We start from the raw sequence: 72089 nt of genomic DNA, 5'->3' as shown, positions 1-72089 counted from the left end.
GGTGCTCCGTGGGATGTTCAAAGTTTCTGATATTTTTTTATAATCCAAATCTGTACCTAATCTGTACTTCTCCACAACTTTGTCCCTGACCTGTTTGGAGAGCTCCTTGGTCTTCATGGTGCCGCTTGCTTGGTGATGCCCCTTGCTTAGTGGTGTTGCAGACTCTGGGGCCTTTCAGAACAGATGTGTATATATACTGAGATCATGTGACAGATCATGTGACACTTAGATTGCACACAGGTTGACTTTATTTAACTAATTATGTGACTTCTGAAGGTAATTGGTTGCACCAGATTTTATTTAGGGGCTTCATAGCAAAGGGGTGAATACATAAGCACGCACCACTTTTCCGTTTTTTATTCTTTAGAATTTTTTGAAACAAGTTATTTTTTTCATTTCACTTCACCAATTTGGACTATTTGTGTATGTCCGTTACATGAAATACAAATAAAAATCTATTTAAATTACAGGTTGTAATGCAACAAAGTAGGAAAAATGCCAATACTTTTGCAAGGCACTGTATGTATGTTATGTACTTTTGAAGCACTACAAAATGAAATTGATTGAACTTGAATCCATGATTGTGTCAATATTATCAAATTTATTTTCTACATCAAATTGTATAATGTTTTTAACCATACCTCAGTCTTAGTATACTTATTATCATTACCGAAATCATCAACCTCATTTCCGAAACCTATGTATCATTACCGCAACAGGTGTTCATTTAATGTTAATTTAATTAATTGAAAAATGGTAGTTTGCTTTAAAATGCATGTGCAGAATCTATACATTATGTTCTTTCAGGATTGCCACATCATTATGAAAATATGTCAGGTTTCAATGAAATATCAAAAATATTAGGTTGTAGATTGCGGAAGGTGTTGCGGTAATGAGAGAAATCAGTCAAAATCAAATAATGTTAATTTAAAAAATATATATTATTTCAGAGTTTCAAGTAACGGTGCATGACTGTTAATAATCCATTTTAAAAAATGTGAAAATGTATCAGCTTTCCTAATGGTTTTGACGTTTTCAGATCGTTGCAGTAATGAGATTTTTAAGGACTTGTTTTGGAAAATATGTTCAAAAAGGTGTTAAATTGTCAGTAAATGTTTTTAAATGAATGCTCACAAACACTTCAGACCCTGTTATTAATGCCTTCAAAGGAAATTTGTTGATGCAAGTCTTTTCAAAGATTTCATGTTTGAAATCTTTGAAACCAAGATTTCGTCAGAATCACCCATCCGTTCACCCACACCGCTTCTCACAAAAGCACAGCGGTTGGAACCAAAAATCTCCAATTTGGACTCCAGACCAAAGGACACATTTCCACCGGTCTAATGTCCATTGCTCGTGTTTCTTGGCCCAAGAAAGTATCTTATTCTTAATGGTGTCCTTTAGTAGTGGTTTCTTTGCAGCAATTTTACCATGAAGGCTTGATTCACACAGGCTCATCTGAACAGTTGATGTTGAGATGTGTCTGTTACTTGAACTATGTGAAGCATTTATTTGGGCTGCAATTTCTGAGGCTGGTGACTCTAATCTACTTATCCTCTGCAGCAGAGGTAACTCTGGGTCTTCCATTCCTGTGGCGGTCCTCATGAGATCCAGTTTCATCATCTTGATGGTTTTTGCGACTGCACTTGAAGAAACTTGACATTTTCCTTTTTGACTGACCTTCATGTCTTAAAGTAATGATGGATTGTTGTTTGTCTTTGCTTATATGAGCTGTTCTTGCTATAATATGGACTTGGTCTTTTACCAAATAGGGCTATCTTCTGTATACCACCCCTACCATGTCACAACACAACTGATTGGCTCAAACGCATTAAGAAGGAAAGAAATTCCACAAATTAACTTTTAAGAATGCACACCTGTTAATTGAAATGCATTCCAGGCGACCACCTCAAGAAGCTGGTTGAGAGAATGCCAAGAGTGTGCAAAGCTGTCATCAAGGCAAAGGGTGGAGAATCTCAAATATGAAGAATCTCAAATATAAAATATATTTTGATTTGTTTAACGCTTTTTTGGTTACTATGTGATTCCATATGTGTTATTGCATGGTTTTGATTTCTTCACTATAATTCTATAATGTAGAAAAGAGTATAAATTAAGAAAAACCCTTGAATGAGTAGTTGTTCTAATACTTTTGATTGGTAGTGTAAGTTCATCACAAAATATGATCAAGGGCTTAATCATATTCATAACACTTTACATGCTTAACTTCAGTAGGTTTATTAGACAGGAACAATGACATTGTCTGCTTTCTTTTCATCTGGGTGCATAAAGGGTCTCAGAGTAGGAGTACTGATTAATTCATTAAAATGTACCTCACAAAACTGCCCTAGAATAAGGGCCCTGTAGTCCCTTTGCAGAGACATGTAATAATGCATTCTATATGCTGGCTTGTCAGTGTGAAAACAGGTCAGTGGGGAGTCTATTACAGAGAGGCATCATTCCTGTCTGCAGTCTATCAGGCCTGCAGTGTTTGTTAGATTTCACTTTGGTTGCATCTAAAATGGCATCCTATTTCCTATAAAGTGCCATTTTTTTTACCAGGGCCCCTGGCCAAAAGTAGTGCACTATATAGGGAATATGGTGCCATTTGGTACAAATGTAGTGCACTATATAGGGAATCAGGTATAATTTGGAACGCACCCTATGACATTTCAATCATTGGACCCATTCAGTGCTGGACAGGTAAGCCAACTGTCTTGCCAGTCAATGGGTTAATCAAACTAAGTGCTGAGACATAATGAAAGCATGCAGACAGAGAGCACACCATCAGAGCTGCGAGGGGAGAGGGGACACATCTCTCAACTGGCTCCTTCACAAGATGGCTGCCACAAATAAAACACAACAAAGTCACACAACTACTCATGGTCTTTATTACAAAATGAGGTGTTTACATTGTGACCAGAATACCATAATCATCATGGTATTTTGTTGTGAAATAAAGTGTGTGCATAATATCTTTTGAGGAAATAACATATTCAAAATCCCATGTGATCATCCATTCTCATCTTAAAATGTTTAATGACAAAAAAAATGTATCATTAAATCAATCAACAAAAATCATTGATCATCTTAAAATGTTTAAAAAGACACTTAGCAGAAAGTTCAAAGCACGGTTAAGCTGTCACCACAAGATGTGCGGTGAACCATAATATTCAAATATATTTGCTACCATATATTAAATATATACTGTAGCTATCATGTTATTTCGTATTATCATTTGTCTTTTTCAGACACTTCTCCTTTTTCCCCATATACTGTATGCTCTCACTAGATAGGGAAAGCATATGCATCAACAGCTGAATGCTACATTGTGGCCATACATAACATGTGATATACAGTTCAGTGTGTAATCGAATGCATAGACACATATATATATATATATTATCAGCAGTAGAAGTAGTATTTTATCTCAACTGAGCACAGTATAAAATTCCAGATTTTGGCTCATAGTAATGCAATCTGCATTCCTGTATAGTTGTAAATGAAGGTCTCAACGTGTTGGTTGGCAGTGGTTTCAGATAGAGGAAGTTGAGAGGGCTGTTTTTTCCCACAGTGTTTGTGCAGTATGTAGAGTCTTGGACTGGTCTCAGGCCAATCGAATCTTCCCTTACCAACCCACTCAGCTTATCCTTACCCAGCACTGTCCAGTCCAGTCTAGCAACACTAACCTGCCAGCTTACCACTGAACTTCAGACCAGCAAAGATCCCTCCACCTAGAGGGGAGAGGGGAGAGGGTGAGGGAGAGAGGAAGAGAGAGAGCGAAACAGAGAAAGATAGATATTATATCATTATATTAGAAAGTTCGGTTTTAGATTTGGGAAGAAAGTTGTAAGTCAATGTCATTAAGGAAGGCTATCACAAATGTTACATTTCCACACTACTGTACACATTACATGAAACTGAGGGTTCACTTCACATAGAGGTGTTAAATATTTAGTTAGGCTCAGGCTTAGAAGGGAGGCTGTTAGAACCCTGATATGCCTACATCCAGGTCATGTTAATGAAGAACCAAATGGAAGACAACAGACTGAAACAGGATTACTTGGACTTCTCCATTAAGAAACGTTCATTTTGGTTTTCAAATCATATTTTTTTTAAATTGCCCTGACAAACAAATTGCAGTTGCAGGAGTAGCCTGGAGCAGGCATTCTCATTGACATATGCATGTTTGTCTGTTTTGTTTGTAGGTCATCTTGCATTCTGTTTGAATCCTGTTGTGACCACAACTACTAGAGTTAGCCTTAATAAACCAGTCCCTGCCCTCAGTAGAGTCTGTTTACTTCCTTTGTCCTCTGATTTGGTAGTTTGGGCTGCCATAATAGAAGCATTTACATGAATTTGGTTACACAGGAACAGCATGAAACCATGATGATACCAGTGGGGTATCACTTTCATGGTTCAATATTGGGTTTGCCCCTCCTCTGTTCTGTTAATGAATAGATAAGGCCCAGGGTAATTGCGGTGCCGGAGAATGTGTGTGCGTGCATGTGCATGTGTCGGTGTGCGTATTACACTCACCAATAGCCGCCACTCCAGCAATGCTGCCGACAGCAATGCCGGCTATCTCGCCAGTTGACAATATTGTCTCTGTGGCTTCTTCATTTGCCTGGTCGGATGTGGAGACCATGGTGCTGTTGGCCTCTGTGGGGTTAGATGTGGGGTGAGTCCCTGGAGCAGAGGTGTTAGTACCAGTGGTGGAAGGTGCGAGGGTGGACACATTGGTAGGAGTATTCTCTGGGCTTACAGGTGGTGCTGTTAGGGTAGATGTATTGTTTGAAGATGCAGGAGAAATGTCTGCACAGAGAATGGCTGACAATAAAAGAAGAGGAAAGAGTTAACAGTCACCATTGTTCACACAAGCACCTTCAAAAACATGTAAAATTGTAGTTTTTTCAAATGAATTCATTACTCAATGCTCATTTGTTTTGATATGTGTGTAAATACATATTTATTTATATAGATTCGTATAGATTTTCCAACTAATCAGGGTGGTATTCATTAGGCACCAAATGTAAGAAAATTGACTAAATGGTACAATAAGAAATGCTACTTTTGTACTGAACACGTCACACGTCACATGTCTAAGTGTCAAACCATTACCTGTGCCTAGCAGGCAAACAGTCAGAGTGGATAGGTTCACAGGCATGACCCTGGGTATGAAGTCTCCAAGCTAAGGAAGAAGCCTCGGTTTGTCTGAATATTGCACGTAGGCCTAGGGAGAGAGAGACAGAGACATAGAGTGAGAGAGACAGAGACAGAGAGCGAGAGAGACAGGGAGAGAGAGAGACAGAGAGTGAGAGAGAGAGACAGGGGGAGAGAGAGACAGAGACAGAGAGTGAGAGAGAAAGGGAGAGCGAGAGACAGAGTGTGAGAGAGAGAGAGATACAGAGAGAGAGAGAACGAGAGGCAGAATGTGGATAAATAAATGTAATGTAAACTAATTTCCATGATAGTAGATTATCAACGATAGGAGACATTGACAGACATATTCTGGAACAATTCCCCATGGGGGTTTAAAGATAAAAATCCCAAACAAGATGTCACAGTAGAGGGAGAATAAGGAGGTGAATTGTTGAATGGTTTGCCTCACAGTCAATAAGGTGTGGCAATTCAAGAATTGTTTTAAAATCTTCATTAAAAGCCTATATGTAGATACATCATCAATAGAAGGTCACAGTGCTATTGTAGTCTTGACCGTAACCAGACAGAAATAATAAAAATAATAAAAATACTTTTATTTCTGTATATGAGCCATATTTTACAGTGATACTTTACTCCAGTGGTTCCACACGGGTGTGCCTTGAAGATCTCTCAGGTCTGCTGCGAAACTTTTCCTAATCTTGATCATTTTGTTTGAAAACTCCCTTATAAATGTGACCTGTGGAATGCACATGGATTTTTGACTTGGGAGCACTAGTGCCTGGTCAGATAATACATTACATGGTTACATCTGTATCGTTGTTTCAAGTCTAGTGTGCTCAGGCTGTTACATTTGAAGAGTTTAATTCAGAAACGCTATGTATCCATTTTCAGAGATATTGGAAAATTAGCTTTTATTGTTTAAAGAAAATATGAACGAGATTGGTGTGTTTTTTCACTAATTAATCATGGCATTGGGTTGTTCAATGACATACAGTCACAGTTAAAACTTTGGACACACCTACTCATACATGGGTTTTTCTTTATTTTTACTATTTTCTACATTTTATACAGTGTGGGGGTGCGTTGCTGGTGACACTGTCTTTGATTTATTTAGAATTCAAGGCACACTTAACCAGTATGGCTACCACAGCATTCTCCATCCAATCTGGTTTGCGCTTAGTGGGACTATCATTTGATTTTCAACAGGACAATGACCCAACACACCTCCAGGCTGTGTAAGGGCTATTTGACCAAGAAGGAGAGTGATGGAGTGCTGCATCAGATGAGCTGGCCTCCACAATTACCCGACCTCAAACCATTTGAGATGGTTTGGGATGAGTTGGACCGCAGAATGAAGGAAAAGCAGCCAACAAGTGCTCAACATATGTGGGAACTCCTTCACGACTGTTGGAAAAGCTTTCCAGGTGAGGCTGGTTGAGAGAATGGCAAGCGTGTGCAAAGCTGTCAAGGCAAAGGGTGGCTACTTTGAAGAATCTAAAATCTAAAATATATTTTGATTTGTTTAACACTTTTTTGGTTACTACATGATTACATATGTGTTCTTTAATAGTTTTGAATTCTTTACTATTATTCTACAAAGTAGAAAATAGTAAAAATAATGAAAACACCTTCAATGAGTAGGTGTGTCCAAACTTTTGACTGGTACTGTACATGTAATTGTTTGAAATCAGTTGATGGTTTCATTTCAGAGAGACAAATAATCATGTTCTTTTGCAAAATGCTGTATATTCGCCTCTCTCAGAGAAATAAGTAGTATTGCTAGGTTTTATACAGTCAACTGTAACAAATAACTACATTTTTAATAAAGAAATGTACAAATTATACATTTATGACATCAATGTTAAAAAACATTTATTTAGTACAGTAATCTGAGATATGTATGTAAAACACCTACATTTGACATTTATGTCATTTAGTAGATGCTCTTATCTAGAGCAACTATCACGACTTCCGCCGAAGTCGATCCCTCTCCTTGTTCGGGCAGCGTTCGGCATCGCCGGCCTTCTAGCCATCGTCGATCCACCTTTCATTTTCCATTTGTTTTGTCTTGTCTTCCCACACACCTGGTTTCAATCCCATAATTACATGTTGTGTATTTAACCCTCTGTTTCCCCCATGTCCTTGTCCGGAATTGTTTATTGTAAGTGCTTGTGCACATTATGTCTGGTGTGCGACGGGGTTTTGTCCCATTGTATATATTGTTTTTGTTCACGGTGATTTTTATTATTAAAACTGCGCCGTTGTAATACAATCTTTGCTCTCCTGCGCCTGACTTCTCTGCCGCCAGTACGCACTCCTTACAGAATTCCGGACCGAAACTTATGGAGTCAGCAGGAGCAGGTACCCCGGGTATAGGGGTGGAGGAGCGTGTCTGGGAGCATGCAGCAATGCTCCACCATCTTGGCACCGCCATGGACCGCGTTGTCCAGACAATGGACCGCTGGGAGAGACAGGGAGTTCTCCCAGCACCTCCACCAGCACAACCGGGGTCTCCACTACGCACCCCTCCTTCTCCTGGCCCCAGTGGGATTCGTCTCTCCCTTCCCCAGGAATATGATGGTACGGCTGCGAACTGCCAGGGGTTCCTATTGCAGCTGGACTTATACCTGGCAACCGTCCACTCGGCTCCTTCGGGCCGTGAGAGGGTGTCCGCCCTCGGGGCAGGGGACGAGGAGCGCCCAGGAGTTCGCCCTGGAGTTTCGGACCCTGGCTGCCGGCGCGGGATGGAACGACAGGGCCCTGATCGACCATTACTGCTGCAGTCTGCGCGAGGACGTCCGTCGGGAGTTGGCCTGCAGAGACACGACCCTCACGTCTGACCAGCTGGTGGACCTGTCCATCCGGCTGGATAACCTGCTGGCTACCCGCGGACATTCAGACCGGGGTCTGTTGGTTCCATCCCCCCGCACCCCCTCTCCGATACCCATGGAGCTGGGAGGTGCGCAGGGAGACCGGAGGGGGTTTCAGCTCGTGCACCATCTGTGGCCGCACTGCTGATGGGTGCCGAGTTGGTTCCTCTGGGTATCGAGGCAGCAGGCAGGGTGCTCTGGCGCCACCCCAGGTGAGCCGGTACCATTCTCACAGAGAGCCCTCTGTTGCACATATGTTTGTGTATGTCACTTTCCCTGAGTTTTCCCCGCATTCCCAGCATAAGGCGCTCGTTGATTCAGGCGCGGCTGGGAATTTTATAGATAAATCGTTCGCCCATAGTTTAGGGATCCCCATTGTTCCCGTGGCTGTGCCCTTCCCCGTTTACGCCTTAGATAGTCGACAATTAGGGTCAGGGTTGATTAGGGAGGCCACCGCTCCTCTGGGCATGGTGACGCAGGGGGGTCACAAGGAGAGAATTAGTCTCTTCCTTATTGACTCTCCTGCATTTCCGTGGTGCTAGGCCTACCCTGGTTAGTTTGTCATGACCCCACTGTTTCTTGGCCACAGAGGGTTCTCACGGGGTGGTCGCAAGAGTGCTTGGGGAGGTGTTTAGGGGTTTCCGTTGGTGCTACTACGGTGGAAAGTCCAGACCAGGTCTCCACCGTGCGCATTCCCCCTGAATATGCCGATTTGGCTCTCGCCTTCTCCGAAAAGAAGGCGACTCAATTACCACCCCATCGATGGGGCGATTATGCGATAAATCTCCTGGTAGACGCTGCACTTCCCAGGAATCACGTGTATCCCCTCTCACAGGTGGAGACGGAGGCTATGGAAACATATGTCTCCGAATCCCTGCGTCAGGGGTACATTCGGTCCTCCACTTCACCCGCCTCCTCGAGTTTCTTCTTTGTGAAGAAGGAGGGAGGTCTGCGCCCGTGTATTGACTATTGGGGTCTGAAACAGATCACTGTGAGGTATAGTTACCCGCTATCGCTCATAGCCACAGCAATTGAGTCAATGCATGGGGTGCGCTTCTTCACCAAACTAGATCTCAGTAGCGCTTACAACCTGGTGCGTATCCGGGAGGGAGACGAGTGGAAGACGGCTTTCAGTACCACCTCAGGGCACTATGAGTACCTCGTCATGCTGTACGGGTTGATGAATGCGCCATCAGTCTTCCAAGCCTTTGTAGACGAGATTTTCAGGGACCTGCACGGGCAGGGTGTAGTGGTGTATATTGATGACATTCTGATATACTCCGCTACACGCGCCGAGCATGTGTCCCTGGTGCGCAGGGTGCTTGGTCGCCTGCTGGAACATGACCTGTACGTCAAGGCTGAGAAATGCCTGTTCTTCCAACAGTCCGTCTCCTTCCTAAGGTATCGCATTTCCACCTCAGGGGTGGAGATGGAGAGTGACCGCATTTCAGCCGTGCGTAATTGGCCGACTCCCACCACGGTAAAGGAGGTGCAGCGGTTCTTAGGGTTTGCCAACTACTTCCAGAGGTTTATCCGGGGTTTTGGTCAGGGGGTGGCTCCCATTACCTCACTGCTGAAGGGGGGCCCGGTGCGTTTGCAGTGGTCAGCTGAGGCGGACAGGGCTTTTAGTCACCTGAGGGCTCTGTTTACCTCGGCTCCCGTGCTGGCCCATCCGGATCCCTCTTTGGCGTTCATAGTGGAGGTGGACGCGTCTGAGGCTGGGATAGGAGCTGTGCTCTCTCAGCGCACGGGTACGCCTCCAAAGCTCCGCCCCTGTGCCTTTTTGTCGAAGAAGCTCAGCCCGGAGGAGCGAAACTATGACGTGGGGGACCGGGAGCTGTTGGCTGTCGTCAAGGCCTTGAAAGGGTGGAGACATTGGCTTGAGGGGGCTAAACATCCTTTTCTCATCTGGACTGACCACCGCAATCTGGAGTACATCCGGGCAGCGAGGAGACTGAACCCTCGCCAGGCAAGGTGGGCCATGTTTTTCACCCTTTTTTTGTTCTCCCTTTCCTACAGACCAGGCTCCCAGAACGTGAAGGCAGACGCATTTTCCTGGCTGTATGACACAGAGGAGCGGCCCATGGATCCCACTCCCATACTCCCCACCTCCTGCCTGGTGGCGCCGGTAGTGTGGGAGCTGGACACGGACATTGAGCAGGCGTTACATGCAGAGCCCGCTCCCCTCCAGTGTCCCGCTGGGCGTCTGTCCGGTCTCCCTACGGCCCTACAGACTGCGTAGGCATTGTTTACGCACGTCTTCCGGCACTACGGGGTGCCTGAGGATATAGTGTCTGATCGAGGTCCCCAGTTCACGTCTAGGGTCTGGAAGGCGTTCATGGAACGTCTGGGGGTCTCGATCAGCCTTACCTCAGGGTTTCACCCCGAGAGTAATGGGCAGGTGGAGAGAGTAAACCAGGATGTGGGCAGGTTTCTGCAGTCTTATTGCCAGGACCGGCCGAGGAAGTGGACGGCGTTCGTGCCCTGGGCCGAGATGGCACAGAACTCGCTTCGCCACTCCTCCACTAACCTCTCTCCCTTCCAGTGCGTACTGGGGTACCAGCCGGTTCTGGCGCCTTGGCATCAGGGTCAGACCGAGGTTCCTGCGTTGGAACAGGCGGCTCGATACTGCTATGTACCGCACCGGGCTATGCCTGCTCACCGGGGACACCGTGTGCCTCACGGCATAACACGGTGCCTGCCCGGTCCCTCTCTCTCCAAGGTAAGCACGGGGAGTTGGCTCAGGTCTCCTACCTGGCTTAGCCACACTCCCCGTGTGCCCCCCCCAATACATTTTTGGGGCTGCCTCTCTGGCTTCCAGCCGCGCTTACGTGCAGCCTCCTCATACCACCGCCTCTCCGCTTTCGCTGCCTCCAGCTCAGCTTTGGGGCGGCGATATTCACCAACCTGAGTCCAAGGTCCCTTGTCGTCCAGCATCTCCTCCCAGGTCCAGGAGTCCTCCGATCGCTGCTGCTGCTGTCCGTTACCACGCTGCTTGGTCCTTTTTTGGTGGGTTATTCTGTCACGTTCGTTGTTTGGATGAAGAGAGGAGGACCAAGGCGCAGCATGATAAGAATACATTCTTCTATTTATTTAACGAAACGAAGAACACTTAAACAAACTATGCAAAACAACAAACGACCGTGAAGCTATATATTAAACAAGTGCAGACACAGGCAACTTACATATAGACAATCACCCACCAAACCCAACAGAAAACAGGCTACCTAAATATGGTTCTCAATCAGGGACAACGATTGACAGCTGCCTCTGATTGAGAACCATATCAGGCCAAAGACAGGAAACCAACACAGAAATAGAAAACATAGATTACCCACCCAACTCACGCCCTGACCACACTAAAACAAAGGAAATACAAAAGAACTATGGTCAGAACGTGACAGATACGAACATTCCATTCCAGCTAAACAATGGATATATAGTGTTTTGCAAAAAAACACATTTTCACACATCTAAAATCTATGAATAAAAAATCAGAGAAAAGTAATGTTTTACACAAACATGAATCTACACATAACCAATCATTTCGGATGAAAAAAGGCAATTAAAGGGGTACACACACACCAATTAACCATCATGAGTAAGGAACTATGAAAATATTCCAAATAAACCCTATTTAATCTATAAAAAAACGTTTGTCACAGAAAATAGATTATTTTCAGTATGGATCAGATGAGATGGAGGGCATTACCACTAAATACATTAATAAGAAATTGTAAGTGTGCCACAGAATTTTATATCCCATCAAAGTGTGCCATGGTTAAAAAAAAGGTTAGGAACCACTGCTTTACGCAACAAAATACTTAAATACAAAAGATAAATACTATTCATATATACATACTTACCTCTGACAATTCAAATGTTGACCCAAAGGTCACTCATCATATTGTTTGCATAACGAGTGACATTACATTTTGTAGCATAACACAGTACACCAAGTTAGCCACACTAACCTGGAATAACAGCAACTGGTGTGTCTCTCTTTCTCTTCTCCTCTTCTTCTCTTCACCCAGTTTCATCAACTTTTATACCAAACTATCTAAGTCACGTCATCATATCCACATCACCATAGAAGATTTTTATTTTTTACTTAATAAACGGATGTCCATCCTCCTGTTCATATTGGCAATTTATTGCCAGGAGAGCTGTAAAATTATATTGCAGTATCAGTTTGCTGTCAACCTCTTATCTGACTTCAGGGCAATGAGGAAAGACAGGAGATAGACCTAACTGGGAACCATGCACTAAATAGGTACTAAACCGTATCTTATAGGCTGTCAAAGGGAAAGATTATGATTATCAGAATATATATATTCAAGGTGTCCTTCATTAAAGTTTTTGTCATTTAGCACACATTCTTATACATAGCAACTTACAGTCAGTGCATTCAACTAAGTAGAAAATAATAATAAACACATTACAATTATTGCAAGTAATTACAATAAGTACACCCTTCTTCAAAAATAGCCATTATCAGCAGAATCAGTTCCTTAACTGATCCAGATGGTAAAAACCAAGGTGATAGGATAAAATACATATACTATGTAATACAAGGATTTAAGGAATATGGTAGATACTGTCTACTGGGCACAAACATCAATTCAACATCTATTACACATTGGTTTAACGTAGTTTCATTGAAATTACGTGGAAACAATGTTGACTCAACCAGTGTGTGCCCGGTGGGTGATGAATGATAACTAGAGGTTATTTCCTTCCTCTTGAACTCTTGAAATACAGTATGTCTGTCATTATGGCAATGTATTCACGTAGGAGCCTGAATGGTTGGAGCCAAGCAGTCAGACATTTTCCATTGGTGTCAATGGACAATGTGCTTCTTCATCTTCACCCTGTGTCCCAAATGTCACCCTATTCCGTACATAGTGCACTACATAGGGTGCCATTTGGGACGTAACCTCTGAATAGGCCCAGTAAAATGAACATGTGTTAATAAAAGATATACTGCTCTGTGAATAGCATTCTGTTGATTATACAGAGTTCTACTGAATGACTCAAGACTAAGCCTATAGGTTGGTAGCCTGTGAGATGGCTGAAGATGAGTTTGTGTGAGTATGAAGAGGAGATTTGCCCCCGGGCAGTCATGGTAATGAGAGAAAGAGAGAGAATAGACTTTGCAGTTATTTGTGTCATTGTGTTTTGCTCTCTTTTTGTTTTGTTTCCTTTTAAATTATTTCACTAATTTCTGTAAAATAGCATGTAATACGCTCATATACTTATCCACACACCCATGCAAAACTATGTGCACAAATTGGTTGTACGAACACACACACACTACAGACACATGCATGCACACCTACATTCCATAGATGATCTCATTGTACCGATTCAATGTTTTTATAGATATACACTGCATGACTTCACTGCATGACTTCATTGATATACATGTTCTTCTTTTTTATTATTTTTTTACTTATCAAAGCTAAATTATTTTTAGCTTATCTCTACTATTTTTATTCATTTATATAATTTAAATGTTATTACTTTACAAAAATATATATATTTTTAATCCCTTTGGTATTATTTTCACAAGTATGTGGTACATTTTCATAACTTTTAGTACAAAACTCACTGGTCACGCTTGTAACGCAGCCAGTCTTTCATTAAAAACCTGTCATTGTGCATTCATTTGGATTGTAAACATCTGTCACCACACAACCATGGATTCAAAACATAAGTTTTTCGTGAAATGTAATGAGAACATTGGTTTAATCACCAAAACACAACTGTCACGTTCTGACCTTAATTTTCCTTTGTTGTGTCTTTATTTAGTATGGTCAGGGCGTGAGTTGGGGTGGGCTAATATAATTTCGATAAGATCTATCCAACGTGTAATCAAAGGTGTGATCAATAAAGACATCCTCTACAATCATTCATGCAAAAAAAACATAGGTCTACTGTCTGTGATCAAATGTAAGAAACTAAATTAAACAAATTAAATGAATAAAAATAAAACAACGTTTAGTATGCATTCATTTGCATTGAGCATTTGGCCATAAATTCTCATCCACATCACAATGAATGTCCTCATTGTTAAAAATATTTGTTGGTCTGATGTGATTAATAAGGAGCATCCAGACGCTGCACTTGATTAATTTATGAAATTGCTTCTTCCAATTATTGATAAACATGGACTTGTTAAAACTTCTTCTTAATAGGGGCGCTGTTTTCACTTTGGGGAAATATCGTGCCCAAATTAAACGGCCTCGTACTCTGTTCTAGATCATACGATATGCATATTATTACTACTATTGGATAGAAAACACTGAAGTTTCTAAAACTGTTTGAATTATATCTGTGAGTAAAACAGAACTCATTTGGCAGCAAACTTCCAAACAGGAAGTGAAAATTCTGAAAATGGGTCTCTGTGTAAGGCCTTGCCTATTCAATTGCCTTTTATTTATGGATCTGTATGTACTTCATACGCCTTCCACTAGATGTCAACAGGCAGTAGAATGTTGAATGGGGTGTCTAGCTTGATGTGAGACCGAATGAGAGCTTTTGAAGTGACAGGTCCACCATATTGGCAGTATTTTGCTGCGCACCAGAGAGCACCGTATTGTTTTCTGCAATGCGTTAGGTAGACACGACGAAATGCTCCGTCTTGGACGTTATTGGATACATATGAGAAAAACATCATAAAGATGGATTTTCAACTGAGTTTGACCAATTTATTCGACGTTTATTATGACTTTTGGAATTTTTCGTTCCATGCGCCAAGAGTTCATGGACATGTGCGCTCCACCATGCTAGCCAAAGTTGCTAATTCGACAGAAGAAATGGACATTCTAAAACAAAACAACGATTTATTGTGGAACTAGGACTCCTTGCACTAGATTCTGATGGAAGATCATCAAAGGTAAGATAATATTTATAATGTTATTTCGTATTTTTGTGGAATATGTTGGCTCCAACATGGCGGAGAATGGCTGGGCGCTGTCTCAGATTATTGCATGCTGTACTTTGTACTAAAGTTATTTTTTTAAATTTAACACAGCGGTTGCATTAAGAACCAGTGGATCTTTCATTTGCTGTACAACATGTATTTTTTAGCAAAGTTTATGATGAGTTTTTTGGTTAGATTACGTGACTGTCCAAAATTTCTCCGGACAATTTGGTGCATTTTGGCGCCATATTCACAATGTAAAACCAGGATTTGTAGCTATAAATATGCACATTTTCGAACAAAACATAAATGTATTGTATAACATGATGTTATAAGACTGTCATCTGATGAAGTTGTTCAAAGGTTAGTGATTAATTTTATCTCTATTTGTGGGTTTTGTGAAAGCTACCTTTGAGGTGGAAAAATGGCGGTGTGTTTTTGGATATTGTGGTGAGCTAACATAAATATATGTTGTGTTTTCGCTGTAAAACACTTAAAAAATCGGAAATATTGGCTGGATTCACAAGATGTTTATCTTTCATTTGCTGTACAACATGTATTTTTCATAAATGTTTTATGATGAGTATTTATTTATTTCACGTTGCTCTCTGTAATTATTCTGGCTTTTTGGGTGCCATTTATGATCATGGCACCAATGTAAAACCAGGATTTGTAGCTATAAATATGCACATTTTCGAACAAAACATAAATGTATTGTATAACATGATGTTATAAGACTGTCATCTGATGAAGTTGTTCAAAGGTTAGTGATTCATTTTATCTCTATTTGTGGGTTTTGTAAAAGCTATGTTTGCGGTGAAAAAATGGCGTTGTGTGTTTGGCTATTGTGGTGAGCTAACATAAATATATATTGTGTTTTCGCTGTAAAACATTTTAAAAATCGGAAATGATGTCTGGATTCACAAGATGTTTATCTTTCATTTGCTGTATTGGACTTGTGATTTCATGAAATTATATTATATGATATCCCTGTGGCGCTAGGCTAGGCTATGCTAGTCAGCTTTTTTGATGAGGATGATCCCGGATCCGGGAGGGGGGGTCGGTAGAGGTTTTAAGAAACTGACAGAACTGTTAAGGCTCCATGGACTGATGAGGAATTGAAAAACTGTATGGTTGAAAGAGATGGGGCAAAAGGAGTGGCTAATAAGTCTGGCTGCACATCTGACTGGCTGACTTACTGCAAATTGAGAAAGTATGTGACTAAACTCAACAAAAAGAAGAGGAAACAGTATTATGAAGCCAAGGTCAATGATATAAAGAATGAAATGATGGGCAGAAAGACAAATTCAATTCCATCTTTCATTGAATCAGATGGCTTATCCATCACAAAACCATTTGATGTTGGCAATAATTGTAATGATTACTTCATTGGCATAGTGGGAAAACTTAGGCTGGAAATGCCAACAACGAACAGTGTGTCACATCTGCTCCTGCCACGCCCTCTAGTGCTCATCCGGTGTCTCCTTGACCTGCCGCCACTCCCCCAGTGCGCTCTTCCTCTCCCTCTCTCTCTCTCTCTCTCTCTCTCTCTCTCTGTGTGTGTGTATGTGTGATTGTGTGAGCGGAGACAGGTGTGCTGGAGTCAGAGCAGATCCCCACCAGCTGCAACCTGTTCCATAATCAAGACCTCTACAGACACTCAGCACTGCCACTTCCACACTGCCAGATCTCTGCTCAGTCAGTCTACGGTTCTAGCCGTGTGTTACTATTTAGATCCTGTTATCCTGTTGTGCCTGTTTTCCTTGCTTGATGCTGTTTTCCTCTTCGCAACAGTTCTGCCCGCTCTGACTCTTGTCCCTGTCTCCAGTCCGACTTCTCGTCAGTCCTGCTATTCTGTCCTTGATTCCCCACTCTACGCTCCCTTGGATTCTCCTCCGGATCTGCTTACCCTGTCCCCACAACTCTCGCTCCAGCCTGAGCCTCCGCACCTGGTTTCTAGCAACCCGCCCGAGCTTCCCCTGGCCTGCACTCAATCTTCCCCCCGTGTTTCAATAAATACCTTGGTTACCTCATCCCAGTCTCCTCGTCTGAGTCTGCTCTTGGGTTCACCTGTTCCGCTCCGCGTGACAGTGAGCCATCATACTCATGTATAAAAAAACTAATAATGAAAGAAAAGCATTGCAAGTTAGAATTTTGTAAAGTTAGTTTGGGAGAGGTGGAAAAACTTCTCGATCAATAATGACAAACCTCCGGGCATTGACAACTTAGGAGGAAAGCTACTGAGGATGGTAAGTGACTCTATAGCCACTCCTATCTCATGCCTGGAGGGAAGCCAAAGTCATTCCGCTACCCAAAAGTGGTAAAGCGGCCTTTATTTGTTCTAACAGCAGGCATATAAGCTTGCTGCCAGCTCTTAGCAAACTGTTGGAAAAAATGGTGTTTGACCAAATACAATGCTACTTCTCTGTAAACAAATGAACGACAGATTTTTAGCATGCTTATAGAGAAGGGCATTCAACATGCACTGCACTGACACAAATGACTGATTGGTTGAAAGAAATTTATAAGAATATTTTGGGAGCTGAACTGTTAGATTTCAGTGCACGTCTTGCTCTTTATTGTAATCAGAGGGCTAATATTAATACTATTCATGACAGTCTGTCTTGGCTAAGAGTTGAGGAAAGACTGACCATGTCACTTCTTGTTTATATAAGAAACAATGTGTTGGAAATTCCAAATTGTTCGCATAGTCAATTTACACACAGCCCTGACACACACACTTACCCCACCAGACATGCCACCCGGTTCTTTTCACAGTCCCCAGGTCTAGAACAAATTCAATGAAATGTACAGTATTATACAGAGCCATGAGTGCACGGAACTCCCTTCCATCTTATATAGTGCAAGTGAACAGCAAACCTGGTTTCAGAAAACAAATAAACACATAGCGGCACAACGCTTCTCCCATGTGACCTACTTGTTGTGTATATGTACTGACATGTACATTGCATTTGAAAAGTATTCAGACCCCTTGACTTTTCCCACATTTTGTTACATTACAGCCTTATTCTAAAATGGATTCAATCGTTTCCCCCCCCCCCCCCCCCCCCTCATAAATCTACGCACATTTCCTTTTAATGTTTCATTTAACCTTTATTTAAATAGGCAAGTCAGTTAAGAACAAATTCTTATTTACAATGACGACCTATCCCGGCCAAACCTGGACGACGCTGGGCCAATTGTGCGCCGCCCTATGAGACTCCCAATCATGGCCGGTTGTGATACAGCCTGGAATTGAACCAGGGTCTGTAGTGACGCCTCTAGCGCTGAGTTGCAGTGTCTTAGACCGCTGCACCACTCAGGAGCCCAACAATGCCCCATAATGACAAAGCAAAACAAGGTTTTTAGAATTTTTTACAAAAAATAAAGAAAATATAACATTTACATAAGTATTCAGACCCTTTACTCAGTACTTTCTTGAAACACCTTTGGCAGCGATTACAGCCTAGAGTCTTCTTGGGTATGATGCTACAAGCTTGGCACACCTGTATTTGGGGAGTTTCTCCCATTCTTCTCTGCAGATCCTCTCAAGCTCTGTCAGGTTGGACGGGGAGCGTCGCTGCACAGCATTTTCAGGTCTCTCCAGAGATGTTCGATCAGGTTCAAGTCCATGCTCTGGCTGGGCCACTCAAGGACATTCAGAGACTTGTCTGGGATCCACTCCTGCGTTGCCTTGGCTGTGTGCGTTGGGTCGTCGTCCTCTTGGAAGGTGAACCTTTGCCTCAGTATGAGGTCCTGAGCACTCTGGAGCAGGTTTTCATCAAGGATCTCTCTGTACTAGTCTCAAAGTCTCTGCCGCTGAAAAACATCCCCACAGCATGATGCTGTTAGTACGATGCTTGACCGTAGGGATGGTGCCAGGTTTCCTCCAGACTTGATGCTTGGCATTCAAGTTCAATCTGGGTTTCATCAGGCCAGAGAATCTTGTTTCTCATGGTCTGAGAGTCTTTGGGTGCCTTTTAGCAAACACAGAGCAGGCTGTCATGTGCCTTTTACTGAGGAGTGGCTTCTGTCTGGCCACTCTCACATAAAGGCCTGATTGGTGGAGTGCTGCAGAGATGTTTGTGGTGCTGGAAGGTTCTACCATCTCCACAGAGGAACTGTGACCATCGGGTTCTTGGTCACCTCCCTGACCAAGGCCCTTCTCCCCCAATTGCTCAGTTTGGCCAGGCGGCCAGCTCTAAGAAAAGTCTTGGTGGTTCCAAACTTCTTCCATTTAAGAATGATGGAGGCCACTGTGATCTTGGGACCTTCAATGCTGCAGAAATTGTTTGGTACCCCTCCCCAGATCTGTGCCAAAAAACAATCCTGTCTTGGAGATCTACGGACAATTCCTTCGACCTCATGGCTTGGTTTTTGCTCTGACATGCACTGTCAACTATGGGACCTTATATAGTCAGGTGTGTGCCTTTCCAAACCACGCCAAATCAATTAAATTTACCACAGGTGGACTCCAATCAAGTTGCAGAAACATCTCAAGTATGATCAATGGAAACAGGATGCACTTGATCTCAATTTCGAGTCTCATAGCAAAGAGTCTGAATACTTATGTAAATAAGGTATTTCTAAAAACCTGTTTTCACTTTGTCATTATGGGGTATTGTGTGTAGATTGATGAGTAAAATGTGTTATTTAATCAATTTTAGAATAAGCATGTAATGGGGACTGAATACTTTCCGAACTGATAGATGCACACATAAAATACATGTTAATGTTTTTAAATGTATGTAAATTGTAAAGTATCTTGTCTGTAACATCTTTTTCGTTAAATGGTGACCAATTGGGGTTACCACTATGTTAAATCAATTGGCAATAACAAGTAGTCATCATTTATGGTTGTCATGTACCATACAGTGCATTCGGAAAGTATTCAGACCACTTGACTTTTTCCACATTTTATTACGTTACAGCCTTATTCTAAAGTGGATTAATAAATATAACATCACATCAATCTACACACAATACCCCATAATGACAAAGCGAAAACATGTTTTTAGATTTTTAATTCAGACCCTTTGCTATGCTTATTCAGACCCTTTGCTATGAGACTCGAAATTGAGCTCAGGTGCATCCTGTTTCCATTGATCATCCTTGAGATGTTTCTACAACTTCATTGGAGTCCATTTTACCACAGACTAGTGAAAAAAGTACCAAGCAATGATATATATTTTTATTTATATATTTTTTTCCTCTTCCTCTAATCACCATTACTATTATTTATTTATTTATTTACTGTTCTTGTTTATGTAATTATCTCACTTTGATTTAGCAACAGTGGCCTTGTCATTCATGTTAATAAAGTATATCTGAATCTGAGAGAGAGAGGGAGAGGGGGAGATAGAATGAGAGAGAGCAGTAACACCAACAAGATATCTTTCTCCCTTGTGTGTGTGTGTGAGGACTCAGTAGGGGTAAGTGGGCGGTGCTGGCTTTGGGAGCCCATGGGGCAGGGGCAGGATTAGGGGCTGTGACGGGCAGACTGGAGAACAAAGGGGAGCCTGTGTGGACTCAACAGCACTGGGTGACCTGTGGGTCACTAAGCCCTCACACCATGAGCCCTCCACCACTCAGTGAGCGCCACAGCCGGAGCGCCACTAATGCCACACTGCCCTTTCCCCACACCACCATACCCCCCTCAGCATGAAAACCTTCACTCACTACTTACTGTTGTCCCCCATCGTATACATTGATATACAGTGCCTTCGGAAAGTATTCAGACCCCTTGACTTTTTCCACATTTTGTTATGTTACAGCCTTATTCTAAAATGTATTAAATAAATAAAAATCCTCAGCAATCTACACACAATACCCCATAATGATAAAGCGAAAACAGGTTGTTAGACATTTTTGCAAATGTATAAAAAAAAAAAAACTGAAATCATTTATTTTAAGTATTCAAACCCTTTGCTATGAGACTCGAAGTTCAGCTCAGGTGCATCTTGTTTCCATTGATCATCCTTGAGATGTCTATACAACTTGATTGGAGTCCACCTGTGGTAAATTCAATTGATTGGACATGATCTGGAAAGGCACACATCTGTCTATATAAGGTCCCACAGTTGACAGTGCATGTCAGAGCAAAAACCAAGCAATGAGGTCGAAGGAATTGTCCGTAGAGCTCCGAGACAGGAATGTGTTTTGACACAGATCTGGGGAGGGGTACCAAAACATTTCTGCAGCATTGAAGGTCCCCAAGATCACAGTGGCCTCCATCATTCTTAAATGGAAGAAGTTTGGAACCACCAAGACTCTTCCTAGAGCTGGCCATCTGGCCACTCAGCAATCAGGGAGAAGGGCCTTGGTCAGGGAGGTGACCAAGAACCCGATGGTCACTCTGACAGAGCTCTAGAGTTCCTCTGTGGTGATGGGAGAACCTTCCAGAAGGACAACCATCTCTGCAGCACTCCACCAATCAGGCCTTTATGGTAGAGTGGCCAGACGGAAGCCACACCTCAGTAAAAGGCACAAAACAGGTCGCTTGGAGTTTGTAGAAAGGCACCTAAAGACTCTCAAACCATGAGAAACAAGATTCCCTTGTCTGATGAAACCAAGATAGAACTCTTTGAGACTAGTTAGGATTGAGGGAAAGATGAACGAAGCAAAGTACAGAGAGATCTTTGATGAAAACCTGCTCCAGAGCGCTCAAGACCTGACTGGGGCGAAGGTTCACCTTCCAACAGGACAACGACCCTAAGCACACAATGCAAGAGTGGCTTTGGGACATGTCTCTGAATGTCCTCGAATGGCCCAGCCAGAGCCCGGACTTGAACCCGATCTAATATTTCTTGGAGACCTGAAAATAGCTGTGCAGCGACGCTCCCCATCCATCCTGACAGAGCTTGAGAGGATATGCAGAGAAGAATGGAAGACACTCCCCAAATGTAAACAATTTAATACATTTTAGAATAATGCTGTAACGTAACAAAATGTGGAAAAAGTCAAGGGGTCTGAATACTTTCCGAAGGTACTGTACATATACAGGATGTGGAGCAAATACAAAATTGACAGAGCTCTTTTGATACTTATATGTTTTATACAGTGTCTAACGTGATTAGAAATATGCACATTACATCAATACATACACAGAAAATACATAAAAATGTGGTGAATATTTATATTTCTACTTCTCTTTTGTGATACATGTAAATAGAGTGTTTTTTCAAAAATGCATGCTTTTGTAATAATGCATAGTCTAATTCAGTGTTCTAGTGGAGACTAGTAAGAGTTGGCTACTAAAACAGCAAAATTCAGAATAATCAGGGTTCTGTAACGGTATGCAGCACAGGTCCGCTGCTGCCTAGATGGCGCTGTCTTGCGGAATGCACCTTGCAGTCCACTGTGTGTGGGGTCTGCACCGTAAGGCATAAAAGCGCTTGTCGAGTCGTTGATGGTTAGCAGCATAGCACCCCATCTCGAAGAAGCATAGGTCGAACCTTGCCTTTCCACGGTTTAATTAACATATTTATGATATTCATCGTGGACTACCGGGCGCATGTTTTTGCTGGTTGAATAATCTCAAACCTCGCAATTAAAGTGTATCCCGCGGCATGTAGTTAGCGTGCTGGCTAACGTTACCGGCTTTGCGCCAGGGCAGGAGTGAAGACCAATCAATCACCGGGTACCTTCACCGCTAGTTTTTGTGTAACGGTACAGTGTGGTGCTGCTGAGGCAAGGGAAAAAACGCAGCGGTCACCGGTGACTGGATCTTGTGGCGTGAGCACCAATGCAGTCTAGAAAACACGGCGAATCCCAGTCACCGGTGTAAAACACGGTGTGTAAAATACGTTTAGTAGCCCTCGAACCAGATTATAATAATAGATAAGGTCGCTAGCTTGATAGCAGGACAAGTGCAACGCAAGGATGTTGCAAGTGCTGGCTTGCGGCGTCGTAGTTTTTCCCGGTCTCTTCTTCATCTTTCGGAGAGTACTACCTTCCATTTTCAAACAGTGGACCGATGCCGACGTTGTACTGGTCAGCGAGAGGTAATTATTAATTTCCTTTCTTTATGGTATATGTTTAACCCTGGAGAAGCAGTAGCTGGCCCTAAGGCTATGCTAGCTAGCTAGCTGGCTAGCACGGTCGTGCAAGCTGATAAAACAAATTGAGTCTTGAGCTTGGCACAAGGTTTTAACCGAATTAGCCACATTTGCTCTTTCAAACAGCACTAAAATATATTATTAGATTAGACATTATTTGTTTGTAAATTTGATTTGTTATAATGGCCATTACATGTCGTACCCGAAAATCTTATTGTAGGCAGCGTTATCATAACGGTGGCTAACCCAGTGAATTACAACATAATGACACTTTGGGAATATTCCTCCGTTTTGGTCAAAATTACACACTCACATGCGCAAGGGTCAATTCAATGCTCATTTGAACCCTGTCACTCTAGCTGGGAACCCTGTCACTCCAGTTGATAATCCCCGCCAACCTCGAGCGCTGTGGTGGCTACTGAGTTATGCAATGTAAAGTGCTGAACTATACTGAGCGGATCGCATGGCCTTAATAACGCTCTTATCAATTCGGTAGTAATGCTCATCTAACGAAAAAAAAAAATTGGGACACGTGTTGATGCCTCAGGGGCTACATTCTCAGTAGCCCCGTAAACTCCGTTTGAATGCCTCCAGTTTGCTACAATGTCACATAGCCCGTGTGTTGATGTTGTTTTCTTTAGAAGAAATGTGACGTTATCTGTCTGCAATAACGGCTATAGGATAAGTTACTGAAACTAATGCCCATCAGCAACATAATGAATTGTTAATTCATACGCGTGTTTTACGATCTGTTGGCCAGCTACTGTATGTGTTGTATTTATTTTACCTGCATGTTAGAAGTGCCAGTGGGTCAGTGAGCGTCTGGATAAGCTGCAGGATGTGATGCTTGAGTTGTTCTATCTCTGGCGGTATCTTAGCCAGTGACATGTTTTACAGGTTCTATTACAAGATTATACCAGACCCTTTCTGCCCTACTTGGGCTCCCATGTGGTGCAGTGGTCTAAGACACTGCATCTCAGTGCTAAAGGCGTCACTACAGACATCATGGTTCAAATCCAGACTGTATCACAACCGGCCGTGATTGGTAGTCCCATAGGGCGGTGCACAATTGACCCAGCGTTGTCCAAGTTTGGCCGGTGTAGGCTGTCATTGTAAATAAGAATTTGTTCTGACTTGCCTAGTTAAATTAAATATATAAACTTTATATTGGAGAACGGTATTGACCTTGTAACACATTTTACTCTTATTGGCCCCAACTGTTGTGAACAGTATTCGTCAGGTGTTTGTTTCGCTTGGGTAAAGTGGTATGTGTTATCTCCTCTGCAGCTGCACTGTGAGTGGGGCTGTTTTGAAGGGCTCCTATTTTTTACATTTTAAATTTTACCTTTATTTAACTAGGCAAGTCAGTTAAGAACAAATTCTTACTTACAACGACAGCCGTGTTGAGGGGCAGAATGACAGATTTTAACCTTGTCAGCTCAGGGATTCGATCTTGCAACCTTTTGGTTACTAGTCCAATGCTCTAACCACTATGCTACCTGCCACCCTTACAGGTGGGTTCAAGGCCCACCACCATGACAGAACATCAGATAATTCATTCCCATGTACCCACACTGTTCGAATCCATGCTTTATGTAATAATCTAGGCCTCATATTAATTATAATATGGTAATTTTGTCAACACGCTTATCCAATGAAACATACATTTCAATATATATTTACTACCGTTCAAAAGGTGTGGGGTCACTTCGAAATGTCCTTGTTTTTGAAAGAGAAGCAAAAAAAAAAGTCCATTAAAATAACATAAAATTGATCAGAAATACAGTGTAGACATTGTTAATGTTATAAATGACTACTGTAGCTGGAAACGGTAGATTTTTTTATGGAATATCTACATTTATACGCAACCATCACTCCTGTGTTCCAATGGCACGTTGTATTAGCTAATCCAAGTTTATAATTTTAAAAGGATAGTTGATCATTAGAAAACCCTTTTGCAATTATGCTAGCACAGCTGAAAACTGTGGTTCTGATTAAAGAAGCAATAAAACTGACCTTCTTTAGACTAGTTGAGTATCTGGAGCATCAGCTCCATTACAGGCTCAAAATGGCCAGAAACAAAGATCTTTCTCATGAAACTCGTCAGTCTATTCTTGTTCTGAGAAATGAAGGCTATTCCATGTGAGAAATTGCCAAGAAACTGAAGATCTCGTACAACGCTGTGTACTCCCTTCACAGAACAGCGCAAACTGGCTCTAACCAGAATAGAAAGAGGAGTGGGAAGCCCCGGTGCACAACTGAGCAAGAGGACAAGTACATTAGTGTCTAGTTTAAGAAACAGACTACTCACAAGTCCTCAACTGGCAGCTTCATTAAATAGTACCTGCAAAACACCAGTCTCAATGTCAACAGTGAAGAGGCGACTACGGTATGCTGGCGTTCAAGGCAGGTCTTCACGAGAACCAGTTTCATCATAGCACTTGATGGTTTTTGTGACTGCACTTGAAGAAACTTTCTAAGTCCTTAATGTTCGACATTGACTGACCTTCATGTCTCAAAGTAATGATGGACTGTCATTTCTCTTTGCTTATTTGAGTTGTTCTTGCCATAATATGGACTTAGCCTTATTTGGTAAAGGACCATCTTCTGTATACCACCCTACCTTGTCAACACAACTGATTGGTACACCACTGCCACTGTACCGTTGATATCAGGCAAGATGGTTCCATGGACTCACACTACTTACGCCAAATCCTGACTCAACGCAACGGGAACCGGGATTTGTCAGACCAGGCAATGTTTTTTCACTCCTCAATTGTCCAGTGTTGGTGATCGCGTTCCCATTGGAACTGTTCTTCTTGTTTTTAGCTGATAGGATTGTAACCCGGTGTGGTCGTCTGTTGCAATAGCCCATCCGTGACAAGGATCAACAAGTTTTGCGTTCCAAGATGCCGTTCTGCACACCACTGTTGTACTGCCCCGTTATTTGTCTGTTTGTGGTCCGCCTGCTAGCTTGCTTGATTCTTGCCATTCTCCTTCGACCGCTCTCATCAATGAGCTGTTTTCACCCACGGGATTGCCGCTGACTGGATGTTTTTGTTTGTCGGACCTACGGTTGCAAAGGGTCGGAATTTTTCCGTAGATTTTCCAATGGAAGTTAAGCCCGGAAATTTTGCTTAAATTCAATAAAACGTTTGTTTATAACAGTGAACCTTTTTTGTGGGATACACATAAGGCAATTCTAGGTCTTGTGGCATATTTTGGTTAAACTATCCCCAATTCAATGGAATTGCAACCCTTTGCATGCACAGTGCTTTCTTCCATCACATGTGCAGTGCACTCTTCCATCACATGTACAGCTGATTCTCAAGATCTTACACACTGAGATTAGAGGTCGACCGATTATGATTTTTCAACTCCGATACCGATTATTGGAGGACCAAAAAAGCCGATACCGATTAATCAGCCGATTTAAAATATATTTTTTTTATTTGGAATAATGACAATTACAACAATACTGAATGAACACTTCACACTTTATATAATACATCAATAATATCAATTTAGCCTCAAATAAATAATGAAACATGTTCAATTTGGTTTAAATAATGCAAAAACAAAGTGTTGGAGAAGAAGGTAAAAGTGCAATATGTGCCATGTAAGAAAGCTAACGTTTAAGTTCCTTGCTCAGAACATGAGAACATATGAAAGCTGGTGGTTCCTTTTAACATGAGTCTTCAATATTTCCAGGTAAGAAGTTTTAGGTTGTAGTTATTATAGGACTATTTCTCTCTATACGATTTGTATGTCATATACCTTTGACTATTGGATGTTCTTATAGGTACAGTAACAGTATAGCTTCCGTCCTTCTCCTTGCCCCTACCTGGGCTCGAACCAGGAACACATCGACAACAGCCACCCTCGAAGCAGCGTTACCCATGCAGAGCAAGGGGAACAACTACTCCAAGTCTCAGAGCGAGTGACGTGTGAAACGCTATTAGCGCGCACCCCGCTAACTAGCTAGCCATTTCACATCGGTTACACCAGCCTAATCTCAGGAGTTGATAGGCTTGAAGTCATAAACAGCTCAATGCTTGAAGCACAGCGAAGAGCTGCTGGCAAAACGCACGAAGGTTCTGTTTGAATGAATGCTTACGGGCCTGCTGGTGCCCACCATCGCTCAGTCAGACTGCTCTATCAAATCATAGACTTAATTATAACATAAAACACACAGAAATACGAGCCTTAGGTCATTAATATGGTCGAATCCGGAAACTATCATCTCGAAAACAAGACGTTTATTCTTTCAGTGAAATACGGAACCGTTCCGTATTTTATCTAACGGATGGCATCCCTAAGTCTAAGTATTCCTGTTACATTGCACAACCTTCAATGTTATGTCATAATTACGTAAAATTCTGGCAAATTAGGCGGCCCAAACTGTTGCATTTACACTGACTCTGCGTGCAATGAACGCAAGAGAAGTGACAGAATTTCACCTGGTTAATATTGCCCGCTAACCTGGATTTCTTTTATCTAAATATGCAGGTTTAAAAATATATACTTGTGTATTGATTTTAAGAAATGCATTGATGTTTATGGTTAAGTACACATTGGAGCAACAACAGTCCTTTTTCCGAATACGCACCGCATCGATTATATGCAACACGCTAGATAAACTAGTAGTATCATCAACCATGTGTAGTTAACTAGTGATTATGATTGATTGATTGTTTTTTATAAGATAAGTTTAATGCTAGCTAGCAACTTACCTTGGCTTCTTACTGCATTCGCGTAACAGGCAGTCTCCCCGTGGAGTGCAATGTAATCAGGTGGTTAGAGTGTTGGACTAGTTAACTGTAAGGTTACAAGTTTGAATCCCCCGAGCTGACAAGGTAAAAATCTGTCATTCTGCCCCTGAACAAGGCAGTTAACCCACCGTTCCTAGGCTGTCATTGAAAATAAGAATGTGTTCTTAACTGACTTGCCTAGTTAAATAAAGGATAAATAAAGGTGTAATTTTTTGTTTGTTTTATCTGCCAAATTGGTGTCCAAAAATACCGATTTCCGATTGTTATGAAAACTTGAAATCGGCCCTAATTAATCGGCCATTCCGATTAATCGGTCGACCTCTAAATGAGATGCTATTGAGCCCACACTACTACACTGTCTGAGCCAAGGCCTACAGTCATGGCCAAAAGTTGACAATGACACAAATATTAATTTCCACAACGTTTGCTGCTTCAGTGTCTTTAGATATTTGTCAGATGTTACTATGGAATACTGAAGTGTAATTACAAGCATTTCATAAGTGTCAAAAGCTTTTATTGACAATTACATGAAGTTGATGAAAATAGTAAATATTTTCGGTGTTGACCCTTCTTTTTCAAGACCTCTGCAATCCGCCCTGGTATGCTGTCAATTAACTTCTGGGCCACATCCTGACTGATGTCAGCCCATTCTTGCATAATCAATGCTTGGAGTTTGTCAGAATTTGTGGGTTTTTGTTTGTCCACCCGCCTCTTGAGGATTGACCACAAGTTCTCAATGGGATTAAGGTCTGGGGAGTTTCCTGGCCATGGACCCAAAATATCAATGTTTTGTTCCCCGAGCCACTAAGTTATCACTTTTGCCTTCTGGCAAGGTGCTCCATCATGCTGGAAAAGGCATTGTTCACCAAACTGTTCCTGGATGGTTGGGAGAAGTTGCTCTCAGAGGATGTGTTGGTACCATTCTTTATTCATGGCTGTGTTCTTAGGCAAGATTGTGAGTGAGCCCACTCCCTTGGCAGAGAAGCAACCCCACACATGAATGGTCTCAGGATGCTTTACTGTTGGCATGACACAGGACTGATGGTAGCGCTCACCTTGTCTTCTCCGGACAAGCTTTTTTCCGGATGCCCCAAACAATCGGAAAGGGGATTCATTAGAGAAAATTACTTTACCCCAGTCCTCAGCAGTCCAATCCCTGTACCTTCTGCAGAATATCAGTCTGTCCCTGATGTTTTTCCTGGAGAGAAGTGGCTTCTTTGCTGCCCTTCTTGACACCAGGCCATCCTCAAAGTATTCGCCTCACTGTGTGTGCAGATGCACTCACACCTGCCTGCTGCCAATCCTGAGCAAGCTCTGTACTGTTGGTGCCCCGATCCCGCAGCTGAATCAACTTTAGGAGACGGTCCTGGCGCTTGCTGAACTTTCTTGGGCGCCCTGAAGCCTTCTTCACAACAATTGAACCGCTCTCCTTGAAGTTCTTGATGATCTGATAAATGGTTGATTTAGGTGCTGTCTTACTGGCAGCAATATCCTTGCCTGTGAAGCCCTTTTTGTGCAAAGCAATGATGGCGGCACGTGTTACCTTGCAGGTAACCATGCTTGACAGAGGAAGAACAATGATTCCAAGCACCACCCTCCTTTAGAAGCTTCCAGTCTGTTATTCGAACTCAATCAGCATGACAGAGTGATCTCCAGCCTTGTCCTCGTCAACACTCACACCTGTGTTAACGAGAGAATCACTGACATGATGTCAGCTGGTCATTTTGTGGCAGGGCTGAAATGCAGTGGAAATGTTTTTTGGGGATTCAGTTCATTTCCATGGCAAAGAGGGACTTTGCAATTCATCTGATCACTCTTCATAACATTCTGGAGTATATGCAAATTGCCATCATACAAACTGAGGCAGCAGACTTTGTGAAAATTAATATTTGTGTCATTCTCAACTTTTGGCCACGACTGTACATGCTTTCGGGTAAGTTTTGATTACAATACTGGCTGGGGTGAATATATTTTATATGACATACATACTTTTTTTGTTAACTAGTAAATAGTAGCCGACAGCAAAGTGTGTTTAAATACTTTTTAACTTGTTAACAATCTCAGCACTATCTGATGTGTGGAGACATTTCACTGCAGCTAATGTAGAAGGAAAAGCTGTGTACATTTGTAAATACTTGGCCAAATCACATGTGAAGAATGCAACAAAGATGCAGAATCATCTGGCCAAGTGCATACAGTTCTCTCAGCGCTCACAGCAAGCAACCTCTGACAAAAGTCCCTCTACTTCTATTCGAGGTGAAAATTATGAATCAGACACTTTATCGATAGCAACAGCTCATGATCCTCCTGGAATCGGACGATTTTTGGACTCAATGGAGGATCATAGTCAGAGAAATGCTGATGAATGTCTTGCTCGAGCTGTGTATGCAACTGGTTCACCTCTGATGCTCACAGGCAATGTGTATTGGAAGAGATTTCTGAATGTTCTTCACCCAGCATACACTCCTCCAACCAGACATGCTTTATCTACTCATTTGCTGGATGCAGAGTTCAACAGAGTTCAAATGAAGGTCAAGCAAATCATAGAGAAAGCAGACTATTGCAATCATCTCTGATGGGTGGTTGAATGTTCGTGGGCAATGAATAATTAATTACATCATCTCCACCCCATAACCAGTATTCTACAAGAGCACAGACACAAGGGACAACAGACACACCGGTCTCTACATTGTAGATGAGCTGAAGGCAGTCATCAATGACCTTGGAACACAGAAGGTATTTGCACTGGTGACAGACAATGCTGCGAACATGAAGGCTGCTTGGTCTAAAGTTGAGGAGTCCTACCCTCACATCACATCCATTGGCTGTGCTGCTCATGCATTGAATCTGCTCCTCAAGGACATCATGGTCCTGAAAACAATGGATACACTCTACAAAAGAGCCAAGGAAATGGTTAGGTATGTATAGGGTCATCAAGTTATAGCAGCAATCTACCTCACCAAGCAAAGTGAGAAAAATAAGAGCACTATATTGAAGCTGCCCAGCAGAACCCGTTGGGGTGGTGTTGTCATCATGTTTGACAGTCTCCTGGAGGGGAAGGAGTCTCTCCAAGAAATGGCCATATCACAGTCTGCCGATATGGACAGCCTCATCAAGAGGATCCTACTGGATGATTTACTTTGGGAGAGAGTGGTAAGCAGCCTGAAACTCCTGAAACCTATAGCAGTAGCCATTGCATGGATTGAGGGAGACAATGCCATCCTGTCTGATGTTCAGACTCTGCTTGCAGATGTAAGTGAAGAAACCCGTACTGCCCTGCCCACTTCACTGTTGCTCCAAGCAGAGGAAACTGCAGTTCTGAAATACATCAAAAAGCATGAAGACTTCTGCCTGAAGACCATAAACGCCACAGCGTACATTTTGGACCCCAAGTAAGAGCATCCTGTCTGGTGCAGAGATCAACAAGGCCTATGGTGTCATCACTACCGTGTCTCGCCACCTTGGTCTGGATGAGGGCAAGGTTCTTGGCAGTCTGGCGAAGTACACTTTCAAGCAAGGGCTTTGGGATTGAGATGCAATATTGCAGTTGTGCCAACATATCTAATCAGCCACCTGGTGGATGGGACTTTGTGGATCTGAGGCTCTTTCCCCTGTTGCCTCCATCATCCTCCAAATCTCAACATCAGCCGCATCAGAGCGCAACTGGTCCTTGTTTGGGAACACACACCAAAGCACACAACAGGCTGACCAATACAGGGTTGAAATATTGGTGGCCATCCGGGCAAATTTGAGGCTTTTTGAGCCTGACAACGAGCCATCTTCAACAAGGTTGGAAAGTGACAGTGAAGATGAGGCCTCAGAGTCTGATGTTCAAGAGGTGGACATTGAGGAGGTCCAGGGAGAAGACATGGAAGCCTGAGAGGAAGACAACCAAAGCTTTAGTTTCTAGACTATCATTTTACACATATATGTTAAACTTTTTTTGGAGATGTGATGGATCATTGGGGTCATTCAATATTCCCTTTTGTTGTTCAGTGAAATCATCCCATGTGAAGAGTCAACTAATTTAAGTTCAATTCGTAACTAAGTAGTATTTCTTTATTTCTATTGGAAGGATTTAATCATTTGCAATTATGTCTACTTATGATAAGGTAAAATGTTTATGTTTCTGTCTCCATATGATTTGGTAAATACGGTTGAAGTCGGAGGTTTACATACACCTTAGCCAAATACATTTGAACTCAGTTTTTTCACAATTCCTGACATTTAACCAGAGTAAAAATTCCCTGTTTTAGGTCAGTTAGGATCACCACTTTATTTTCAGAATGTGACATGTCAGAACAATAGGAGTTATTTATTTAAGCTTTTATTTCTTTCATCACATTCCCAGTGGGTCAGATGTTTACATACACTCAATTAGTATTTGGTAGCATTGCCTTTGAATTGATTAATTTGGGTCAAATGTTTCGGGTAGCCTTACAAAAGCTTCCCACAATAAGTTGGGTGAATTTTGGCCCATTGTAGGCCTCCTTGCTCACACACACTTTTTCAGTTCTACCCACACGTTTTCTATAGGATTGAGGTCAGGGCTTTGTGATGGCCACTCCAATACCTTGACTTTGTTGTCCTTAAGCCATTGAAGTCATTGTTCATTTGGAAGATCCATTTGCGACCAAGCTTTATCTTCCTGACTTGATATGTTGCTTCAATATATCCACATACTTTTCCCACCTCATGATGCCATCTACTTTGTGAAGTGGACCAGTCCCTCTTACAGCAAAGCACCCCCACGACATGTGCATCACGGTTGGGATGGTGTTCTTTGGCTTGCAAGCCTCCCCCTTTTCCCTCCAAACATAACCATGGTCATTATGGCCAAACGGTTCTATTTTGTCGTCAGACCAGAGGACATTTCTCCAAAAAGTACGATCTTTGTCCCCATGTGCAGTTGCAAACCATAATCTGGCTTTTTTATGGGGGTTTTGGAGCAGTGGCTTCTTCCTTGCTGAGCGGCCTTTCAGGTTATGTCGATATAGGACTCGTTTTACTGTGGATATAGATAATTTTGTACCTGTTTCCTCCAGCACCTTCACAAGGTCCTTTGCTGTTGTTCTGGGATTGATTTGCACTTTTCGCACCAAAGTACGTTGATCTCTAGGAGACAGAACGCGTCTCCTCCCTGGGCGGTATGACCACGGCGTGGTCCCATTGTGTTTATACTTGCGTACTATTGTTTGTACAGATGAACTTGGTACCTTCGGGCATTTGTAAATTGCTCCCAAGGATGAACCAGACTTGTGGAGGTCTACAATTTTTTTTTTTCCTGAGGTCTTGGCTGATTTCTTTTGATTATCCCATGATGTCAAGCAAAGAGGCACTGAGTTTGAAGGTAGGCCTTTAAATACATCCACAGGTACACCTCCAATTGACTCAAATTATGTCAATTAGCTTATCAGAAGCTTCTAATGCCATGACATCATTTTCTGGAATTTTCCAAGCTGTTTAAAGGCACAGCCAACTTAGTGTATGTAAACTTCTAACCCACTGGAATTGGGATGCAGTGAAATAATCTGTCTGTAAACAATTATTGGAAAAATGACTTGTGTCATGCACAAAGTAGATTGACCCGTCCAGCATCACTACTCTGGACTAGAGGTCGACCGATTAATCGGGGACGATTTCAAGTTTTCATAACAATCGGAAATCGGTATTTTTGGGCGCCAATTTGCCTATTTTATTTTTTTAAAATATTTTTTTAATTAATTACATTTTTTTTTTACACCTTTATTTAACTAGGCAAGTCAGTTAAGAACACATTCTTATTTTCAATGACGGCCCAGGAACGTTCTGCCAGATTTTTAACCTTGTCAGCTCGGGGGATCCAATCTTGCAACCTTACAGTTAACTAGTCCAATGCTCTAACACCTGATTACATTGCACTCCACGAAGAGCCTGCCTGTTAGCGAATGCAGTAAGCTAAGGTAAGTTGCTAGCTAGCATTAAACTTATCTTATAAAAAACAATCAATCAATGACTGTCATTGCTCCAATGTGTACTTAACCATAAACATCAATGCCTTTCTTAAAATCAATACACAAGTATATATTTTTAAACCTGCATATTTAGCTAAAAGAAATCCAGGTTAGCAGGCAATATTAACCAGGTGAAATTGTGTCATTTCTCTTGCGTTCATTGCACGCAGAGTCAGGGTATATGCAACAGTTTGGGCCGCCTTTCTCTTTGCGAACTAATTTGCCAGAATTTTACGTAATTATGACAACATTGAAGGTTGTGCAATGTAACAGGAATATTTAGACTCATGGATGCCACCCGTTAGATAAAATACAGAACGGAATAAACGTTTTGTTTTCGAGGTGATAGTTTCCGGATTAGTCAAAGGTATATGGTTTAGAGAGAAATAGTCGACGCGTTATAATTCCTGTAATAACTTGTGGCTGAACTTGAATGTGGTTCCTTCGTTATTTTACCGTTCATGTCTTCCATAGATAATGTCTTGATCTACTTCAAATAAGGTCTGTGTTTCGTGCAGGCTTAAACCGCCTCGACGTTTTGATACCCGTGTAAATCTCACTAGGATAAGGTAACGTTTGTCAACATATTTTCATAAATCGACTCTACAAAAAAAAAGATCTTCGCTTATATTTAGCCACTATTGATCAGAGTTACCTTGTCCTATGGATATCTACACAGTTATAAAATTGGCACGGTGGTGTAAGCCTACACGAAACACAGACCTTATTTTAAGTGAATCTAAAAATATCCTATGGAATAAATGAAGGAACCGCTTTTCAGATTTTGCTAGAAGGTGTCATGGGCATTATGACTTGCACTTTGGTTGTCAATTCTTACCATGCCCATTATTAAAATAGGATTTCCTGCATATAGAAAATAAAGTTTTTGTTTTCAACATTCATCACAGGTAACTTAAACTCTATTTTTATTCAAACAGTTGAGAGTATTTGTCTCCTAAGCAGACTCTTCAGTATCATTGTCACTTCAGAGCTGTGTATGTGTGTATTTATGTATTATATTAAGTTAAAATAAAAGTGTTCATTGTTCATTCAGTATTGTTGCAATTGTCATTATTACAAAAATGTGTGTGTGTGTATATGATATACACTGCTCAAAAAAATAAAGGGAACACTTAAACAACACAATGTAACTCCAAGTCAATCACACTTCTGTGAAATCAAACTGTCCACTTAGGAAGCAACACTGATTGACAATAAATTTCACATGCTGTTGTGCAAATGGAATAGACAAAAGGTGGAAATTATAGGCAATTAGCAAGACACCCCCAATAAAGGAGTGGTTCTGCAGGTGGTGACCACAGACCACTTCTCAGTTCCTATGCTTCCTGGCTGATGTTTTGGTCACTTTTGAATGCTGGCGGTGCTTTCACTCTAGTGGTAGCATGAGACGGAGTCTACAACCCACACAAGTGGCTCAGGTAGTGCAGCTCATCCAGGATGGCACATCAATGCGAGCTGTGGCAAGAAGGTTTGCTGTGTCTGTCAGCGTAGTGTCCAGAGCATGGAGGCGCTACCAGGAGACAGGCCAGTACATCAGGAGACGTGGAGGAGGCCGTAGGAGGGCAACAACCCAGCAGCAGGACCGCTACCTCAGCCTTTGTGTAGAAAGGGGCAGGAGGAGCACTGCCAGAGCCCTGCAAAATGACCTCCAGCAGGCCACAAATGTGCATGTGTCTGCTCAAACGGTCAGAAACAGACTCCATGAGGGTGGTATGAGGGCCCGACGTCCACGGGTGGGGGTTGTGCTTACAGCCCAACACCGTGCAGGTAGTTTGGCATTTGCCAGAGAACACCAAGATTGGCAAATTCGCCACTGGCGCCCTGTGCTCTTCACAGATGAAAGCAGGTTCACACTGAGCACATGTGACAGACGTGACAGTCTGGAGACGCCGTGGAGAACGTTCTGCTGCCTGCAACATCCTCCAGCATGACCGGTTTGGCGGTGGGTCAGTCATGGTGTGGGGTGGCATTTCTTTGTGGGGCCGCACAGCCCTCCATGTGCTCGCCAGAGGTAGCCTGACTGCCATTAGGTACCGAGATGAGATCCTCAGACCCCTTGTGAGACTATATGCTGGTGCGGTTGGCCCTGGGTTCCTCCTAATGCAAGACAATGCTAGACCTCATGTGGCTGGAGTGTGTCAGCAGTTCCTGCAAGAGGAAGGCATTGATGCTATGGACTGGCCCGCCCGTTCCCCAGACCTGAATCCAATTGAGCACATCTGGGACATCATGTCTCGCTCCATCCACCAACGCCACGTTGCACCACAGACTGTCCAGGAGTTGGCGGATGCTTTAGTCCAGGTCTGGGAGGAGATCCCTCAGGAGACCATCCGCCACCTCATCAGGAGCATGCCCAGGCGTTGTAGGGAGGTCATACAGGCACGTGGAGGCCACAGACACTACTGAGCCTCATTTTGACTTGTTTTAAGGACATTACATCAAAGTTGGATCAGCCTGTAGTGTGATTTTCCACTTTAATTTTGAGTGTGACTCCAAATCCAGACCTCCATGGGTTGATAAATTTGATTTCGATTGATCATTTTTGTGTGATTTTGTTGTTAGCACATTCAACTATGTAAAGAAAAAAGTATTTAATAAGAATATTTCATTCATTCAGATCTAGGATGTGTTATTTTAGTGTTCCCTTTATTTTTTTGAGCAGTGTATATACAGTGGGGCAAAAAAGTATTTAGTCAGCCACCAATTGTGCAAGTTCTCCCACTTAAAAAGATGAGAGGCCTGTAATTTTCATCATAGGTACACTTCAACTATGACAGACAAAATGAGAAAAAAAAATCCAGAAAATCACATTGTAGGATTATTAATGAATTTATTTGCAAATTATGGTGGAAAATAAGTATTTGGTCACCTACAAACAAGCAAGATTTCTGGCTCTCACAGACCTGTAACTTCTTCTTTAAGAGGCTCCTCTGTCCTCCACTCGTTACCTGTATTAATGGCACCTGTTTGAACTTGTTATCAGTATAAAAGGCACCTGTCCACAACCTCAACCTTTGGAGTGACATTTTTTTCTAATAAATCTGCCGATTAATCGGTATCGGCTTTTTTTGTCCTCCAATAATCGGTATCGGTATCGGCGTTGAAAAATCATAATCGGTCGACCTCTACGCTGGACGGTTCTGACTTAGAATATGTGGACAACTACAAATACCTAGGTGTCTGGTTAGACTGTAAACTCTCCTTCCAGACTCATATTAAACATCTCCAAAATAAAATCTAGAATTGGCTTCCTATTTCACAACAAATCCTCCTTTACTCACGATGCCAAACATACCCTCGTAAAACTGACTGTCCTACCGATCCTCGACTTCGCCCATGTCATTTACAAAATAGCGTCCAACACTCTACTCAACAAATTGGATGCAGTCTATCACAGTGCCATCCGTTTTGTCACCAAAGCCCCATATACCACCTACCACTGCGACCTGTATGCTCTAGTCGGCTGGCCCTCGCTACCTATTCGTCGCCAGACCCACTGGCTCCAGGTCATCTACAAGTTTCTGCTAGGTAAAGCTCCGCCATATCTCAGCTCACTGGTCACGATAACAACACTCACCCGTAGCACGCGCTACAGCAGGTATATCTCACTGGTCCTCCCCAAAGGCACCATCTCCTTTGGCCGCCTTTCCTTCCAGTTCTCTGCTGCCAATGACTGGAACGAATTGCAAAAAACGCTGAAGCTGGAGACTTATATTTCCCTCACTAGCTTTAAACATCAGCTAACCGATTGCTGCAGCTGTACATAGCCCATCTGGATATAGCCCATCCAATCTACTTATCTCATCCCCATATTGTTTTTATTTACTTTTCTGCTCTTTTGCACACCAGTATTTCTACTTGTACATCATCTGCACATCTATCACTCCAGTGTTAATTTGCTAAATTGTAATTACTTTGCTACTATGGCCTATTTTTTGCCTTACCTCACGCCATTTGCACACACTGTATATAGACTTTCTTTTTCTCTATTGTGTTATTGACTGTACGCTTGTTTATTCCATGTGTAACTCTGTGTTGTTGTTTGTGTCACACTCCTTTGCTTTATCTTGGCTAGGTCGCAGTTGTAAATGAGAACTTGTTCTCAACTAGCCCACCTGGTTATATAAAGGTGAAAAAAAAAAAACATTCTGACTTCAACTGTATATCCAATGCAAAAAACATCTACATTTAAATGGTGTTAATATTAATTTGCATATATTTCCGTTAATTCCCACGGAAAGTTTCCACCTTCGAATATTCCCCAACATGTGCAACCCTAGTCGCACCATTCTCTGTTTACCCTAGACACTGGATCTGGCGTTCCTGGCACCGACCATCATACCACTCTGTCGCTTAAGTCACTAGTTTTTCCCATTCTAGAGTTCAATCGAACAGTAACAATGCCTCGATGCCTGTCTGCTTGCTTTATATAGCATGCCAATGCCACGTGCGATCCATTGTCATGAACTGGGTGGTGTACCTAATAAACTGGCCTGTGTGTATATAAAACATTAAGAACACCTGCTCTTTCCATGACCGACCAGGTGAATCCAGGTGAAAGCTATGATCCATTTTCACTTGTTAAATCCATTTCAATCAGTGTAGATGAAGGGGAGGAGACAGGTTAAATAAGGATTTTTAAGCCTTGAGACAATTGAGACATGGATTGTGTATGTGTGCTATTCAGAGGGTGAATGGGCAAGACAAAAGATTTAGGTGTCTTTGAATGGGGTATAGTAGTAGGTGCTGGGCGCACTGGTTTGTGTCTCAAGAACTGCAATGCTTCCATGCCCTGGCAAATCTAGGCTGTTCTGAGGGCAAAAGGGGGTGCAACTCAAAATTAGGAATGTGTTTCTAATGTTTTGTACACTCCGTGTATATAGCCTACTGTAGTCATTGTATGTGGCTATTGGCCAACACAGTAGTAATATAGGCCTAATTAAATCCAAAGAAACATACCGTTATGACATTTATTCATTAGGTTATATTTGGCTAATACAATACCTAAATCATACCCACAGCCCGGCTATTTTGAGCCCCATGCTCCTTCAACCAACTGAAAATCATGCTGTATGGGGCCATTCCACATTTGTGATATTTTTTGACACAACAGCATCAGGGTACCTATAGGCAAGACGTGACCTTGCCCCAGTTTAAAAAGCACTGAGTTTATCTGGATTGGAGAATAGTTTCCTCCATAATGACGGAGAGAGACATGGTCACAGCGTTGCACCAGAAGGTTATCAGCAGCCCCATTTCTGCTATTATGTGAATGTCAGTTTTCAATGTGTGGCTGCATCCCACATTTTCCTGAAGTGTTCCCTTTGACTTGTGTACTCCACTTACAATTAAAGCATGATTCTATGCTAGAGGGAGTTTCCACCATATTTTTCTTGTACCAGTTATTTCCATGGATGGGGTCCTGGGGTCCAGCAAAATTAAGGCAGTTATACATTTTAAAAACATTACAATACATTCATAACAGATTTCACAACATATTAAGTGTGTGCCCTCAGGCCTCTACTCTACTACCACATAGCATCTGTAACACAAAATCCATGTGTACATGTGTGTGTATAGTGTGTATGTTATCGTGTGTTTGTATGCATGTGTCTATGTTTGTGTGGCTTCACTGTCCCTGCTGTTCTGTAGGTTTTTTACTTCTTGCATGAGTTACTTGATGTGGAATAGAGTTCCATGGCTCTATGTAGTACTGTGCGCCCCCCATTGTCTGTTCTGGATTTGGGGACTGTGAAGAGACCTCTGGTGGCATGTCTTGTGGGGTATGCATGGGTGTCCGAGCTGTGTGCCAGTAGTTCAAACACAGCTCGGTACATTCAACATGTCAATACCTCTCACAAATACAAGTAGTGAAGAAGTCAAGCTCTCTTCCACTTTCAGCCAGGATAGATTGACATGCATAGTATTGTTAGCTCTGTGTACATCCAAGGGCCAGCCGTGCTGCCCTGTTCTGAGCCAATTGCAATTTTCCTAAGTCCTTTTTGTGCCACCTGACCACACAACTGAACAGTAGTCCAGGTGCGACAAAACTAGGGCTGGTAGGACCTGCCTTGTTAGTGCTGTTAAGAATACAGAGCAGCGCTTTATTATAGACAGACTTCTCCCCATCCTAGCTACTGTTTCAATATGTTTTGACCATGACAGTTTACAATCCAGGGTTACTCCAAGCAGTTTACTCTCCTCAACTTGCTCAATATCCACATTATTCATTACAAGATGTCAAATCAAATGGTATTAGTCACATGTAGGGTTGCAAAGGGTAGGAAACTTTCCGGTAAATTTAAAAAAGAAAATCAGAAATTTTCCATGGGAAGTTAAGCCCGGGAATTTGGGGAATTTTGCTTCAAGCTAAAAAGTTAGCTTATAACAGTGAACGTTTTTTGTGGGATACACAAGGTAATTCTAGGTCTTGTGGTATATTTTGGTTAAACTATCCCCAATTCAATGGAATTGCAATCCTCTGCATGAACAGTGCATTCTTCCATCACATGTGCACTGCACTCTTCCATCACATGTACAGCTGATTCTCCAGATCTTACACACTAATGAGATGCTATAGAGCCCATACTACTACACTGTCTGAGTCAAGGACTACATGCTTTCTGGTAAGTTTTGAATACAATATTGGGTGGGGTGAATATACACTGCTCAAAAAAATAAAGGGAACACTTAAACAACACAATGTAACTCCAAGTCAATCACACTTCTGTGAAATCAAACTGTCCACTTAGGAAGCAACACTGATTGACAATAAATTTCACATGCTGTTGTGCAAATGGAATAGACAAAAGGTGGAAATTATAGGCAATTAGCAAGACACCCCCAAAAAAGGAATGGTTCTGCAGGTGGTGACCACAGACCACTTCTCAGTTCCTATGCTTCCTGGCTGATGTTTTGGTCACTTTTGAATGCTGGCGGTGCTTTCATTCTAGTGGTAGCATGAGACGGAGTCTACAACCCACACAAGTGGCTCAGGTAGTGCAGTTCATCCAGGATGGCACATCAATGCGAGCTGTGGCAAAAAGGTTTGCTGTGTCTGTCAGTGTAGTGTCCAGAGCATGGAGGCGCTACCAGGAGACAGGCCAGTACATCAGGAGACGTGGAGGAGGCCGTAGGAGGGCAACAACCCAGCAGCAGGACCGCTACCTCCGCCTTTGTGCAAGGAGGTGCACTGCCAGAGCCCTGCAAAATGACCTCCAGCAGGCCACAAATGTGCATGTGTCTGCTCAAACGGTCAGAAACAGACTCCATGAGGGTGGTATGAGGGCCCGACGTCCACAGGTGGGGGTTGTGCTTACAGCCCAACACCGTGCAGGACGTTTGGCATTTGCCAGAGAACACCAAGATTGGCAAATTCGCCACTGGCGCCCTGTGCTCTTCACAGATGAAAGCAGGTTCACACTGAGCACATGAGCACATGTGACAGACGTGACAGAGTCTGGAGACGCCGTGGAGAACGTTCTGCTGCCTGCAACATCCTCCAGCATGACCGGTTTGGCGGTGGGTCAGTCATGGTGTGGGGTGGCATTTCTTTGTAGGGCCGCACAGCCCTCCATGTGCTCGCCAGAGGTAGCCTGACTGCCAATAGGTACCGAGATGAGATCCTCAGACCCCTTGTGAGACCATATGCTGACACATGCACATTTGTGGCCTGCTGGAGGTCATTTTGCAGGGCGCTGGCAGTGCACCTCCTTGCACAAAGGCGGAGGTAGCGGTCCTGCTGTTGGGTTGTTGCCCTCCTACGGCCTCCTCCACGTCTCCTGATGTACTGGCCTGTCTCCTGGTAGCGCCTCCATGCTCTGGACACTACACTGACAGACACAGCAAACCTTTTTGCCACAGCTCGCATTGATGTGCCATCCTGGATGAACTGCACTACCTGAGCCACTTGTGTGGGTTGTAGACTCCGTCTCATGCTACCACTAGAATGAAAGCACCGCCAGCATTCAAAAGTGACCAAAACATCAGCCAGGAAGCATAGGAACTGAGAAGTGGTCTGTGGTCACCACCTGCAGAATCACTCCTTTTTTGGGGGTGTCTTGCTAATTGCCTATAATTTCCACCTTTTGTCTATTCCATTTGCACAACAGTATGTGAAATTTATTGTCAATCAGTGTTGCTTCCTAAGTGGACAGTTTGATTTCACAGAAGTGTGATTGACTTGGAGTTACATTGTGTTGTTTAAGTGTTCCCTTTATTTTTTTGAGCAGTGTATTTTGTTAACTAGTAAATAGTAGCCTACGGCAAAGTGTGTTTAAATCATTTCTAACTTGTTAACAATTTCTGCTAGTTAGTTTTTGCTATCATGTGGGTTTTAGCTTGCTTGAGCCTGCTAACTGAGTGTAAATTCACCTGTTTACATACGTGTTTCATTTTAAAACATTTATCTTACAAAGGAGTTGTTTAATCTAACTGCTTAACTATTTATCTGTACATGGAATTATATTTGTTTTTTTAACCTATTTTTTCCTAATCTTTACAGGAAAATACCAAGGGCACTATCTGATGTGTGGAGACATTTACTGCAGCTAATGTAGAAGGAAAAGCTGTGTACATTTGCAAATACTATGCCAAATCACATGTGAGAATGCAACAAAGATGCAGAATCATCTGGCCAAGTGTATAAAGTTCCCTCAGCACTCACAACAAGCAACCTCTGACAAAAGTCCCTCTACTTCTATTCGAGGTGAAAATTATGAATCAGACACTTTATCGATAGCAACAGCTCATGGTTCTCCTGGAATCAGAAGTTTTTTTGACTCCGTGGAGGATCATAGTCAGAGAAATGCTGATGAATGTCTTGCTCGAGCTGTGTATGCAACTGGTTCACCTCTGATGCTCACAGGCAATGTGTATTGGACGAGATTTCTGAATGTTCTTCGCCCAGCACACACCCCTCCAACCAGATATGCTTTATCTACTCTTTTTCTGGATGCAGAGTTCAAGTGAAGGTCAAGCAAATCATAGAGAAAGCAGACTGTATTGCAATCATCTCTGATGGGTGGTCGAACGTTCGTGGGCAAGGAATAATTAACTACAGTACATCATCTCCACCCCATAACCAGTATTCTACAAGAGCACAGACACAAGGGACAACAGACACACCGGTCTCTACATTGTAGATGAGCTGAAGGCAGTCGTCATTGTCCTTGGACCACAGAAGGTATTTGCACTGGTGACAGACAATGCTGCGAACATGAAGGCTGCTTGGTCTAAAGTTGAGGAGTCCTACCCTCACATCACATCCATTGGCTGTGCTGCTCATGCATTGAATCTGCTCCTCAAGGACATCATGGCACTGAAAACAAGAGAGCCAAGGAAATGGTTAGGTACCTCACCAAGCAAAGTGAGAAGAATAAGAGCACCACATTGAAGCTGCCCAGCAACACCCGTTGGGGTGGTGTTATCATGTTTGACAGTCTCCTGTAGGGGAAGGAGTCTCTCCAAGAAATGACCATATCACAGTCTGCCGATATGGATAGCCCCATCAAGAGGATTCTCCTGGATGATGTATTTTGGGAGAGAGTGGAAAGCAGCCTGAAACTCCTGAAACCTATAGCGGTAGCCATTGCACAGATTGAGGGAGACAATGCCATCCTGTCTGATGTTCAGACTAGAGGTCGAACGATTATGATTTTTCAACGCCGATACCGATTATTGCAGGACCAAAAAATTCCAATACCGATTAATCGGACAATATTTTTTAAAATGTTTTTATTTTTTTTAAATTATTATTTATATATATATCATTTGTAATAATGACAATTACAACAATACTGAATGAACACTTAACTTAATATAATACATCATCTATTTAGTCTCAAATAAATAATGAAACATGTTCAATTTGGTTTAAATACTGCAAAAACACAGTAAAAGTGCAATATGTGCCATGTAAAAAAGCTAACATTTAAGTTCCTTGCTCAGAACATGAGACCATATGAAAGCTGGTGGTTAAATATTCCCAGTTCTTCAATATTCCCAGTTAAGTTTTTGGTTGTAGTTATTATAGGAATTATAACGCGTCGACTATTTTTCTCGATACCATTTGTATTTCATATACCTTTGACTATTGGATGTTCTAATAGGCACTTTAGTATTGCCATCCTAATCTCAGGAGTTGATAGGCTTGAAGTCGTAAACAGCATGTGAATCAAGCATTGCTAAGAGCTGCTGGCAAACGCAGTAAAGTTTGAATGAATGCTTACGAGCCTGCTGCCCCCTACCACCGCTTAGACTGCTCTATCAATGATCAAATCATAGACTTAATTATAATATAATAAACACAGAAATACTAGCCTTTGGTCATTAATATGGTCAAATCCGGAAACTATCATTCCCGAAAACAAAACGTTTATTCTTTCAGTGAAATACGGAACTGTTCTGTATTTTATCGAACGGGTAGCAACCCTATTCGATGATAAATTAACAGGCACAGCATTGGTTATATGCAACGCAGGACAAGCTGGTTAACCTAGTAATATCATCAACTATGTGTAGTTAACAAGTGATTATGTGAAGATTGATTATTTTTTATAAGATAAGTTTAATGCTAGCTAGCAACTTACCTTGGCTCCTTGCTGCACTCGCGTAACAGGTGGTCAGCCTGCCACGCAGTTTCCTCATGGAATGCAATGTAATCGGCCATAATCGGTGTCCAAAAATGCCAATTAATCGATCAACCTCTAGTTCAGACTCTGCTTGCAGATGTAAGAGAAGAAATCCGTACTGTCCTGCCCACTTCACTGTTGCTCCAAGCAGAGGAAACTGCAGTTCTGAAATACATCAAAAATTGTGAAGACTTATGCCTGAAGCCCATACACGCCGCAGTGTACATGTAGGACCCCAAGTATGCTGGCAAGAGCATCCTGTCTGGTGCAGAGTAAATATATCCAATGCAAAAACATCTACATTTAAATGGTATTAATATTAATTTGCACATATTCCCATATATTGCCATTAATTCCCACGGAAAGTTTCCACCCCTGAATATTCCCCAAAATGTGCAAACCTAGTCACATGTGCCTTAATACAACACATGTTGTTTACTTACAAGCCCCTAACCAACAATGCAGTTTAAAAAATACAAATAAGAAATAAAAGGAACAAGTAATTAAAGAGCAGCAGTAAAGTAACAATAGCGTGACTATACACAGGGGGTACCGGTACAGAGTCAATATGCAGGAGCACCAGTAGTCGAGGTAATATGTACATGTAGGTAGAGTTATTAAAGTGAATAGGCATAGATGATAACAGATAGTAGCAGCTGTGTAAAAGAGGGTGGGCAATGCAATGCAAATGGTCTGGGTAGCCATTTGATTAGATTTTCAGGAGTCTTATGGCTTGGGTGTAGAAGCTGTTTAGAAGCATCTTGGACCTAGACTTGGCGCTCCGGTACTACTTGCCGTGCGGTAGCAGAGAGAACAGTCTATGACTAGGGTGGCTGGAGTCTTTAACAAATTGTAGGGCCTTCCTCTGACACCGCCTGGTATAGAGGTCCTGGGTGGCAGGAAGCTTGGCCCCAGTGATGTACTGGGCCGTACGCACTACCCTCTGTAGTCCCTTGTGGTCGGAGACCGAGCAGTTGCCGTACCAGGCAGTGATGCAACCAGTCAGGATGCTCTCGATGGTGCAGCTGTAGAACCTTTTTGATGATCTGAGGACCCATGCTAAATTTTTTCAGTCTCCTGAGGGGGAATAGGTTTTGTCGAGCCCTCTTCATGACTGTCTTGGTGTGCTTGACCATGTTAGTTTGTTGGTGATGTGGACACCAAGGAACTTGAAGTTCTCAACCTGCTCCACTACAGCACGGTCGATGAAAATGTGCTCGGTCCTCCTTTTCCTGTAGTCCACAATCATCTCCTTTGTCTTGATCACATTGAGGGAGAGGCTGTTGTCCTGGTACCACACGGCCAGGTCTCCTCCCTCCTCCCTATAGGCTGTCTCGTCGTTGTCGGTGATCAGGCCTACCCCTGTTGTGTCATCGGCAAACTTAATGATGGTGTTGGAGTCATGCCTGGCCGTGCAGTCATGAGTGAACAGGGAGTACAAGAGGGGACTGAGCACACACCCTTGAGGGGTCCGTGTGTTGAGGTAGGTTGTTACCTACCCTTACCGCCTGGGGGCGGCCCGTCAGAAAGTCCAGGATCCAGTTGCAGAGGAAGGTGTTTAGTCCCAGGGTCCTTAGCTTCTTGATGAGCTTTGAGGGCACTATGGTGTTGAATGCTGAGCTGTAGTCAAATCAAATCAAGTTGTATTTTTCACATACTCATGGTTAGCAGATGTTAATGCGAGTGTAGTGAAATTCTTGTGCTTCTGGTTCCGACAGTGCAGTAATATCTAACAAGTAATCTAACAACTACCTAATACACACAAATCTAAAAGGGGTGAATAAGAATATGTACATATAAATATATGGATGGTCGAGCGGCGTAGGCAAGGTGCAATGGATGGTATAAAATACCGTATATACATATGATAGGAGTAATGTAAACATTATTAAAGTGGCGTTGTTTAAAATGACTAGTGATCCATTTGTTAAAGTGGCCAGTTATCTGTGTCTCCGTGTAGGCAGCACCCTCTCTGAGTTACTGATTGCTGTTTAGCAGTCTGATTTCCTTGAGATAGAAGCTGTTCTTCAGTCTCTCGGTCCCAGCTTTGATGCACCTATACTGACCTCGCCTTCTGGATGGTAGCAGTGTGAACAGGCAGTGGCTCGGATGGTTGTTGTCTTTGATCTTTTTTGCCTTCCTGTGACATCGGGTGCTATAGGTGTCATGGAGGGCAGGTAGTTTTCCCCCGGTGAGGAGTTGTGCAGACTGTACCACCCTCTGGAGAGCCTTGCGGTTGAGGGAGGAACAGTTGCCGTACCAGGCAGTGATTGTGGATTTGTAAAAGTTAGTCAGGGTTTTTTAGGGTGACAAGCCACATTTCTTCAGCCATCTGAGGTTGAAGAGGCACTGTTGCGCCTTCTTCACCACACTGTCTGTGTGGGCGGACCATTTCAGTTTGTCGTTGATGTGTACGCTGAGGAACTTAACTTTCCACTTTCTCCACTGCTGTCCCTTCGATGTGGATGGGGGGTGCTCCCTCTGCTGTTTCGTGAAGTCCACGATCATCTCGTTTTGTTGACGTTGAGTGAGAGTTTGTTTTTCTGACACCACACTCCGAGTGTCCTCACCGGCCTGCCTGTAGGCTGTCTCGTAGTTGTAAGTAATCAAGCCCACTACTGTTGTGTCGTCTGCAAACTTGATGATTGAGTTGGAGGCGTGCATGGCCACGCAGTCATGGGTGAACAGGGAGTACAGGAGGGGGCTGAGCACGCACCCTTGTGGGGCTCCAGTGTTGAGGGTCAGCGAGGTGGAGATATTGTTTCCTTCCTTCACCACCTGGGGGCGACCCGTCAAAGTCCAGAACCCAATTGCACAGGGCGGGGTTGATGATGAGCTTGGAGGTTACTATGGTGTTGAATGCTGAGCTGTAGTCAATGAACAGCATTCTTACATAGGTATTTCTCTTGTCCAGATGGGATAGGGCAATGTGCAATGATATAGCGATTGCATCCTCGGTGGACCTGTTAGGGCGATAGGCCCACCTAAAGTGGGTCTAGGGTGGCCGGTAAGGTGGAGGTGATATGATCCTTGACTAGTCTCTCAAAGCACTTCATGATGACAGAAGTGAGTGCTACGGGGCGGTAGTCATTTAGTTCAGTTATCTTTGCCTGTGGACCTGTTAGGGCGGTATGCAAATTGGAGTGGGTCTAAGGTTTCTGGGATAATGGTGTTGGTGTGAGCCATGACCAGGCTTTCAAAGCATTTCATGGTTACAGACATGAGTGCTACGGGTCGGTAGTCATTTAGCCAGGTTACCTTAGTGTTCTTGGGCACAGGGACTATGGTGGTCTGCTTAAAACATGTTGGTATTACGGACTCAGACAGGGAGAGGTTGAAAATGTCAGTGAAGACACATTCCAGTAGGTCAATGCATGCTCGCAGTACACGTCCTGGTAATCCGTCTGTCCCTGCAGCCTTGTGAATTTTGACCTGTTTACACATCGGCTGCGGAGAGCGTGATCACACAGTCGTCCGGGAACAACTGGTGTTCTCATGCATGTTTCAGTGTTATTTGCCTCGAAGCGAGCATAGACGTAGTTTAGCTCATCTGGTAGGCTTGTGTGTGTCACTGGGCAGCTCTTGGCTTTCCTTCCCTTTGTAGTCTGTAATGGTTTGCAAGCCCTGCTACATCCGACAAGGGTCGGAGCCGGTGTTGTACGATTTGATCTTAGTCCTGTATTGACGCCTTGCCTGTTTGATGGTTCGTCGGAGGGCATAGCGGGATTTCTTATAAGCTTAAAAGCTTCCGGGTTAGAGTCCCGCTCCTTGAAAGGGTCAGTTCTGGCCTTTAGCTCAGTGCGAATGCTGCCTGTAGTCCATGGCTTCTGGTTGGGGTATGTACGTACGGTCACTGTGGGGACGACGTCATCGATGCACTTATTGATGAAGCCAATGACTGATGTGGTGTACTCTTTAATGCCATCGGAAGAATCCCGGAACATATTCCAGTCTGTGCTAGCAAAACAGTCCTGTAGCTTAGCGTCTGCTTCATCTGACCACTTTTTTATTGACCGAGTTACTGGTGCTTCCTGTTTTAATTTTTGCTTGTAAGCAGGAACCAGATGGATAGAATTATGGTCAGATTTACCAAATTGAGGGCGAGGGAGAGATTTGTACGTGTCTCTGTGTGTGGCGTAAAGGTGGTCTAGAATTATTTCCCTCTGGTTGCACATGTAACTTTTTGGGTATTTTTTTATTATTATTCATTTATTTAAAAATATATTGTTTTACCTTTTATTTAACTAGGCAAGTCAGTTAAGAACAAATTCTTACCTTCAATGACAGCCTAGGAACAGTGGGTTAACTGCCTTGTTCAGCGGCAAAGAACAGATTTTTACCTTGTCAGCTCAGGGATTCGATCTTGCAACCTTTCGGTTACTAGTCCAACGCTCTAACCACTAGGCTACCTGCCACCCCATGCTGATAGAAATTTGTAAAATGGATTTAAGTTTTCCAGCATTAAAGTCCCCGGCCACTAGGAGCACCGCCTCTGGATGAGTGTTTTCCTGTTTGCTTATGGCGGAATACAGCTCATTGAGTGTGGTCTTAGTGCCAGCATCGGTCTGCGGTGGTATGTATACAGCTACGAAAAATATAGATAACTCTTTAGGTAGATGGTGTGGTCTAGAGCTTATCATGAGATACTCTACCTCAGGCAAGCAAACCCTCAAGACTTCCTTAGAAGTCTTGCACCAGCTGTTGTTTACAAATATACATAGTCGGCCGCCCCTTGTCTTACCAGATGCAACTGTTCTATCCTGTCGATACATCGTATAACTAGCCAGCTGTATGTTGTTAATGTCGTCTTTCAGCCACGACCCCGTGAAGCATAAGATATTACAGTTTTAGTGTCCCGTTGGTAGTTAAATCTTCCTCGTAGGTCGTCGATTTTATTTTCCAATGATTGCATGTTAGCTAGTAGAACGGAAGGCAGTGGGGGTTTATTCGATCGCCTACGAATTCTCCGAATGCAGCCCGACCTCCGTTGGGCCTGTTGCCGGGAAAGCAGTATGTCTTCCAGTCGGGCTCATCGGACTCGTTAAGGTCTAGGGTTTATGAATGAATTGTCCTAAATACAATGCATTTCGTTTTTGAAATATTTAGGACTAGTGATGCACCGATATGACATTTTTGGCCGATACAGATATCCAATATTTTCCCTGCCAAAATAACGATACCGATAACCTATATTCAACATTTTTGGGGCCATTTTAAGCATTCTAGTACATTTAAATAGTTAACACACACACATGGAAGCAGCGGTCTAAGGCACTGCATCTCAGTTCAAAAGGCGTCACTACAGTCCCTGTTCAATTCCAGGCTGTATCACATCCGGCCATGATTGGGAGTCTCATAGGGCGGAGCAAGATTGGCCCAGCAACGTCCAGGTTTGGCCAGGGTAGGCCATCATTGTAAATAAGAATTTGTTCTCAACTGACTTGCCTCGTTAAATAAAGGTTAAACACCACACTGACCAAAAAGTTATTTTGTTGGCATTTACGTATGTCCCCATTTACCAGTAAACATAATCAAAATGTATTTCTTTCACTTACTTGCTGTGCTGTTTTGTTGTTCTTTTGTTCAGTCGTTTCATTCTCGACCAAGATTATCATACATGTCAAGCAGTGATGTTTCAACTATGTCTGTCCGTGGCCTTTCTTTCTCGGGTGCGCACTGTCACTGTGTCTGTTTCCAGCTTGTCCAGCTGTTTATATAACATTTCATGTAAACCCTGTTTCTTTATTGCGTCGAAGTAGCGGTCCTTGTACATAACATCGAGCATGGTGGGAACACAGTAAAGATAGAATGCCACCGAATCGCATTTTTGCAGCCTGTCGGCAGTTTTGTTGAGCAGGCGTTTTAATGCCATGACCGAGGGTATCACGTCTACTGCAGACGCGGTTGATGAGCTTATTTCTCGAGTCAGTTGTTCGAATTGAGCTAGCTAGTCTGTTCATGTTTCAAACATGTTCTCAAATGCCATTGAAATGGCAGCAGCGGTATGACAACCAGCACATTCATAAGCATGCAATACAACTTTCCTCAGTACAAAATCCTCGACCACCCACTGTGCTGTCAGACTCAGCATGCTCATGGGGCTGATATTGCTGGTCCAAATGTCAGTCGTGAAGCTAATAGCAGTGAAGCTATTACTGTGTAACTCGCGTAGGGCAACATCTGAAAAATAGCGCACTTGGTACATCACCCACGACAGAACGGTTGATTGTCAAGGGCAATGAATCCCATTATCTTGGCGTTAAGGGATTTCGCCTTTCAGTTGTCTCGCTGAAATGTTCTTACTCTTTCAAATGACTGCTCGACTTGTTGACTGCTCGATCCACACAGCAGACATTGTGGGCTAGGTTAGCAATGCTTCGTTGCACGTGTAGTGCAAAATTTTATGTACAGTCATTACATCTTGTACAGTTGAAGTCGGAAGTTTACATCCACTTAGGTTGGAGTTATTAAAACTCGTTTTTCAACCACTCCACAAATTTCTTGTTAACAAACTATAGGTTTGTCAAGTCGGTTAGGACATCTACTTTGCATGACACAAGTCATTTTTCCAACAATTGTTTACATGTTATTTCACTTATAATTCACTATCACAATTCCAGTGGGTCAGAAGTTTACATACACTAAGTTGACTGTGCCTTTTAAACAGCTTGGGAAATTCCAGAAAATTATGTCATGGTTTTAGAAGCTTCTGATAGGCTAATTGACAAAATTTGAGTCAATTGGAGGTGTCCCTGTAGATGTATTTCAAGGCCTACCTTCAAACTCAGTGCCTCTTTGCTTGACATCATGGGGAAATCAAAAGAAATCAGCCTATACCTCAGAAAAAAAGTTGTAGACCTCCATGTCTGGTTCATCCTTGGGAGCAATTTCCAAACGCCTGAAGGTACCACGTTCATCTGTACAAACAATAGTACGCAAGTATAAACACCATGGGACCACGCAGTCGTCATACCGCTCAGGAAGGAGACACGTTCTGTCTCCTGGAGATGAACGTACTTTGGTGCGAAAAGTGCAACTCAATCCCAGAACAACTCAATCCCAGACCTTGTGAAGATACTGGAGGAAACCGGTACAAAAGTATCTATATCCACAGTAAAACGAGTCCTTTATCGACATAACCTGAAATGCCGCTCAGCAAGTAAGAATCCACTGCTCCAAAACTGCCATAAAAAAGCCAGACTACGGTTTGCAACTGCACATGGGGACAAAGATTGTACTTTTTGGAGAAATGTCCTCTGGCCTGATGAAACAAAAACAGATCTGTTTGGCCATAATGACCATCGTTATGTTTGGAGGAAAATGGGGGAGATTTGCAAGCCGAGGAACACCATCCCAACCGTGAAGCACGTGGGTGGCAGCATCATGTTGTGGGGGTGCTTTGCTGCAGGAGGGACTGGTGCACTTCACAAAATAGATGGCATCATGAGGTGGGAAAATTATGTGGATATATTGAAGCAACATCTCAAGACATCAATCAGGAAGTTAAAGCTTGGTCGCAAATGGGTCTTCCAAATGGACAATGACCCAAGCATACTTCCAAGTTGTGGCAAAATGGCTTAAGGACAACAAAGTCAACCGTATTGGAGTGGCCATCACAAAGCCCTGACCTCAATCCTTTAGAAAATATGTGGGCAGAACTGAAAAAGCGTGTGCGAGCAAGGAGGCCTACAAACCTGACTCAGTTACACCAGCTCTGTCAGGAGGAATGGGCCAAAATTCACCCAACTTATTGTGGGAAGGTTGTGGAAGACTACTCAAAACGTTTGACCCAAGTTAAGCAATTTAAAGGCAATGCTACCAAATACTAATTGAGTGTATGTAAACTTCTGACCCACTGGGAATGTGATGAAAGAAATAAAAGCTGAAATAAATCATTCTCTCTACTATTATTCTGACATTTCACATTCTTAAAATAAAGTGGTGATCCTAACTCACCTAAGACAGGGAATTTTTACTCTGATTTAAATGTCAGGAATTGTGAAAAACTGAGTTATGTATTTGGCTAAGGTGTATGTAAACTTCCGACTGTGTACCTACGTTATATACAGTTGAAGTCGGAAGTTTATACATCTTAGCCAAATACATTTAAACTCAGTTTTTCACAATTCTTGACATTTTCACAGAGGAGCTCAGGTGCTCTGTCAGTGACCATCGGGTTCTTGGTCACCTCCCTGTCCAAGGCCCTTCTCCCCCAATTGCTCAGTTAGGCTGAGCGGCCAGCTCTAGGAAGAGTCTTGGTGGTTCCAAACTTCTTGCATTTAAGAATGATGAAAGCCGCTGTGTTCTTGGGGACCTTCAATGCTGCAGAAATGTTTTGGTACCCTTCCCCAAGTCTGTGCCTCGACACAATCATGTCTCGCAGTTCTACAGACAATTCCTTTAACCTCATGGCTTGGTTTTTGCTCTGATGTGCACTGTCAACTGTGGGACCTTATATAGACAGGTGTGTGCCTTTCCAAATCATGTCCAATGAAGTTGTAGAAACATGTCAAGGATGATCAATTGAAACAGGATGCACCTGAGCTCAATTTTGAGTCTCATAGCAAGAGGTCTGAATGCTTATGTAAATAAGTATTTTATATATAAATATGCGAAAATGTCTAACAACCTGTTTTCGCTTTGTCATTATGGGGTATTGTGTGTAGATTGATGAGGGGAAAAAAATATTTAATCCATTTCAGAGTAAGGCTGTAAAATAACAAAATGTGGAAAAAGTCAAGGGGTCTGAATACTTTCCGAATTCACTGTAGATGGATAAGATATATACTAGATAGCCTAGATCAGGGCTCTCCAACCCTGTTCCTGGAGAGCTACCGTCCTGTAGGTTTTCGCTCCAACCCTAATCTAGCACATTACTAATAATTAACTGGTTGAAAAGCTGAATCAGGTTAGTTACAACTGGGGTTGGAGCAAAAACCTACAGGAGGGTAGTTCTCCAGGAACAGGGTTGGAGAGCCCTGGCCTAGAAACTAATTGGATAGATTGATAGACACTAGATAACAGCTGGTAACATGCTGATATTAAAGAAGTTTCGAGGTATTGCCCGCCTGAGGTAGAGTTCCTTAGACCACACTATCTAACAAAAGAGTTCTCATCTATATTATCCGTTGACGTCTATTTACCACCACAGACCGATGCTGGCACTAAGACCGCACTCAACGAGCTGTATAAGGCCATAAGGAAACAAGAAAATGCTCATCCAGAAGCGGCTCTCCTAGTGGCCAGGGACTTTAATGCAGGCAAACTTAATCCGTTTCACCTAATTTCTACCAGCATGTCATATGCAACCAGAGGGAAAAAAACTCTAGACCACCTTTACTCCACACACAGAGATGCATACAAAGCTCTTCCTCGTCCTCCGTTTGGCTAATCTGACCATAATTCTATCCTCCTGATTCCGAGTCACTTGGAAGTACCAGTGACTCGCTCAATACGGAAGTGGTCAGAGGACGCGGATGCTACAGTACAGGACTGTTTTGCTAGCACAGACTGGAATATGTTCCGGGATTCATCCAATGGCATTGAGGAGTATACCACCTCAGTCATCGGCTTCATCAACAATTGCATCAGCGACGTTGTCCCCACGGTGACCATACATATCCCAACCAACTGCATTGAGCTAAAGGCTAGAGCTGCCGCTTTCAAGGAGCGGGACACTAATCCGAACGCTTATACGAAAAACCGCTATGCCCTCAGACTAACCATCAAACAGGCAAAGCATCAATACAGGATTAAGATTGGATTGAATCCTACTACACCGGCTCTGACGCTTGTCGGATGTGGCAGGGCTTGCAAACTATTACGGACTACAAAGGGAAACCCAGACCAAATGGCTCCTTAACAGCTTCTACCCCAAGCCATAAGACTGCTGAACAAGTAATCAAATGGCCACTGGACAATTACTTTGACCCCCCCCCCCCCCCCCCCCCCCCCCCCCTCCATTTGTTTTTACACTGCTGCTACTCGCTGTTTATTATCTATGTATAGTCACTCTACACCTACCTACATGTACAAATTACCTCAACTAACCTCAACTAATTTTTTTTTTGCTTTAGTTTTATTTGGTAAATATTTTCTTAGCTCTTCTTGAACTGCACTGTTGGTTAAGGGCTTATAAGTAAGCATTTCACAGTAAGGTCTACACTTGTTGTATTCGGTACATGTGACAAATAAAGTTTGATTTGAGATAGGCTACTAGATCCTGTAGATGTATAGATAGCTGTTAGATACTTATTTGTCCTTAGGGAAGAAATTGTAGGCCTATTAACTTCAAAGGCTATTCATTGTCAACAAGAAATGGGTGGATAGACTATAGAGTACAATATAATGAACCAAAGCACCACTGAATGAATCATTGTTCATCAGGGCAGTGTTCACTAGGGCATTGCAATGGAAAACTAAAATTAGTCCTTCCCGGTTTCAGTCCGTGTTCTTCTATTTGGTACCTACCTAGCCTACATGAACATGAGCCAGTACTAAGTAACCATGTGGATTAATCTACATCACCCCATCCCTTCTGAACAGGCCTCGGGGTCTTCTCATCTTACTAAAGCCAGGAAATAGTTGATTGTGACTGATTTTGGTGTTAGGAGAGACAACCAGTAGCCTCGTTTGTTTTGTCAATAGCTTCCAACCAGTTATTGTAGTGTCCAGTTTAGGGGATGAATGAATTGAGCACTACAGGCTAGGCTTAATCTGTGTATGAGGAGAGAGTGAGAGTGAGAGAGAAAGGGGGAGGGACAGAAAGAGCGCAGGGCTGCTGGACTCGCTACTGTCTGTGCCTTTAATGAGTGTTGCTCTGTTTGCTCTTTTCCTCTCACTCTGCACTCTTTTCCCGGTTGGCCCGGGCAGGCACCAGTACACTGTGCTGATCTAAATTACACACCCCATTAACCATAGGAGGAGAAAAACACTGCTCCTGACTCAGAGAGGGCGGAAGGGAGAGAGAGCGAGAGGGTAGTCTTCAAAACGTGGCCCTGCCACACAGTAGCCATAAAGAAGGAAGACCGACCGACTCTGTTCTGGGAAAAGGAAGCCAAGGTTAGGGAAGAAAGGGAAACATGACAAAACATGGCAACCCACCTCCCTCTCTTCCCCCTCAAGTCCTTTAAAGGGGGGACACAATGAGTGGGTTTTGAAAATCTAGGTCTTGTGACCGAGTGTGCGGCCCGAGGAGGCAGTGAGGCGTGGAGGTAAAAACAAGGGGTGTATGGAGGGGCTGATGGCAGTAGGGGTGTAGGAAGGCAGGGGGGGATGGTGAAAGGGAGGAGGGGAGGTTGGTAGTCTTATCCAGCTACGGGCTGGTAGGGTCACATGACCACTGTCGTCATCACGACAGCCTGCGTTCGAGGAGAAGGGTGGCTGGCCTCCGGAGGAAACAGCTCTGTGTGTGTGCCTTCTCTCTCCCTCCCTCCCTCTGACCTAGCCTGGACTGAGAGAGACTATTGTACTCCTAAATAGAATCACCCCTTTAATCATTTGGAAATCGTGTAATGCATAAAAGGCGTAAATAGCGAGTGGCTGTGGTAAGGGCGAATTAATGAGATTTCCGTAATATTTCAGAGCTGCTTATTGCCAGAGGTGCCAAGATCTGTCAAACTAAGTGCATGGTTGAACAGGTCCTTTTTCCACATTTTAAAGGGGAACTCCATTGCTGTGTCTGAAATTGCACGCTATTCCCAAGTGTACTACTTTTGACCAGGGCCCATAGTGGTGCCATCTCTGCAGCACTCCACCAATCAGGCCTTTATGGTAGAGTGGCCAGACAGCAACACCTCAGTAAAAGGCACATGAATGCCTGCTTGGAGTTTGCCAAAAGGCACCTGAAGGTCTCACCATGAGAAACAAGATTCTCTGGTCTGATGAAACCAAGATTGAACTCTTTGGCCTGAATGCGAAGTGTTACGTCTGGAGGAAACCTGGCACCATCCCTACGGTGAAGCATGGTGTTGGCAGCATCATGCTGTGGGGAAGTTTTTCAGCAGCAGGGACTGGGAGACTAGTCAGGATCGAGGGAAAGAGGAACGGAGCAAAGTACAGAGATCCTTGATGAAAACTTGCTCGGGACCTCAGAATGGGGCAAGGTTCACCTTCCAACAGGACAACGACCCTAAGCAAACAGCCAAGACAACGCAGGAGTCGCTTCAAGACAGTTCACTTCATGTCCTTCAGTGGCCCAGCCAGGGAGACCTGAAAATAGCTGTGCAGCGACGCTCTCCATCCAACCTGACAGAGCTTAAGGGGATCTGCAGAGAAGAATGGGAGAAACACCCCAAATACAGGCGTGCCAAGCTTGTAGCGTCATACCCAAGAAGTCGCGAGGCTGTAATCTCTGCCAAAGGCTTCAACAAGGGTCTGAATAAATGTGATATTTCAAAAAAATGTTTTTATAAATGTGCAAAAAAAAATAGTTTTTTCATTATGGGGTGTTGTGTGCAGATTGATGAGGAAAATAAACAATTGAATCCATTTTAGAACAAGGCTGTAACGTAACAAAATGTTGAAAAAGTCAAGAGTCTAAATACTGTGCACTGATCTGGCTGCGGACCCCCTGCAGTACCTTTGCGGACCCCCAGGTCTAGAAAGTAGCCCGTACAATCGGTGTCCTCTAAGAAATTATTGTCTGGTTTAGCTTTTGTCAAAAGATTGGGTCAAAAGATTTGTACGGTTGGGGTCAATTCGAACTGAGGTCACCCAATTCAGGATGTGATTTTGAATTATAATTCTAAAATGGAAAAACTTTTGAAATAAATACATTCTTAATTTGTTGCAACCCCTGTGAATGTGAGCTAATTGCTGACAATTTGCGTGACATCCCTCCCACATTACAGACATGGGGTGCAAACGGTTTCAATGAAGGCAGGCCCAGAAGGAAAGGGAGAAGTGAAACTACAATGAAACAGAGTACTCCATTATGCTACATGTGAATTGCACCCCAATCAATAATGTAGTTAATAAAAGTTTGCAGTTCAAGACCAAATGGAACAGCAAACTGATAAAAGGGACTTTCTATTAGCCTGCCATAATAATTGCTTGTGAGACAGGATATGGAGTAGCCTACCCTGGGTAAAATGCTTACATCCTTAATTTGCCTGAAGAAAAATGATATACTCTGTCTATTTGCAACTTGTGAAGCGACATCCTTCCTTTAGAAAACGGAGAGTATGATGATGCTGTCTAGTTCTGCTCTCCCTATGATTTTCTTGTCTCTTCTCAAAATCTAACATACATTGACAAAAAAGTTGGCAGCTTTTCATATGACTGTATTGCCTGTAAATACTGTTTCTGGTCATTGGCATTCTGGTAACTGGTATTATTAATGCAACAAGCTGGTAATTATAGTAGTGAACCGACGGTTTCTCCTGAAACTTCACATTTCTAGTTGTCTTAATTGCGTGTTTGAAACATTTCTCCTTTTTCTCAGGCTGGTGTCCTCCATCCACGCCATCATGGCCACCACGGCGGGAGTCATCGTGGTGTCGGCGTGCAGCGGTAACGTCATGACTGACAGGTAGGACAGCCACTCACAGACAGGGGGACAAGCACAAAATTAACAACCGCCACCCGCGGGTAGATTTAGGTATTGGCAGGTAAGAATGTCTATTTCACCAGCCACGTTGGCAGGTGGTCAGTTTGCAGGGCTCTACAGCGATTTTATTTTATTTATTTATGTCACCTTTATTTAACCAGGTAGACTAGTTGAGAACAAGTTGTCATTTACAACTGCAACCTGGCCAAGAATAAAGCAAAGCAGTTCGACACATACAACAACACAGATTTACACATGGAATAAACAAACATACAGTAGAAAAAAATCTATATACAGTGTGTGCAAATGAGGTAAGATAAGGGAGGTAAGGCAATTAATAGGCCGTGGTGGCGAAGTAATTAAAACATATCAATTAAACACTGGAGTGATTGATGTGCAGAAGATGAATGTGCAAGTAGAGATACTGGGATGCAAAGGAGCAAGATCAATAAAAACAGTATGGGGATGAGGTAGTTGGATGGGCTATATTACAGATGGGCTATGTACAGGTGCAGTGATCTGTGAGCTGCTCTGACAGCTGGTGCTTAAAGCTAGTGAGGGTATGAGTCTCCAGCTTCAGTGATTTTTGCAGTTCGTTCCAGTCATTGGCAGCAGAGAACTGTAGGGAAAGGCAGCCAAAGTAGGAATTGGCTTTGGGGGTGACTAATGAGATATACCTGCTGGATCGCGTGCTACGGGTGGGTGCTGCTATGGTGACCAATGAGCTGAGATAAGGCGGGGCTTTACCTAGCAAAGACTTGTAGATGACCTGGAGCCAGTGGGTTTGGCGACGAGTATGAAGCGAGGGCCAGCCAACGAGAGAATGGTGGGTAGTATATGGGGCTTTGGTGAGAAAACAGATGGCACTGTGATAGACTGCATCCAATTTGTTGAGTAGAGTGTTGGAGGCTATTTTGTAAATGACATCGCCAAAGTCGAGGATTGGTAGGGTGGTCAGTTTTACGAGGGTATGTTTGGCAGCATGAGTGAAGGATGCTTAGTTGCGAAATAGGAAGCCGATTTTAGATTTAATTTTGGATTGGAGATGCTTAATGTGAGTCTGGAAGGAGAGTTTACAGTCTAACCAGTCACCTAGGTATTTGTAGTTGTCCACATATTCTAAGTCAGAACCGTCCAGAGTAGTGATGCTGGACGGGTGGGCACGTGCGGGCAGCGATTGGTTGAATAGCATGCATTTAGTTTTACTTGCATTTAAGAGCAGTTGGAGGCAACGGAAGGAGTGTTGTATGGCATTGAAGCTCGTCTGGAGGTTAGTTAACACAGTATCCAAAGAAGGGCCAGAAGTATACAGAATGGTGTCGTCTGCGTAGAAGTGGATCAGAGAATCACCAGCAGCAAGAGTGACATCATTGATGTATACAGAGAAGAGAGTCGGCCTGAGAATTGAACCCTGTGGCACCCCTATAGAGACTACCAGAGGTCCAGACAACAGGCCCTCCGATTTGACACACTGAACTCTATCAGAGAAGTAGTTGGTGAACCAGGCGAGGCAGTCATTTGAGAAACCAAGGCTGTTTAGTCTCCTGATAAGAATGTTGCATAGATTGCATAGTGGAAAAGGTACGGTGGGATTCGAAATGGTCGGTAATCTGTTTGTTAACTTGGCTTTCGAAGGCCTTAGAAAGGCAGGGTAGGATAGATATAGGTCTGTAGCAGTTTGGGTCTAGAGTGCCTCCCCCTTTTGAAGAGGGGGATGATCGCGGCAGTTTTACAATTTTTGGGAATCTCAGACGATACGAAAGAGAGGTTGAACAGGCTAGTAATAGCATTACAGTAATGATAGAATTGCATTCTCAAATAAAATTGTCAAAAGTCAAGTATGAGCACATGAGTGTTTCTGCTGTTTTGTTTTATAGCTGCTGATTGCACAAATAAATATAAATCCCATATCTCACCTCACGCAGAAACACTGCCTGGCAGGGGAGCTGTGCGCAATGAGTGAAGTGCTGATAGATTCATTTTTGTAGGCGCTGCGCACAGGCATAACAGTTGGTCTAATTTACTCAAAAGTCTACAAAGTGAGACTGTCCTCGTGGTTCTTGGCCATTTGCATTTTTTTTTCACAAGCTCGGTTGTTTTTCAACGTTAGTTTGTGTCTGCTGCTTCAACTGATAGCGAAGACGCGCCCTAGTCAGATTCCAAATCTCACACACCCAGACTAGCTTGACAGGACTGAGTGGCCCGATACCACGATAACGTCCCGCCCTTAAAGGGGCAGCTGAATTTTTTTTTTTCTCTGATATTTTCATTAATAGACTCGGGTCACAATTTTTTTTCCGGGAAATTGAGCAATATACCACATTACTTCTTACTAATACATTTATTGTTTTAGAAACATTACGAAGCATGGTCATCTGTTTGTGTTTTTGTGATATAATTATGGCGCAACAATATTTCGGCTAGTAAAACATCTGAGTGGCTGGAATATTTTCTTTATCTACCTGCCACAGTGGCTGGTGGACCAAAAAGTTAATTTAGGCCCTGATCCCCTCAGATGGCCACCTGCTCAGTCAACCATTGGCAGTAAACATCATAGCTTTAGCTTAGCATCCCTATCCTTGACCTGGCCAGTGCTACCTGGCTGATGCTAATAGTGTATCTTGGTCAGATGGCCATATGCTCAGTCTGCAAGTAACAGGTTGCTGTGTGGGCTAGTGTAGTTTAGGATCCTTATCCCAGTATCTCTATCTTGGCTTGGCCAGTGCTGCTTGGCTAATACTAACACTACTGCTAATGCTAATAGTCAGTGTAATCCAGCCAGTCAGTTGCCATGGCCCGAGATGCCTCTGACCATGGCCCAGCCTCAGTCAGTGCAATGCCCTTTCTTCCTTCTGACCTAACCCAGCATCAGTGCTCTGCTAATACCCCCCCCCCCCCCCCCCCCCGGACTTAATTCCCCCACAGCACAGCGCAGAGCAGGAGCGTGCGAGTCGCCAGCCTGTAACATTGCAACACACACACACACACACAGCCACGGGACAAGGAGGATAGACTGTTTGTGTTATCCTTGTCATTTAGCTTAGGCAGGCAGACACACACACACACACACACACACACACACACACTCTTCTTCCAATAGACTCATTGCTGGCATGGGAGGGACCAGCAGGGGGTTAGTAACAACAACTAATGTCCTCTAATCAACTGAGCTAATTGTTCTACGCGGTGTGTCGTGTTTCAGCCTGTACATTTCTACATTCCTACATATAGCTAGAGTTAATGTTATAAAATAATTGCCACAAACACTAAATAGACACTTTTATCCAAAGAAACTTACAGTGAATGCACTGAATAAATATTTTGTAACAGTACCAGTCAGAAGTTTGGACACACCTACTCATTCAAGGGTTTTTCATTATTTAGATTATTTTCTACATTGTAGAATAATAGTGAAGACATCAAAACTATGAAATAACACATGGAATCATGTAGTAACCAAAAAAGTGTAAAACAAATCAAAATATATTTTAGATACTTCAAAGTAGCCACTCTTTGCCTTGAAGACAGCTTTGAATGCTCTTGGCATTCTCTCAACCAGCTTCACCTGGAATGCTTTTCCAACGGTGTTGAAGGAGTTCCTACATATGCTGAGCACTTGTTGGCTGCTTATCCTTCACTCTGCGGTCCAACTCATCATTAACCATCTCAATTGGGTTGAGGTTGGGTGATTGTGGAGGCCAGGTCATCTGATGGAGCACTCCTTCTTGGTCAAATAGCCCTTACACAGTCTGGAGGTGTGTTGGGTCTTTGTCCTGTTGAAAAACAAATGATAGTCCCACTAAGCGCACACCAGATGGTATGGAGAATGCTGTGGTAGCCATGCTGGTTAAGTGTGCCTTGAATTCTAAATAAATCACAGACAGTGTCACCAGCAAAGCACCCCCACACCATCACACCTCTTCCATGCATGGTGGGAACCACACATGCGGAGATCATCCGTTCACCCACTCTGCGTCTTACAAAGACACAGTGGTTAGAAACAAAATTCTCAAATTTGGACTCATCAGAACAAAGGACAGACTTCCAACAGTCTAATGTCCATTGCTCGTTTTCCTTGGCCCAAGAAAATCGCTTCTTCTTATTGGTGTCCTTTAGTAGTGGTTTCTCTGCTGTTAATCGACCATGAGGGCTTGAATCACACAGTATCCTCTGAACAGTTGATGTTGAGATGTGTCTGTTGCTTAAACTCTGAAGCATTTATTTGGGCTGCAATTTCTGAGGTTGGTAACTCTAATGAACTTATCCTTTGCAGCAGAGGTAACTCTGGGTCTTACTTTCCTGTGGCGGTCCTCATGAGAGACAATTTTATTATAGCGCTTGATGGTTTTTGCGACTGCACTTGAAGAAACTTTAAAAGTTCTTGAAATGTTCCACATTGACTGACCTTCATGTCTTAAAGTAATGATGGATTGTTGTTTCTCTTTGCTCATTTTAGCTGTTCTTGCCAGAATATGGCCTTCGTCTTTTACCAAATAGGGCTATCTTCTTTATACCACCCCTACCTTGTTACAACACAACTGATTGGCTCAAACGCATTAACGCATTAAGAAGGAAAGAAATTCCACAAATACATTTTAACAAAGCACACCTGTTAATTGAAATGCATTCCAGGTGACTACCTCATGAAGCTGGTTGAGAGAATTCCAAGAGTGTGCAAAGCTATCATCAAGGCAAAGGGTGTCTATTTTGAAGAATCTCAAATATAAAATATATTTTGATTTGTTTAACACTTTTTTGGTTACTACATGATTTCATAGTTTTGATGTCTTCATTACTACAATGTAGAAAATAGTAAGAAAGGAAAAACCCTTTAATGAGTAGGTATGTACAAACATTTGACTGGTACTGTATGTATATGACCCCTGAGGGAATTGAACCCACAATCTTTTTGCCCACTTGGCTCACACTTCTCTTACCAACTGAGCCACACAGGGACCAAGAGAGAAACTCACTAGCTTTACTACCCAGTTTACCCTAAGCACTTCCTGGCATGTTAAGCCATCATGGCTGTCTGGTGACCTTATAATACAGGGTGAAGGTTGAATCTACTGAGGGGGTCAAAGGTCACCAATGCTGTTCTGGCCGGTCATGATATGAACCAGTAGCAATCTGCTTTTATTAGGGGCAGTCTGTTCCTGTGCTGCTCACTCCCAAGCTCTTCATTTCTTTATTACAGTTGCACCATAAGCTTAGCTGCCTGTATAGCCCTGTTGTTGTGTACATGATCACATGAGTTTCGCAGGAAAATGTGTCATGCTGTATCAACTCAAACACAGGATGAAACTTCCTCGAGACTTCTCACTCCCCATACACACAGAAAGAATCTGGGAAATGGAAAGGCAATACCTAGTCAGGTGCACAACTGAATGCATTCAACCGAAATGTGTCTTCCGCATTTAATCCAGCCCATCTGAATCGGAGAGGTGCGGGGGGCTGCGTTATTCGACGTCCACATCATCGGCACCCGGGAGCAGTTGTTGGGGGTTAACTATAGGCTTTGGTGGTATACAGCTTTTCATATCGACATACCGACCTTCTCTCATCCCGGGATTTACGGTATTACCGGCGTAGCACACAAGGGGGCGCTAAAGAAGCAAAGAAATCCCATTGGGCTCTATTACAAGAATCCTGAAAAAAATTGCACAAACTAGTAGTGAAATCACATAGACGCTGTTAGCAAAATGCTAACAAGCGAAAACAAACAAACTAATTGCAAAGACAGGCAAATCCAGCTCATAAAGTTATATAAGCATAGCAAGTAGCTACCGAATGTCATTTTCTGTAAGTGTGGACATTTTACAAGCAAAAGTGAATTGAGATAAATTGTACAAATGAATATAGTTGTGATGCATGCTTCTTTGAAGGAAGAGCAGCATGTGTACACGGTGCAGAGGGGAGAAGAATGGAGGATAGAAAAAAATGCTATAGAAAAAAATGCTAATGGGAAGCACAGGGGAAAAATGGCAACTGTACAGAACTCATCCAGAGCTCTTTGACTTCTGTCAGAAAGCCATTATTAGATATCTGATGGCTAACATTTAGTAGTGAATTGCATATATAGAACGACAGCTCCCACTTTCTCCCGTTGTGCTTTTTACAAAAAAATACATGACTGGCTCAACTGTTCTGGGGAACTACGGTAAGCTTCATAATGTAAAATAATGTGACAAGTGAAATGAGGGACGCAATCTGCTTTATCTCCTAACATATAGCACAAGTTGACTGCAGTTATTAGCTTAAAAAGTAGCTACAAATATTCAAATCTATAGAAAAACTTACATAGTTTTGACCGCATTTAAAAACCATCCCATGGCTTTTTCCAAATACCCCGGTATACGGTATACCGCCCAAGCCTGCCTTGCTCAAGGGCAGAACGGCAGATTTTTCCATCTTGCGGGCTGGGGATTCAAACTAGTGACCTTTCGGTCACTGGCCCAAAGCTCTTAACCGCTAGGCTACCTGGGGCCTGTTTTGGAGTATACAACGTTACAGAACATTCAGATACAATATTAATAATAACATGATACATTTCTATGCCAGATCAGTGCTATTCATTCTATTCTATCCATTTTACGATACTCTGAACTTTTCACATCACTAAACACACCCACACTAGGTCGTACGTCACTAGGAACGTACGGAACCAAAGGGGCCATAATATGGAGGGACAATCTGAAGTCACTAATGCACATGACCTTGGGTTGTATTCACTAGGAACCAAACACAAGCAAACAGCCAAAACGGGGAGGGACTAACCTGAACGTGTCCAATAAGAAACGCTTGTTTCCCTCCCTCTCTCTCAGGTACTGGCTGGCCACCTACTTTGTCATCTGGTACGGCGTGCCCTACATGACATACGATATCTATGCCATGTACCTAAGCCACTACTACCGCTTCCGGGTCAAGGGCCACGAGGAGTACAAGGAGCACTCGCTGACCACGGTCAACTCGTTTGTCCGCCGCGAGTTCCTACTGGTGCTCCACCACATCGCCCTGCTCACCATCTTGCTGCCCGTCACTCTGGTCAGTAACACACACACACAGACTCTCTCTGAGGCCAGAAAAACGGGGAGGTTTTAATGCCCTGCTGAACATTCTGCTGCCTGCCACTGACGAGAGGAGGAGGGGAGACGTGGGAGAGGAGGAGGGGAGACGTGGGAGAGGAGGAGGGGAGACGTGGGAGAGGAGGAGGGGAGACGTGAGAGAGGAGGAGGGGAGATGTGGGAGAGGAGGGGAGGGAGAGTGATAAAGTGACATGGGCCTTCTGACCATTGTGCTGCTCATCACTCTGGTGAGAGAGAATATAGAGAGAGGGAGGGAAGGAGGAAGACGGGATACCCTGTTGACCATTCTGCTTCCTGACATTGATGAGAGGGAGGGTCAAAAGAGGGGAGAGAAAAGGGATGAGTGAATGATGGAGGGAGAGGCTAAGAGAGAAAGAGAGAGATGGCACTAACCCTATTTGACAAGTGCTTTGACAATGATACAAGAGGTAGAGACTAGCTGATATTTTCCTTCTATTAGTTTGCCGTCTTCAGTCTTCCCCTCCACAGCATTTTCAGTCGAGAACGCTAGCTAATAGCCGCATAACGACAGATGAATGTATAATACAGTAATCGACAGCGAACCTACCTACACAGACACACACACACAGGTCGTGTTAGCGTCCATTTCATGTAGCGAGGAGGCCAGGTGCATTGGAAACCTGACCCCTGTGTTTGCAGTGGCTGTCAATGGTGATATGAGATCACCTTACCCCCCCTCCATTATTCAGGCTCCAGCTACTGTAATCCTCCTCTCCTCCTCCTCTTCCCTCGCTCCCTGCTTTGTTCCCCTCCCACACACACAGGTAACACACACACACACAGAGGCCTGGTCCAGCAGGAAGGTACAGTGGGTAGGTAGGTGTGTGTAGGTAGGTGTAGTGTTACATAGCAGCAGTGTGTGCTGCAGGTCATTCTTCCATTGGGCAGATGGCAGAGTTTGTGTCTTACCCTTCGCACCCGCACGCTACTGGTTTATTAATCATCACATCACACGCACGCACACACAGCCATGTCTAACACACACACATAAAACACACACACACATAAAACACACACAGAGCCCTCTCTGTTTGGCATCCTTGTCTGCAGCTTCCATCAATACACTCCTCCTTACGTTTACTCATAGTGATCCATTCTCTTCCCATACTGACTGGGCTCATGGCATAAGTCTGGCTCGTATTCATTAGTGTACTCAACAGAAACCTTTTGCAATGAAATACGAGTGTTTCTTATTGGAGTGTCCAGGTATTTCCTCTCGTTTCTGAGCCTGGTTTCTCTTCTCTGTTGGTTTGTGGCCTTGTTGGTGTTATTGAGCCGGGTCCTGACTCCTGTTTTTGTATGTGCAGCTGTAGGGACAATCCATTCTCCAATGCCTTTCTGTCCTAAAGTACTGGGGGGGGTTGTGTGTGTATGGTCTTGTATCAGACTGTAGTAACGGTGTGTTATCTCCCTCCCTGTGCCTTTTCAGTTCTTCAGGAGGGACCAGGGAGACTACTTCATTGGCTGCCTGTTTCTCACAGAGCTCAGCACGCCCTTCGTCTCCTTAGGGAAGATCCTCATCCAGGTGACACACACCTAACAATGTATAGATACGCTATATACACAAAAGTATGAGACACCCTTCAAATTAGTGGATTCGGCTATTTCAGCCACACCCGTTGCTGACAAGTGTATAAAATCAAGCACACAGCCATGCAATCTCCATAGACAAACATTGGCAGTAGAATGGCCTAACTGAAGATCTGTGACTTTCAACATGTCACCGTCATAGGATGCCACCTTTCCAACAAGTCAGTTTGTCAAATTTCTGCTTTGCTAGAGCTGCCCCGGTCAACTGTAAGTGCTGTTATTGTGAAGTGGAAATGTCTAAGAGCAACAACCGCTCAGCCACAAAGTGGTAGGCCACACAAGCTCACAGAACGGGACTACCGAGTGCTGAAGTGTGTAAAAATCATCTGTTCTCGGTTGCCACACTTACTACCGCGTTCCAAACTGCCTCTGGAAGCAACGTCAGCACAAGAACTGCTGTAGGGAGCTTCATGAAATGGGTTTCCATGGCCGAGCAGCCGCACACAAGCCTTAAGATCGCCATGCGCAATGCCAAGCATCGGCTGGAGTGGTGTAAAGCTCGCCGCCATTGGACTCTGGAGCAGTGGAAACGCGTTCTCTGGAGTGATGAATCACTCTTCACCATCTGGCAGTCCGACGGACGAATCTGGGTTTGGCGGATGCTAGGAGAACGCTATCTGCCCGAATGCATACCGCCAACTGTAAAGTTTGGCGGAGGAGGAATAATGGTCTGGGGCTGTTTTTCATGGTTCGGGCTAGGCCCCTTAGTTCCAGTGAAGGGAAATCTTAATGCTAGAGCATACAATTACATTCTAGACGATTCTGTGCTTTCAACTTTCTGGTAACATTTTGGGGAAGGCCCTCTCCTGTTTCAGCAGGACAATGCCCCCGTGCACCAAACGAGATCCATAAAGAAATGGTTTGTCGTGATCGGTGTGGAAGAACTTGACTTGCCTGCACAGATCCCTGACCTCAACCCCATCAAACATCTTTGGGATTAATTGGAACACCGACTGCGAGCCAGGCCTAATCGCCCAACATCAATGCCCGACCTCACTAATGCTCTTGTGGCTGAATGGAAGCAAGTCCCCGCAGCAATGTTCCAACTATTAGTGGAAAGCCTTCCCAGAAGAGTGGAGGCTGTTATAGCAGCAAAGGGGGGACCAACTCCATATTAATGCCCATGATTTTGGAATGAGATGTTCGACGAGCAGGTGTCCATATACTTTTGGTCATGTAGTGAATGTACTTGTATGCGTACAGCCACTCACTAAATGCACACTTTTGGTATGTGTGTATCACAAAAAAGCAGAGCAGTGAGCAGGCAGTCCTCTTGGCCTCCAGCTCCCTTTCTGCTGACATCTGTCTCTTCAGTCAATAGGGCCGCCTGCCACATATAGAACAATGAGACAGATGGATGCTGGATGTTTAAATGTGAAGCATCCGGTTGCCATATGGTAGTGAGAAGAGGAAGCCCAGTGGCCGGCAGTGGGAGAAGATGGAAGGAGATGGATTTTGGACGAAATTCTGCACATTTTCTCATCAATGAAACATTTGATTTCAATACAGTTTTCTGTTCCCAAAACTAGAATCTGTTATAAACAGAGTGGACTTTAGGTTTGTAAACTTAAGCCTTTGCAAAAGTTTGAAAAATGTGCATTGTTTAGAAGGAGTGCAAAGGCAAATTGAGTTATTGCACAGGTGCATTTCACAGAATTATGCAGATGATGCTAGAATGCAGGATCTCGCTAGCTTGTGCTTGGCTCTGCCCCCCTCCCTGCTTGTTTTGCCCACTATGGCTCATTTGTTCCCATTGTAAACGACAGGCTGTGGGCTATCTTGGTTTAGTTATAAAAAATCTTTGGGGCCACTCTCTGTCTTTACTCACAGCTCCCTCTGGTGGACTGGTTGGTTACTGCAGAGCCACTGTCACTTATGGGCCCTGTTAGAATGCCTCCTTCCCTTCCTGTAATGGTGTATCAACTGACCTATCATTATGCATGGGTACCACATCATAGAGTTCACCAGTTCAGTCGTGTCAGATCAGTAATTTCATCATGGAAGGAAGGAAGGAAGAATGCATTTTCAAAGTATTTGAACAGGCCCAGGTATTCCAGTCCAGTTTATGTTCTGCTCACTTAGAATTTCAACACTGTTTGACCATATAATGACCTCTTTTCTCTCTCTCTTTTGAATATTTTCCCAACACATCCTTCCCTCCTCTCCTCTTGTTTGTCATAGCTGGGTCTGCAGGACTGCTGGGTCCACAAGGCCAATGGGGGCATGGTGCTGCTCAGCTTCTTCCTGTGTCGAATCGCCCTCTTTCCCTACATGTACTGGGTCTACGGCCGCCACTACGGCATCCCCATCTACGGTGTGCCGTTCCATCTGACGCTGTCGGTCAACCTGGGCAACTTATGCATCCTGGCGCCGCAGGTCTACTGGTTTGTGCTGCTTTGCCGCAAGGGCTGGCGGCTCTACCAGCGCCAGCGTCACGCCACCGCTGCTGCCGGCAGCCAGGACTCCTCCCCCCTGCCCCCACCTAGCCCCTCCCTCACGGACAACCAACCCAAGGGAAACCATTAGAGCTGGAGAGGTCACTCCGTCACCATTGCGCTCTCTCGGATCTTTCTTGGTTCTCTCTACTCTACCTGCGCTCGAGTCACACAAAAACGAACCACCATTGACTACTATTTACTACTTACTACTACTACTGCAAAGGCACTATGGCTACTTACCACAGTCTCCCCAAAACAACTACTACTACTACTACTATTATCACTACTTCTACTACTACTACTATCGTTACTACTATGATAACACTAGCTACTGCTCTTCCACCCATGCCCAGTCCAAGTGATACTGATGATGATTTTTGACCCCCCTCAGATCTTTTTTTGGGGTTCCTACCCGCCCACCCCCCTCTTTCTGGATTATAGGGACTGGACATGGGTTATATTTGGAGTGCTACAGTGGAGTTTCCCAAAAGGATATGAAGAAGACTGAGAATGGAACTCCTGGCTTTTTTTGTTGGGGGGATTGGGGGGGGTCTTGCTTCTTCCCCCATATTACGTGACCTGTGCAGTGTTGAGACACTCCCCCAGCCTCGCCCCCTGCCCCTCTATTACTAGATCTGCTGATTGGAGGGTCTGTTACAGTGTAGATGTGTGTAGAATGTGTCTGTAGAATTTCTTGATTTGTTCTATTTGGTGTCAATGATTTTTAAGTGTCAAGTTTTGAAGATCCCCATTTTATGAAGTGTTTGTCCACCCACCCAGTCCTGATCTTTAAAAGACCAGAGGGAAAGGAGGAGATGGGATGGATGGGATGTACTAAGCTAGGTACGGGTGTCACCTCATCCACATTTGAAGGAGACAATGAAGTAGAAATGTTTGCTCCAAGCTCTTTGCACCAGCATACCTACACAAAAAAACCATTTAATGTGATTGGATTGTGGAACCCCACTCTCCTTTATCCACTTTGACACCTCCCATTGTCCTTTCTCCTCATTTGCCTGTCTCTATGGCTGCTGCCGCTGGCCAATCGGTGCGCCTGCAGCGCTCCCGTCTTCCTCCTTTGTTGTTTATGGCCCAACAGAGTTCTGTGTGCTGCCCTGCTGCGTCTGTTTACAGTAAGTCTATAAGCCCCACCCCTCAGTGTCACACAGGGGGTGGGGCATCACAAGCCCCACCCCTCCCCAGAGAGGGGGAGGAGCCTCTATATTATGCGCTGTGTCCTCCCTGCCTAAAGGGGGAGGCTTAGCAAAAGATTAGTCCGTATGTTTACACACGCAGGACTTCTCAGAGACGGAAGAGCAAGCGAGATATCCCACTCCCTCATTTTTTCTGTTTCAAGGGAAGTCCACGAACGAGGTAGACCAGACCCAGCTGCTATTACATTGGTGTCTATGGGAGAGCCACCTCCTTAAGTACACCTGAACTGGAAAAAAAAAATGATATGGTAAACGGCCTGAGTGAACTATCTTCATTTATCCACCATCTTTGGACTTCTCTGGGAGCGCTACAGCGGCATTAGAAGGAATGGGGTAGGTTGTTTAGTCCCGGGTTCGGCTCGGTTGCTACAGCGACAACTGAAGCTGCTTTTAATGGGTGGAGACACAAGACTTTACGGTCACTCGAGGTCAAGTTTGCCGGGTATGGGTGGTTAGGTGCTTCTGTTAGGTACATTTTGCCCTCCGGCAAAAGGTGTCAGGGGTGCTTCTGTTAGGTCAATGCTGCCCTCTGGCAAAGGGGTCTGGGGGCCACATGGGATACCCCTGGGCGTGTATACCCCTGGGCGTCCCATTTAAAGTGGAACTGACACCGTTTTAACTACTTTGCAGATATGAAATAGACAATCATAATATCACTCCAAAATATCAAATTCCCAGTTTATCCCTCAAAACCAACTTTATAAGAGGTTATTTTAATATATATTTTAATATATATATATCAGTCAAAAGTTTGGACACACCTACTCATTCCAGGGTTTTTCTTTATTTTTACTATTTTCTACATTGTAGAATAATAGTGAAGACATCAAAACTATGAAATAACACATGTAGTAACCAAAATGAATGTTTCACAGAGTTCAAGTAACAGACATCTCAACATCCACTGTTCAGAGGAGACTGTGATTCAGGCCTTCATGGTCATGTCAGGCCTTCCAACCGCCGTGTCTTTGTGAAACGCAGAGTAGGTGAATGGATGATCTCCACATGTGTGGTTCCCACCGGAGGAGGAGGTGCTTTGCTGGTGACAGTCTGATTTATTTAGAATTCAAGGCACACTTAACCAGCATGGCTACCACAGCATTCTGTAGCGATACGCCATCCCATATGGTTTGCGCTTAGTGGGACTTTTCATTTGTTTTTCAACAGGACAATGACCCAAAACACAACTCCAGGCTGTGGAAGGGCTATTTGACCAAGAAGGAGAGTGATGCATCAGATGACCTGGCCTCCACAATTACCCGACCTCGACCTAATTAAGATGGTTTGGGATGAGTTGGACCACAGCTAACAAGCAGCTAACAAGTGCTCAGCATATGTGGGAACTCCTTCAAAAAAAGCATTCTCGTGAAGCTGGTTGAGAGAATGCCAAGAGTGTGCAAAGCTGTCATCAAGGCAAAGGAGGGCTACTTTGAAGAATATAAAATATATTTAGATTTGTTTAACACTTTTTTGGTTACTGCATTATTCCATGTGTTATTTCATATTTTTGATGTCTTCACTATTATTCTACATAGTAGAAAATAGTAAAAAAATTAGAAAAACCCTTGACTGAGTAGGTGTGTCCAAACTTTTGCCTGGTACTGTATATATAAGTTAGATTTTACCAAAAATTCCATGATGTGTAGTCTGGTATTGGTGGCAGAATAGATGGATGCAGTCAATGCATGATTAATATATTTTACCAATACGTTCTTGGTAGTGTAAAAAAATTTGCTATCAGGTTGTATGAGCTGTGATTT

The 72089-nt window shown here is 43.4% G+C and overlaps 1 protein-coding gene across 1 annotated transcript; it reads left to right on the top strand.

The window, feature by feature from the left end:
• Nucleotides 1-22325: 22325 nt before the first annotated feature.
• Nucleotides 22326-71008, top strand: LOC120056898 (ceramide synthase-like). Its single transcript, XM_039005166.1, has 5 exons — nt 22326-22961; nt 57877-57963; nt 64806-65025; nt 66517-66612; nt 68859-71008. The coding sequence occupies exons 1-5, from the start codon at nt 22840-22842 to the stop codon at nt 69201-69203; spliced, it is 870 nt and encodes a 289-aa protein (XP_038861094.1). The 5' UTR covers nt 22326-22839; the 3' UTR covers nt 69204-71008.
• The last annotated feature ends 1081 nt before the right edge of the window (nt 71009-72089 follow it).

The sequence above is a fragment of the Salvelinus namaycush genome, chromosome 12 (genome assembly GCF_016432855.1).
Source record: "Salvelinus namaycush isolate Seneca chromosome 12, SaNama_1.0, whole genome shotgun sequence".
Lineage (NCBI taxonomy): Eukaryota > Metazoa > Chordata > Actinopteri > Salmoniformes > Salmonidae > Salvelinus > Salvelinus namaycush.
The sequence above is the reverse complement of the archived record's forward strand: the minus strand, read 5'-3'. Positions and strand labels throughout refer to the sequence as shown.

Coding starts and splice junctions, on each gene's coding strand:
- LOC120056898 (XM_039005166.1), top strand. CDS start 22,840: ATGTTGCAAGTGCTGGCTTGCGGCGTCGTAGTTTTTCCCGGTCTCTTC. Junction 65,026..66,516: donor TCTTGCTGCCCGTCACTCTG/GTCAGTAACACA, acceptor GTGCCTTTTCAG/TTCTTCAGGAGGGACCAGGG. Junction 66,613..68,858: donor TAGGGAAGATCCTCATCCAG/GTGACACACACC, acceptor TGTTTGTCATAG/CTGGGTCTGCAGGACTGCTG.